Consider the following 71431-nt stretch of genomic DNA (forward strand, 5'->3'; position numbering starts at 1 on the left):
GAGTTGTGTATATTTTAAATTACCTACATCATTAGTGATTCTTCTAAAGATTTTTTTCTTTTTTTTTAATGAAAGTTGGGTAATTCATTTACTTTTAAAATGCTGTTAACCAATGAAACATACCTAGAATACTAATTTAATCTTTTATACAGGCAATTTTTTTTTCCTGAGAATGTTCACATAATTTCTGCAAGGGCTGTTAGTGCCATAGCACTTTGCTTTCTTGATTTGAAAAACTTAGTCATGGAGACTCTACCCAAACAGATATTTGAATTTTTTATCTTTTGATACAACCGGTGTCTAAGGGTCTATTGGTTTTCCCTTTCTTTTGACAAAACCTCCCATCTACCTATTGCTAATGACTCAAATTACCTTCTGTAGAGAGTTAGGAGTTACCTCCTGTTTGTCCCCTCCAGTCCATATCAGTGGCAATGGATGTTGTCTTCTGATTTTTTTTTTTTTTTTTTTGGCACCTGATTTTGTAACTTTTATTTTAAAGGGGGCACATAAGCAGTTGGAGGTGAGGATTGGTTCTTTGCATAGGATGAAATGGTCCTTGTTTTGCAGGTATTTCGTGCTGTAGAATTGCAAGCCAGATTCCTAACTCAGTCTGCCTTGCTTTGCTTACAGGAAAAGAGAGAGAATACTGAAAAAAAAGAAAAGATATTCTCATGCAGCTGTGGAGGAAGGTTATCTTGTTGTTCTGTTACTTTTAAGGTTAGAAAATAGGACATAATTTCCAATGAGCAGGCTGAGTAACCTTGTACCTTAAACAAGGAAATCTCAGTGTGTGATTTTGAACAAAGTAGAGTCCTTTCCCCAATCTGTATAGGTGTAAAACCTAAATGAAGTAGCTCTTTAGGAAATATTAAATTTCACAAAATATTTTTTTCTTTCCTTTTTCTTTATTTTGTAATATTGTAAAGCTACTAGGTTGTTCCAGCCACCCTTCAGATTCCAGAGCAGCCAATAGATTACTTTATGAAGTGGGCTGCAGCGAAGCAGCCTCCCAGTTAGTCATTCTGTAATTTAAGATTTTGTGTGTGATTCTCTTCCCCAGCCTCCTCCACCTCCACACACAGTACTTTAGTGCAAAGAGAGGATGTTGTCTGCTCCGTAAAATACATGGACTTAGGGCCTGGGGAAGGAGGATGAAACTGTAGCAATTGAAATCTGCTTCTGTGGTAGCCTTGTTGAAGGCGTTGTGAGATGCTTAATTTAGGGACCTTCTTTTAGTCCTCAGGGTGCTGCCGAGAACAGCAGTGTGTAGCCATGGCAGTTAGGAGGGTTCCTAACTCGATTGCAGGTGTATTTGGGATGTCCTTGCTTGGCAACTCTGTAAAACACATTATTTGTCTAAGTCCTATTTCTCCTCCTTAGCTACGTGCAGCATTTTAAGTGTCTTACAAAACTGTTTTATTTTGGCAAGATTTGCTTCATGTTGCAAACTTAGGGTCAAGGGTAACCATGACTAAAGGCATGTACCTTGATGTTGTGAATGTGCATTTTCACAAATTACTTCAAAGTTAGCAGTTTAATAAGCAGAAGAGTAAGTTTTTGAGAAAAGTTTTAAGAAATTGAAGCTTCTCTGAAGACTTGGGCTGAACCCTTTACTCTTTGCTTTGAAACCTGCAACATCTTTTTGTTTTCCCCCATTTGCTTTGTTGCTTGACTCAGGTGTTTTCATTTACCACTTGTTCTTTAATGGGGCTCTGGCTTGAGGTTATCCCTAGCAAAAGCTAATTAAATAAAATAAGTCTTTCAGAAAGAGAGAAAAGACATGATGTAAATGCATGGAGCTGCCAGGTGTTGGAGTAGGCCACCCAGCATTTTAAAAATGAATGTAGGATAATGAGTAATAATTCTTACTGTCACTACATGAATTGTAATTCATCTAAAACTACATGAGAACATTTTTATGCTTATATAACTTATGCTGGAAAAAAGACAGAAAGCACCTTTTTGGCCAAGAAATTGATTGTCTTTGTTTTGATTTGACAAATACATGACTAAATTACAGTATACAACCAGGCTTAAAACGCAATAGCAGAACATCTCTCCATATTTTGATTTAAAAGGCCGGGGGGGGGTGCAGCAAACCTGTTTTTTTTTTCTACTTAGCAGTTCACATTTCTCAGAAATTAGAAAGCTCATCCGAAGTGTGTTTTGTAGTAGAAAATGGCACATTAAGCCATTCTGGTAGTTTCCTTCTGTTCAGATGAAAGCAGAGTCTGCCTCCCAGTGGGAGTGTTCAGAAGGGTTGTCTCAAAGGGTTATAAAAATGACTTTAGAAATTGAGAGTGCTGAACTGAAAGTGATAGCTGAGCTGCTGTTTACTTTCCTGGAACACTCACATCATGAATAAGGATGAAGGTTTGTTTATTTTTATGCATAAATTTTGCGTGTTGGAGATTTACTTGTATTGGTGGTCTTGTTTTGTTTCCATGTTTCATTTGTAGTTATGATTTTTATAAAGCATAGCAGTATCCTTGAAGAACCTTGGTTCTGTTTCTGTTAAGATCACTTTCCGTTTTCTGAAGCTTTAGTTGGGAAGTCTCTCCCTATAATCCAGGTCTTTTAATGCTCGTGTAACCGCTGCTGTTACTGCATCTTTGTGCCTAATAACTGCGTGTTACCTTTATGCTAATAACGTGGCTTCTGGCCACCTCCTAAGGAAAGGGAAACCTTGTTTTGCAGGTGAAATGGAGGCGTGAATGCTATCAATTAAACCCTCTTGTGTTAATAGGAGTATTAGCTTAGGTCTGAAGTTTAAAGGTCTTTAGGCTGTAGCACTAGCAACCGTTAGGGGTGAGATCCAGAGCAAAGCAAGGCTCCCTGGCTGCCGTTGGGAGCATGAGGCGGGTCCTGCAGCCCCGCTCTGCTCTCGCCCCGGCGCAGGGTGATGGGAGCCGTGGGTGCTGCAGGGATCCCCTGTGCCCGCCCTGCTGCCTCCACGCACCAGAGCCCACCCGAGACCTGGCGCAGGGTGACGGGAGCCGTGGGTGCTGCAGGGATCCCCTGTGCCCGCCCTGCTGCCTCCACGCACCAGAGCCCACCCGAGACCTGGCGCAGGGTGACGGGAGCCGTGGGTGCTGCAGGGATCCCCTGTGCCCGCCCTGCTGCCTCCACGCACCAGAGCCCACCCGAGACCTGGTTCACAGTGCAGCTGCATCTCCCTCCTTGCCAGCTCTGCGCTCCCTCCTCTGCGCTGGGGTTAGCCAGTTCAGATAGCGGAAAAATTCTTTTTGTAGAGTTAATTTCTGTTGATTTTAGGTGCCTGAAATGACTCGCCCTGGGCTCAAGTGAACACCAAAGTTGATAAAAGAAAAACTAACCCTCCATCCTCAAGAAAGAGAAGGTTTAAACTGGATAAACAAGTTAATGTGACTCATTTCTCGCCGTGCAAACATGAATGTATCAGTGCAACCCAGGGCAAGTGCAGGATTAGGTTTCAGAGGTGGGCGGTCTCAGCAGCAGTGTTCAATCCGCCAGGGAAACTGCGCCCTCGAGCCATGTACTTCATGAACCGCCTTGCCTGGCCCAAACAAGCTGTCAAATACTTCTAAACTATTTTGTTTCAGGTTACAGATGACATATCTTTGCTTGTGGTCCATATGTGCCCTAGCATGTGCTTTCCAGAAATGTGTTTATGTACAGAGTGCCAGAATTGCCATCAGAAATGGAGTTTAGTTTGGGGGTTACTTATGTTTGAGCCTTGCAGAGATATTTGCTTGTGTACAAAGGAGTCGGAGTGCTTAGGGAATCTGTTCAGTATCGCAAACACCAGCATACTGAAGGGAATGGAAATATTTAGAGAATCTGAGTAATTCGTCCAGGGCAGTGTGAGGGGTATGTGGAGAGCTGGGATCTCTTGGGGAATCTCAGCAAGGTAGTTCAAAATGAGCCTGGATGTGCTTACAAAGAGTGTCATAGGTTCTCCGTGCTTCCTGCCTGGCTGAGAGAAAATCTGGCTTTTGAGAGAATAGACACAGAGTAGTACTTTTTGTCTCTTTTTATACCTTTTTTTTTTTTTCTTTTCTTTGCACCTTAATAGCATTTTACAGCACATGGAAGCAAGGAGGGCAAGGTCCAGGGAGAGGCTGAAAATCTCATGTTCAGCGAAATGGAAAACCAAGGACCAGGAATGATGTAGGAGTTGATTTCATTCCTGGTCACCAACCTTGAAAGACAAGCAATGTCCAGGGTAGTAACATTGCTGTAGCTGCACAATCCTACTCTTGCCCACCTGACTTTCTGTAGCAAAGGCTTTTCAATGGCCTTAATTAGCCACATCTGGTCCTGCAGAGATGTTTGGGAATGTGCTGATGGTTGGGAGCTGCCGCAGTAGGTTTGTTATTTCCGGTGTCTGGTGATACTTCGGGGATGGGTGCACCGAGTGCTAAGATCATTCTATCTTTTCTTTTCATTTTTTATTGCTAGCAAGCAAAAATCCTTTGGTGCAGGGTTGCAGGCTTGTCACGGGAGGGAGCCGAGGGCAGGTGCCGGCCTCGGCAAGGGGCCTGTGTCCGGGAGGGCGCGGGCGGCCGTTGGCGTCGCAGCCGGCGCGGCTCCGCGGAGCGCGGAAGGAGCCGCCTCACAGAGGGCGGCCGGTCGCCGCGGCGCACGGAGCGGCGCGTCCCGCGGGCCGGGCACCGCGGCGGCCCCGGCGCGACGGCCTGGCCGGGCCGGCAGCGCCATGGGGTGACTCGGGGCAGCTGAGAGCGGGCCTGGCTTCGGGCCGCCGAGGCGGGGAGACCCGCTCTAGGGTGATCACAGGGTCCGTTCCTGCCATTCTTGGGGACTCCAGCTCTTTGTTTGAGGACTCGTGATGCTGCCGGATTCTATACGTTGTTACTGGTAATAAATAATTTGCAAAGCAGGTTTTATCTTCATTAACACCAGTATCTTCCATTGGTTTCTTCATACGGCAAACTGTTTTTCCTTGTGCTAAGTAATCACTTGGTCTACACTGACTTCAGATATCTGAAAAGTTTTGTGTTTAGAAACATTTGTCTACTGAACTTTTTTTCATTCTTCCTGCCCGTGAAGTATTTGCGGGACACAATATCTGAAGGGTTGATTAGCTCAGTGGTCTGTTGGCAGTGGTCAGCGGGCAACCATCAGGTCGAACAGCTGAAGATGTTTTTATGTGCTTGCCCCTGCCCACTTTAAAATAGTTTTTTTCCTGATAATGCCACATGGAAATAAATGTAAACAAATTGGTTCGTCATTTTACTTCTGTTTAATAGGTAGTAAGTGACAGGGTAGTTTTGTGAGCACGATCTGCTGGCAAAAGCTTCACCGTGGTCAGCTCACAGGAACGTGATGGTGCTACAGGATGCAGCAGGATAGAAGTGATGCTGTTTCTCTTAGCAGCAATACATTTGCATGTATTTGTGACTGGTTGATACACTTGACAAGTTATCTGAGGATTTTTTTCTTTTAAAAATGTTGTAGTATCATCTTTTTTAGAAATATGCATTATTAGGAGTGGTTCTTTGCAGGCGAGATTTGCTCACCTTTTTGTAACGCTCCTGCTAGCCCTGTATTTCTGTTGTGGCGTAGCCTGAGGTATCCTATGCAGTGATATTAGCTTGTTTCTTTGTCCCAGCAAATGAACAGCAGGAATATCTGGCCAAGAGTGGGTTGTTTAATAGTTTCACTCTTCAGCAACTTTGTTTTTGCAGCTGTCCAGTGAACTTGGGAAGTTCATGGAATCATAGTTATTTAAAAGTGATATTTTTTTTTCTCCATTTATTCATGCTCAGACATTCAGGGTTCATGTGCCTTTTGAGCATGTGGTGGAGACTGTATATGTATAGATAGCTGTAGATAAAAGCAGCTTGCAATTTAATTTATATAATTTAATGCCACTATAAAATTTACTGGGAGTTTTTCTGCCGTTTATGTTTTTAGATAGTCCAAACTATTTCATTGTTATTTGCCCTATTCTATAAATCCCTCTGAAAAATGTCTGTAATCTAAAACTTCCTTTGTTCCCTCCTTAAATTAACTTCAACTCAATCAGCCCTTGCTTATCTAGGGAGACTCTTTAATTGCCAGTCTATGTTAAATGTCCCTCCTTTAAAAATATTTCCAAATACATTGTACAGGTGCTAGTACAGCAGTCTATGAAGCAGTAACCTGCAAAGCATATTAGATTTTTTTTTATTCTGTCCCTTATTGCAATGGACTGTTATTATGTTGAGTTACATAAGAGAGTTTTTATATATTTTGTTATTGCCATAGTTGAATACATACAGATTTCTTGGAAGGGAAAAGTCTGATTATTCAGTTGGTTTTTATGTGATATGTATGCAGCCTTGTGGAGGAAAAAAAATGCTGTATTTATTGTACAGATGAAAGTACAGAGGATGTATATTGTAGTTGCTGTATTTAATTGGGATTTTCCATTTTAGATTTCAGCACAATTACCTGTGACAGCTCCTGTTGAGTAAACTGAGAGACCTCCTTGTATCAGCTCTTGTACCCCTACCTGCCACAATGAGAACTTACATAAGGTTTCTTTTTCTTGTTAATTCATACTTCTATTGTAAAGTACTTGTTGTAAGCAGGTCAATTAGTAAACACATTCCTATAAGGATTTTTTCCTTTCTCGTTTAACAAAAGTTTGTTTCTAAAACTGAAGAGTAGAGCAGTATTAGTCTAAGAAGTATACAGGGCTAAATCACTGATTATGTCCTAAGTAAGATTAGTCCTGAAAACTACCGGTTTACTTCTCCCAAGCCCTTGGGTGTGTTTGCTGCCTTCCTTTTATCCTCACGGGGTGAATTACTTGTGCTTTTACTGTTTCCCTTTTGGTGACTGCTTCACGAAACAGAATTATAAATGGAACAGGTATTATGTGTGAGCAGAAACATCCCCTTCCACAGTATATTGTGTTGTATGAGCGGGATGTTCTTGCATGAATTAGCAGCTCTTTCATCCAGGATTTATTTTAATCTGCCAACCTTTCTTGCATCACTCCCCAGGGTTTGAACGCTGATTCCTCAAAAACCCCAATACTAGTATGTGAAAGGTTATCAAAATGGATACGTATTTAAAAACCCAAGCATTTGCAGCAAACCTGATGCAGACTGCACCAGGTAGCTAAAGATATTTTCATGTCATATGTGCTTTTATTTTTTTTTTGTTATTAATTAGTTAGAAAACATGAAAACAAATCAAAACTTGTGCAGGCCCTGGGCTTTCTCACTTAATGAATGCTCTGTAGGATCCCTTTCCCCTACACGTGTTCTGTAATGCAAAAAATTTGGTTTACTTGCTCTCTTTTTTAAGATCAAAAGAGGTCGGCTACTTCTAAAGCTAGTAAGGTGGCCAGAAGTTGTAATTTCAATGAAATTTAAGCTTAGATAAAATATTTTGTTCAGTCTGGTAGTTTTAAAAGTGAAATATATTAAACAGTGTATCCCTTTCAAAATTGAAGTAACTTTGAAAGCTTTGAAAACTTTGTTTTCAAACAAACTTTGAAAATTTCTCTGAAACCTTTTCATTTTTTTTGAGTAGCTTTGCTAATTGGGTATTATGTCTTCTTGCTGAGTTTTTAGGATAGCTTATGGGATAACGGGGTAGAAATATGAACTACTACAGAGGAATATTGACATCATCATATTTGCCTAGAAGAACGCTGGCTTGAACCCCATGCTTGGTTTGGGCTTGAGTTCTCCTTTTACATTGTCACCAGGAGTTGAGTCTCTCTCACAGGTTTTCTGTGAAATGTGTCCTGGGATCAGATTAACACGGAGCGATGTGTGCTCTGAAAACATTCAGGCTTCCTGTCTCCTGTTTTGGTTTAGATGAGCAGTTAGGCCATACAATTTTCCATGGCATCTTGTTTGGGTGGCAGCTTCCTAGGTGTGTGATGAAGCACTTAACTGTTTTATCTTAGTTTAGAAAGTAGGTAGGCAGCTCAGTAAGAGCCACTTGTTATACCTTGCACTTGAGGACATGGTTCTGTGTTTCCTCTTTGGGAAACCATAAATATATGTGTGCGTCACTGTGAATGCAAGGGAACCACGCTGAAGAAGCATGAGTTACAGTCCAATTTATAACTGCCTGAAAAAATGGGTACATTTTTGTCCTGTGAACTCTGGATTCAGCTTCAAAACATCATGTTCTACGCTACTATCAAAAGTAGCTTATTGGTCAGCATATGATTATTTTTATTAAGTATCCTCCAGTGACAGGCTAAGAACATAAGTCTCTTCAACTGATTATTGAATGTGCTGATTAACCTACTTAAGTTTTTATTTATTTATTTAATTTGCCATCACTACTTTGCTTTTGGTTTGAAAATTAAAATGTAGACAGTTCTGTTTTTATTTCCTTTCTTTCTGTGCTGCCTGATCCAGTAATTCCCCTCACTGAAGAGCTCACAGACTTTATTTAGATATGTCTGTGGGTACTTTGCAGAACAGGTTGGTTCATTCGAGTCCTGCTATGTCGCTCATGTGATTGAGTGTTACAAAGAGTCCTTTGGTTACAATAACCTTTTTTTAGCAAGAGGTTACTACCCAGATAGCTTTGGAGGTTTTTAAAAAATGGATGATTTGGGGAAAGATGGAATTAGCCTAATGGTACAAATGTACAGTATTGGCTTATTCTGAAAAGGATCTAGAATTCTAAAACTCATGAAGCAAGGTCTCTTTCCATCACTAGTAGAGAAGCTTAAAATGTTAAACATTTTTTTCCCATTAAAAATCTTTTTGTTAGGTTTTTCAAAGAATAAATGAACGTTTTAAAATAAGAATACCGCAAAGGCGTTAAATACGCTGGTATTGACACCGTAGATGCGATAGCTATAGAACAGATTTCTAACTTTTTATTTTCTTTTTCCAGATCTTTTGGGATCTCCATCTAATTGATACATGTTTTCAAACTCTCTTCCGAAAGCTTCACAAGAAGCAAAAATGAAGCTGAAGCATGACATCAACCCTGTTCTTCTACAGTTTATAAACTTTATAATCTTGGTGTACTCCTTTATCACGTACATTCCATGGTACATACTATCAGGATCAAGGGAGGCTATAGCAAAATCCAAGCAGGTTAAAGCTAAACCTGTGAATAACAAGCCTGGGGGTGCGTACAGATCTGTTAACAGTCAACACTGCTTAGCTTCAGTGCTATGTCCTGGATGTGATACACTTGACAAAGTTTTTAAGTATGCTAAAACTAAATATAAGGACAAAAAACTCTTGGGAACACGTGAAATATTAAAAGAAGAAGATGAAATCCAGCCATCAGGAAAAATTTTTAAAAAGGTAAGTCTGCCTTCTACATATCACTCTCCCTTTCTCTTTCTCTCTCTCCTTGTGTGTGTGTGTGTGTGTATATATATACACATATGTATATATATATAATGTGTGTGCAAGAGTTCAAATTCAGCAAAAGAAACTGGACACAAAGTAAATTTGTTAATGTAAATAGTCATGCAAAGAGTGATAATTAGATCATTTAACTCATTAATCAGCATTTAAAACAAATTGTAATGTTGTTTTTGCATTCTTGGGTACGTATTCTTTGTTATATTTAGCCAAAGGGGAGGGAAAATATTTAATTTATATATAGATATATATAAATAAGTATGTTTTTATGTATTTACCAGGTATGCAAGCAGATACAAAGTTGTTCTTGTTTGAAAAAAAGATTGCAGAAACTTTCATTGGAAGATTTTTTTTCTTTTCTAGCCTTATTTAAGGCAAACTACGTGTTTGAAAGCCTGTAGTCATAAGGGGCAGAAGTAATTGAAACAGGAAAAAAACTTTTTATGTTGTTTTGAGGATTGGGACTCAAGTTCAGGCCTATGTTGTTGGTTGATTAATGTCTATTCAGAGACACTTAAAAATGTAGTTTTGCCTGAGGGAGCAAATCAGATTTCATTAAGAGAATGTATGTGCAGATGTGTGTTAAAGTTCAGCACTTCTGTATTAGAAGAGGTTGCTGTCTTCATGTTAAAATCATTTTTGGATAAAATCAGTTTTCCTGCAAGAGAAACACTTCTTCATATAATAAAGAATTCCTTAGATAATGCTAATTTTAACTCTGGTATTTGAGTGTAATGTTTAAAGTAGAATTTGGTTAACATTAAGTTTAATATGAGTAAGATTTGTTCTGTTAAAATCTTTAAAGCAACATCAGTTGTTAGTTCAGATTCCTGCTAGCTGTGGAATTAATTTCTCAGTGAGAATGAATTTCTGTTCAGAAATGCCTGTCTTTGAGAGCAAAGGATACGTAGACTTTTTGATGCACATTTTGCTGCCTTGTTGACCTGAAAAGAAATAAAAACAAGTTGATGATGAATCAAACTAGTGTGGGGTTGTGTGTTTTTTTTTTTTTTTTTTTTTTTGGCTGCCCATAAACTTTGTTCTGTTTTTCTAATTAGTGGTGTAAAGCTTAAAGCACTTAGGAGTTTTAGCCTTTTGCATAATGCAAGTTAAGTCTTTTGAATGATGAAAAGCTGAAGAATGTTGATGTTGATTTTCTTGAATTACTTGTTTCTAAGTCTTCAATTAGGTAATTTTGACAAAGCTTCACAAAGCAGTTCATTATGGTTGATTGCCATAATTACTGTTGTATTATTTGGTTCCAGGTGGTGGCATCCTGTCATAAATTTACTTCTGAAATTTACTTCCGATTTTTTTTATCCATTAAGGAAGGCAATATTTTGTCAGTATCTCACAAAATGTTTTAGCAAGTGAATATATCTGAAAGTTTTTGAGATTCATGGTTGATTAACAATGTTAGGATTCTTTCTGTGAATTTATGTATTTTATGCCGTGCATCTTTTATCACTTGTCAATTAGCCAAGGTTTGTTTGTTGAAACTTCTTGAAGAGGTATATGATAGTTCCGAATCTTTACATATAATTTGTATACCTTAAAGGTATAACCAAGACTTGTTAGTTAATTTTTTCTGTTTCAGAGATTGAACACACAGTGATGGCAATGATTAGTATATTTTGGAGGTCACCTGCAAGTCAGTGGCAGGTCTGTGTACTCAGTTGCATTACCAGCCAGAAGAGGTCTGTTGTGCAGACTGCAATGGGCTAGATTAATTAACAGGTCATTAATCAGGTTAATAGGTTAAATCAATATCCCTCCTAATGGAAATTAAAATTTATAAAACTAAATTAAGATTTGTAAAAAATGAAACAACATTTGTCTCACTTTGTCCAAAAAGTGAACTTGAGTTTGCCAGTCGACTATTTTGTGTGGTGTTAGCTGTAGATTATATTTTAATGTGCTTCTTTAATATGTGGATTTTTCTTTGTTGCTGACGTTCTCTTTTTGTTGTTTTGTTTTGTTGAAGGTTTATAAACAAGAATAGAATTAGTTGAGACACAGGAAAAATATACATGGGGGAACATGGGGGGAATTCGATATCATTTTGGTAGGCAAAAGCAGTCTTTTCACAGCTGTTATTTTGGAAAGCCGTGACCAGCATTAAAATATGTAAATCAAATATTTATAATAAATTGCAGTTTAAGTATATTAAAAGCTAATACACTAGAGGGCAGTATTTATCTTATTTATTTATTAAGAAAAAGCATTTGTAGGTGCTTCCTTTTCTGATTCACTGTTTGATTTTTATGCCTCTGTTTAATTATCTGTCTTGACTTCTTGGGCCCTTCTCTAGCAAACTTTTGGACTATTATTATATATGTAAAGTCAGGGAAATTGTTATTTGACAAAATTGGTCCAAAAATGCATAATCATTAGAAATGTAGTTACGTACCAAAAGTTTTTGTGGCCCACAAATTTGAAATTTATTTAAACTAGGTAAATGATGTCCGAAAAACAGAATGGTAGAGAGAACTTTTTTTTTCTATTTTTTTCTTTAGTTTTAGATTACATTTATTAATAAAACTGTGTAGACAGAGGAAAACTTTGAAATATTTGACCAGAAAAGCTGTTTACTTTTCAAAATTGTCCAGGTGCTTGTATAAATAGACAGGTAAGGTATAATAATTTAGGACCTGAATTTTCAGTGTGAAAGCTTTTTCTGATCTGCATATGAATTTATCAAATAATCTTCAAAGAAATAGCTTATCAGTGAAAAACCAACAGTAATGTAAGGTACAAGTGTATACATGGAGATCTATGGTAAGTAGATAGTGAACAGTAAATTCATATCTATGTTTATTGTGCACAGCTTCCACTTGTGGAAGAAAAGTGAGATTATTTTAACTTTTTCCACCCAACTTTTCAGGTACTGGAGTTGGCCAGTAAATTCCACTCACTTCTGTCTTGCTTTTGTTTAGCAGTAAAATATGGCAAAAAGATTGTTCTAAAACCTATGTCAGAAGGAGGAAGAACAAACAAAGGAAAGGGAATTTCCTAATTTTTGATGGAGAAGCCATTCATTTAATGCTGTCTGGATTCCAGTTTTCTCAGTATTTTTCATAAGAATGAGCACCTAACTATATTTGTGTGTCACATTGAGTCCAAGTATTCAAGAATGCGGATATAGAGTGTTTTGTGCAAGCCAGCTTTTTTCATCCTTCATTTGAAATAAACCAAATCTTTGTGAAAACTAAAAGTATATGGGTCAGATAGGGCTTTTCAGAGTGCTTCTGAAGTCAAAAAGTGTGGTGGGAATGTTGTGCTTCCCTAATGTGAAAACAAAAAATGAAGTGATAACTTTTTGGAAATGCTGTGTTTGTGGTGTGTGTGTGTGTGTGTAACTTCCATACTTTTTTTTAATGTTACTTATTTTCTTGAATAAACTGTTAAAACTGAAGTGACTTTAATTTCAAACTTCTTTATTTTGTTCACAGACTTAAAGATACAGTAGGGCATGCATTAAGGCTTTCTGTTTTCTAAACCGAATTCATTATCCTTATTAGGTTATCCTTGGCAAGTACACTTGGCTTTCATATGAGGATGTATACATTAAAGCTGTTAATTTTGGAAATGGCTTAGCAGTATTGGGTCAGCAACCAAAGACTAACATTGCTATCTTCTGTGAGACTAGAGCTGAGTGGATGATTGCAGCTCAGGCTTGCTTTATGTGCAACTACCAGCGTAAGTATGCATCTTTTCTTAAAGTTTTATGACTTTTTATTTGGTAGCACGATCTGAAAATAAACCTTTTACTTTGTTTTATACAGGAAAAGTTCATATGAATTAAAATCAGGATATAAAACATTTAAAATTGCAAATAAAATCCTCATTGCACAAGCTAGTTACTCCATACTTTGTGATGTTTTGCAGAAAAGCCTGTATCTGTTTGCACTTGGCTTCAGTAAATGCATCTTGCTCAATAAATTCGTGACAGAGCACTTTACTTTTTCATTACTCTTATATCAGTACAGATTACCAGGCCTCTAAAAACAAACAAAAATCACGTATGAATCCATTGATTCGGTTTAAGGAGTTGACATCAAACCTTCGTCTCCAAGTTTTGTTTTAACTGGACATTGTGTCAGTTCTTCAATCTTGATTTGAATTAGAGTTTATCGTACTGTTGTTCTCTCCAAAATGAAGAAGACTGAGCGAGTCCTGGGCTTGCTTTGACGAGTGCTTTCTACGGAGTGTTGTTCAGTAACTCTTCCTCTGCCAAAACCCTAAGCTGCTCCTTACCCCAAACCTTGCTTATTTATTCATCCTCCTCTACTGAGAAATCTATGGATCCTCTTTTCTTCTTACTGCTGGGGGTGTGTTCATGTGTCAGTGTCATTGATGTCATTAGTGACTGGCTACCTGCCACAGCCCCGTCCTGAGACAAGGTTCGTTGGCAAACTCTGCTGTTACTCATCTTGTAGACTAATCTAAATAGCAGTGCCCTTAGTAGCTGTTGGCCTCTCTAGGGCCATGTTTGCCCTCTATTTTCAACTTGTCCTCATTAAGCTGAGTCCCATCCTTTAACCCTAGCCCTAGATGCCCAGACTACACTGAAAAGTTTGGCAGTAGCATCCTCCACTTGTTCCAAAGTATGCCTTCTAATACCAGGGGCACTGTCACTCCATTATTTGTATTTCGGTAAATGTTAAACTTGTCTCTCATTTTATCCTAAGGTTCATTGAAACACAGATTTACTTATTTTTGTATGGAATAACCCTATCCTAAAGATATTTTGGTCATTTGTTTTCCATGGAACATGATCACATTTCCTTGTGTATTCTTCACTAAACGCTCATTTAACCTGAATGTTGATTTGAGACCATGCTCAAGGACAGACTTGGGGAGTCCTCATTCTTCCTTCGGAAGCTTTAAGACTGCTGCCCAACATTTAATTTGGGTGAACGGTCTGTAGGCAGCTTCCTGGTCATGCACAGTGTCTAGGTTGTCATACATTAACTGGATCTTTAACCCTAAAAGTGAACTGAGGTGAGATTCTCCTGATCTCTACTAGAGCAATACTCATTTTCTCATGAATTGACTACAAAAGAAGTGTCCTGTGTCATTTTTTTTGTCAAAGGATGGTTTTAATCCCATTCTGTAACTTGCAGTTTACTTTTCCTTTAGTCTTCCGCTGCTTTACTGCTGAGCCCACTGGCTGTGTTGAGGGAAAGCTGGGTATGCCCGAGGAGGAGGACGGGCTTCCTTGGCAGTCGCAGACCCTTTGCTGTATGTGGGCTGGGATAACCCCTTGCACCGGTACAGCCTGGGAGAGAAGCAGATGGAGAGCAGCTCTGCAGCAGAGGAGCCAGGGCTCTTGGTGGACACAAAGCTAAACGTGTGTCAGCAGTGTCCCCGTGCAGTGTCCTGGGCTCTAGTGGCATGGCTGCAGCAAGGCAGGTGCAGGAGAGCCATCCTTCCCCTCCGTTTGGGCATTGCTCAGACCATGTCTGGAGTTTGGGTCTTAGAGTACAGGATGGACATGGGCATGCTGGAAAGAGACCAGGAGGACGGGCTGCGGAGAAGGACGGGTGGTTGGAAAACGAGGTGTGTGTGTTGGTAGGACAGCGGGTAACTGACATGAGCTCAGATGCAGCAAAATCTGCCTAGTTATTAGGAGGACATTTTTCCCGTTATGGGTAATTAAATACCAGAGCTTAGAGCTGTTGTGGACTTTCTGTCCTTGGAGATGCTCAAAGCTTGACATGGCCTTGAACTGATGACCTGCTGGGCAGAGGGGCTGTGCGACTTCCCAGGTGCTGTCCAGCCTAAATTGTAGTTTTGCCCTTTATTCACCGAGTGACTGCTGCAAACTTTTCTCCTGGAACAGAGATATGCACAAGCTGTTCTCAGATGAGATGTCTGCCTTGTCTTGTAATTACAGTTCTCACAATATATTTTGGCAGTTCTCTATTTTCACTTTTGTGTTTTAGTAAATTCTTATTGACTTATTCTTGGGAAGAAGTATAAATGTTTGTCTCATTTATTTTATCTTTGGAAGTGAACGATATTTGCGAATTCTAGGAATATTTCATAATTTAAAAACATCTGACATAGTGACTGGACGGATATCATGTATTTAGAACGGTATGCATATGTTTCTGGTTTGGTTAGATAAATGTTTTAGATTCCCTTTTTGAGACGTGCTTCAGCGCACTGTCTGACGTGATATTTGGTGTCTAAGCTGTGTGTGATCTTACATGAACTTGGCTGACTTGTGTGTTGGCAGATGATGATACTGTTAGGCAGTGTTCACGTAGTCATTTTGCCGAGCAAATTACAAAATTCACTTTTTTTTTTTTTTTTTTTTTTTAGGAGCAGCATGGCCAAACATTGCCAAGTAGCTCATTAATATTAGCTTTATTCAGTTTTCAAATTTTGTGAGAGCAAACTGTTCCGATAGTGTTGTGACATTCTTTCAGAATGTGAAATGTATTACACATTATGGTATGTGTGCAGGACTTAGGCCAACATCAGCTACACATGCTTCATATCTCACTTTCGAGACAATGCCTTTTGCACTGCAGTATTAGCATGGGGAAAATCATTTTTATATTAGGTATAACGTGCAGATAAATGAAATACCTGTAAGCTCTACTGTCCTGCGTGCATGGTTGGAAGCTAGGAAAGCCTTGCAGGAAGAGAAGGGACTGCTGGTCCTCGAAGTAGAAAGAACAGAAATAGTAGAAGGCTCCAGAGACATTGCATCCAAAGGGTCTTTTCTTCACCTGTATGCATCTGCTCACACTGGTGCAGAGCTGGAACACCTGAGTGTGGAACTAAGTCATGGAATAAGTCGGGATCCGTGGTCCGGTGACACGTCCCTGCAGCCTCAGCAGAAGTGCTTTTGTCAGGATTGAGTTCACTCTGAGGCCTTCGGCAGTTTGCTTTCCTTCTTCCATTTGATACGTGAGGGAGGGTGAGATGATTTTTTTTCAGGGCAGGATTTTTTCTTGTGTAATAAGGTAGCAGATTCTTTGTTGTTAAGAAATTCCCTAGAGCAGTTTTCCTAGAGAAAAAAAGGGTTTGAGGTGTTAGTGTGGAGAAAAGAGAATTCCCCAGGTCAGAATGACTGCTCGCTTTTCTTCTCTCCATGACATTGTACACCATCTTATAAATGGAATATCTCTCAATTTCTTTGCTTTTATCATATAGCCGTGAGTTGTTTTTGGTGTATTTATTTTGTAGATGAGTAATTATATAATTGGTTATTTGAAAGATTAGACTCCTCTTTGTAGCTCATGTGGTGCCTCAGTGGTGCTTGCTGGCTCGGGGAGGCTGAGCTTCTGCTCAATGTTTATTTAACAGGGGTCACCCAAGGAAGTAGCGAGAGCTCGTGGGAACTGGTCGGGACACTCCGCTGGACTCTGCTCCCACCAAATTAAAGCAAACACTGTGCATGTGCATTTGCCCTGCAACAGTTCTGAACTATGATAGACTGTTTTAACAAGGGAAAAATAAGTAGAGGTCATCTGTTTACTTTTTTGTGCAAGGCAACTTAGTTTGCCACCCTTAGTTAGTAACTCTTTGAATTTCAAATCATTGCCCATGATGGGGCTTTGTCTTTCTTTGCAGTAAAAGTACTGCTGTCAAAGCTCTAACTCCCAGTAGGGTCTTTTGTTTTAATAATTGTCGTGTTTAAATTTTCAGTGAACTGTCTAGACTGAAGTACAAACGAAATTCAGATATCTCGTGTGACAAAACTTCTAGCATTGCTGTTATAATTTTTTAATGATTATAGTAATTAATCTTAACTGCTTCAAATGTGAGCTATGCTGAATTGCTATACTCTCATTTTGTATTGTGCTTGGAGAATGGAAAATTGCCTTTGTTTTTAAGATATCTCCCTTCCTAAACTGCTGGTTTCTTTCCTCAATCTTTTCCTATGTGTAACTTGTTCTTTTCTTCTCATGCAGTTCCCATAAGAATAGCAGGAAATGAAGATTGGGTTTAATATGGTCAATATGAAAGAATTATGATCTAACACTGTTGCTAATGAACCACTCCTAAAAGAAACAAAGTGTTTAAGGAATAGACAGTTAGGAAAACTTTTATTTTCTTTCCTTGTGATATTGTGTTCTCACAATGGTAGTTCAGTGTCTAGTGGTTGTGGTGATTAAACCTTTATTAACTTGCTTTAAATAGATAAGAGAACATGACAGTCAAAGATCTATTACTGAATGTGGGAATTAATTTCTTGATAACATGTATTACAGTGCTTTAATAGTTCCTTACATGAAATCAGTTCTGAGCAGTGTGAAACAAAATGAATTCTAAAAAGAGAAATTAAGAAATCAAGCCGTTTTTCCTGTGTAGGACTGTTAAATTGTGTAAAATTGTGTAAAGTACTGTGTGTATTAATTTGAGAAGAGATACCTGCATTTAAAATAAAAGCCACGAAGATAAGAGAGGAGGTTTAGAAGAGAATTACACAGAACAATGTGGGTTTCAACAAATAGTAAATGATCATATGAGCAATATATGTTATTTATTAGTTTTGTGACCAATTGAAAAAATAATTTTCTTATCTTTCTTTCAGTTGTTACACTGTATGCTACGCTGGGAGGCCCAGCAATAGTACATGGATTGAACGAAACTGAGGTGACCACCATCATTACCAGTAAAGAACTGATGCAAACAAAATTGAAGGTCAGAAAAATGTTATTTACTTGTGAATCTTTCTCTAGTGCATCTGATTCATTATTGTTATGTGGTGCTTGTAGCTGTACGGAACAGTGATTGACTTCCTTGCCCTTCTAGAGTGCAGGCACTTCTCTTAAAACAAGTTTTGTCTTCATGTGCTCACTTGAGTGTCTGTAGTTGTTTCAGAAGTTGTGTTTTGCTCAATGCTTAACTGCCGTGTAAGCAATCATTTTCTGTGTTAACTGCTGCATATTTTAAATAACCCAGGAATAGGCTATTTACGTAGGAATATAGGAATTACTGTGAGCTCAGGATTGCCCAGGACATCTTTTGTCCATGTTCTACGAGAGTCAAGGTCAATCACTTCTACAAATCTTGCCTGTCTTATTTGTAGGCATTTCTTGAAGTTAGCCTCAGGTTGGTAAATACCTGGAAAAAAAAAACTTGAGGAATTCTAAGTGCCCAGTTGAACTAATTTTGCAAACCTAAGGGCAGAAAGCTTCCAGCTTGGCAATCGTCTGAGCTCGAAGAGGTTATTACCCAGTACTTTAAATCCACTGACATTTCCGATCAACGTTTTCGCTGCATGCAGTAGAGATACTGTGTTTTGTTGTTGGCACGACGTTCCCACGTGCTTTGTGAACCCCTGCCCCTTTCCGCAGGAGATCGTTTCCCAGGTTCCGCGGCTGCGGCACATCATCACGGTGGACGGGAAGCCAACGACGTGGGCCGAGTTCCCCAAGGGCGTCATCGTTCACACCATGGCCTCTGTGCAGGCCATGGGCGCCAAGGCAGACACCGGTGGGTCCTCTCTGCTGCCCTGGGGGGCAGCTGCATCATCCTCTGACCCTGTTGAGTAAATCTGAGGAAACTGCAGGGCTTGGAAAAGCCTCGGAAAATGCTGCGGTGCAATGATTAACCTTTCTGATTAACCTTTTCTGAGCTACTTTATTTAAAGCAAAAAATATTTTTAGTAAAGTGGAGTCAAATACTTTCAGTGAAAACTGACTTCTTTATTACCAAGCTTGAGGAGTAATTTTTAGGATAAGCTTTGGTCTAGGATAGACATTTAGAAGTTATTCGTATAATGAGATATAGTAAAAACAGGATATTCAGAACATGCAGAGAAAATAGATTCTGCATTTTAGCGGTGAATGGCATGAGTAATTTGCAACAGTTTTAAATCTTGTTAAATTCCCAAAGGAAATATAAAATAGCTATTTAAATCTAGATAAATCTAGATTCAGAACTCAATTTCTTTTATTACATTTCTGAAAATATCAGATTACTATGTAAAATGATTCAATTCTATTTTCAATTGATCATGCTTTTTAGAGTTAAAAATCAGTTGCCAGTAACAATTTAATCTTGTCTCTAAAGTTGCTAAAACTAGTATTTTAAGATTGGGTATTTTAAGGATTGGTTATACGCAGCGGTTGCTTTCTTGTTCCATGTGTTTTCAGAATCTTTTAATCACTGAAGGCATATAAATATCAGATGTAATTCTGTTGTAGAAGCTGGTGGGTGGTTAATCCATCTATTGATTTTCAGGGAAATGGCAGGTGTGTTCCCAGCGTGGTGGGCTCTCTAACTCTCTGCTTCTTTAAAAGGTTATCTTCCCATTTTTTGGATGTGCCAGTTCTATCTACTTCTCAAACTGTTCCAGACAAAACCCACAGAACAAATTACTGCTCTAATTTGAGTAGTTAAGATTTATTGATCTGAGTGCTATGTAAAATGAGATATAATTCTTCTTCAGTCTTTTGAATATTGCATACTGTAAACTGTAATAAAGGAACATTACATTTGTCAAGTCACCCATTTGGAAATTATGGAGTACTACAGTTAAAATTGCTTATAGTCTGATATTTTCAATTAATATTAAGTGAATGTGCTCATTTTATGCTTTTTTCCCCCCTTTGTCATTTATTATATGGAATTTGCAGGACTCAGTGGGTGGGAAACTATTAAATGTATTTTCTCTGTTCTCCTTTAGTGGGTATGTTGTGCCACAATTATTGCACATAGTGTATGTCCAGAGGATAGTTTGCAAAACACCTCTCTTATTTTCTTGCTCTCAGTTTAAGAATGAAAAAGAAATCACTTTATAGTTATTTTTATTTAATATACTTAAATGCTTTAATTCTTTTGAAGCTGTTGAACTTTAAGAAAATATTTACAGATTTTTGGGCCTCAGTAGCTTCCTGCCATGTGTGCTGTGAATGAGGCAGAGTGTTGCCACTCTGCTGGGGAAGCTCGTGACAAAGTAGCTTTGTAAATGAGGATTTAGCTTGTGCTTGCTGAAATCAGTGCAACAGACCTGAAAGGTGGGAAGCTCGGTGGTGTTTTGGAGGAGAAATGAAAGCTCAACCATAATCTTTTAAACTGAAAGCAAAACTTAGTAGTGATGATTACATAGTTATATATCAGAAAAATTGCTATCTTAGTATTTAGTGTCTTCTGATTTGATAGGCTTTCCACACATTATGCATTCTTTTTTACAATAAAGATTATTGGAAATTACAGGAAACAAGCAGCCGGCGAGGCCAGTGCCCTCGGATATTGCGGTAATCATGTACACAAGTGGATCCACAGGAATTCCCAAAGGAGTTATGATCTCCCATTGCAACATAATTGCTGGTATAACTGGAATGGCTGAAAGGATTCCTAATTTGGGGTATGTACCATCAATGCTTCTGTGTGCTTGGATATAATTTTAGATTATCTGTTTTATACAGCTTTGTCTGTGACGCACCACATACTACACACTGTCTGGGCATCTTCAAGTACTGTGTTAAGTGACATCATTTTTCCATGTGCTGCCTTTTTTCTCATCTCCTGTATTTGGGAATACAGAAGAGTGCTTCTCGTTGGAGTGCTTTATTTTGGATGAGTTTGCTAAGAAAACACGCAGTTGAACTTTCTACCTCCCTGCCCCTTGGTCTGGTTTACGTCCTCAGATTGTAATTTGAGGAAAATAAGTCATCTTCAGAGACAAGTCTTGTCCAGTTAAGTGGCTCCTTAGTGTCAGAAATGCAAGCTGTTCCAGAAGCACTCCTACTGCTAGCTCTTTCACATCTTTCAAAGGAATTACTATAGGTTTCTTGCTTGCTTGCTTATCTGTACAGTATTTTTACCTTTCAAATGAAAATATTACATCACTAAGAGAGAACTTAAAGGCAAATGGCAATATTCTGCTCAGAGTAACTGAGTTGAATCTTTAAAAATATAACTAAAGCCTGTGAGGCCACTTTGCACAAAGGGAATTACAAACTACCCTATGTAGTACTTACATTCCTTAGTGATAAATTATGAGGGTGTTTTTTTGTTTGTTTGTTTTTTAATATCAGGTGCTGTATTTAATCTGTTAAAGTCTATTTAGTATCTACTGTTTAATCTATTTAATTCTTCAGAGTTACATTTGCAAGGATAAGATAACATTAATTGTTTTGGTGTGAATAAGCATCACGCTCCGTTTGCTTTCATTAACCTTTCAATAGACAACTGTAAAAAAAAAAAAAAAAAAAACCCAAAAAAACAACAAAAAAAACCCTCAAATCTTCAGTATTTGACATATATTCTTCAGCTCAAAGGCCGTCTTTGTTTTTTTTCTAGTTCTTCAGTGAGCTCCTTGTGAATTCAGCACACTGACTTTCGTGAGGACTCTAATCAACCTATTTTTTAACAATTCTTCACAGGGAAAAAGACATCTATATTGGCTATTTGCCCCTTGCTCATGTTCTGGAGCTAAGTGCTGAACTTGTCTGTTTGTCTCATGGATGCCGCATTGGCTACTCATCTCCTCAGACATTAGCTGACCAGGTATGTTCTTGATGTATGTTAAGTCCATTTAGTAAAGTATTAGTCATGTTAGAGATGATAATATTTTTTCAAATATATCTTTTTTTTTTTTTTTTTTTTTTTTTTACAATTTATGAAAAGGAATTTTGCATTTATAACTATTACTCTGAACTAGTTTTAACTGCTAAAAGATAAATATAAATGATAACTTGCAAGATATACTATGTAATGTTGCTTCATGAGTTGATAATCTTGGATATGACCTCCTGTTAATTTATTCTTCACTTCAGTCCTCTAAAATAAAGAAAGGAAGCAAAGGTGATGTTACTACACTTAGGCCAACTCTAATGGCAGCTGTCCCGGTAAGTAACTTAAAGATGAATCACTTCTAAATATAATTCATAATTCAAATGTTTAACAAGAAAATTAATGCAATTATCAATGAAAATGATAAGGCAGAGCCTTGAAAGTTAAGTTAACTTAAAACCGTATTTTCTGCATTAATATATATGTTGGCATAAATTGCTATAGGCGTGCCTAGCTTGGAAAAATTTAAGTTACAGGTTTTAGATTGACACATCAGTTAAATGTTTGTGATAGTAAACACTATGCATGCACATATGTGTATGTGTATACACACAGAGAGTTTAAATGCAGTCGTTGTATGATGAAGATGACCCATGACATGGACTTTCCTTTTTTTGATGATTTAAGGAGTAGGAGAGAGAACCTGATCAGGCCTTTTGCAGGAAGAGAAAATACTTTTTACACCTCATAGCATCTTGAAGACGATAGTTGTCTATTTAGTTGCGTGCTGGGTTCACAATAATATCAGTGCAGTGCAAAGTGCTAGTCGGGAGATACATGGACTCCCACTCGTGTAGTACTCCATATTGTGATTTGTCATTTGAAATATGCAGAATTTATAGGTCGTGTTCCCTTTTTGTTGTATTGAATTTAAGATTACTGGTGCTTTAAATTGAAATTAATCCCTTTATGTAACTAGGAAATTATGGATCGGATCTACAAAAATGTCATGAACAAAGTGAATGAAATGACTACTTTCCAGCGGAATCTATTTATATTGGCCTACAATTACAAAATGGAACAGATTTCCAAAGGCTACACTACCCCACTCTGTGATAGGTAACTTGAAGTTTATTTTTTAATGGCACAAAAAAAGTAAAAAAAAATTCCAAGCCTTACTGTGTGATCAGAGTCAGAGTTTTTGAAAACTTCCAGGTTTTCCTTAAATGTAATAAATTTTATTGGAAGTTGGTGAAAACTTTCAGTTCAGATATGAAATTAGCCTGTCCCTTGTTTTGATTTTAAGCAACAAATGTACATTCTTTTCTTTGTATTTTAGCCTTATTTTCCGGAAAGTACGAATGCTGCTAGGTGGAAAAATTCGTATCCTGCTCTGCGGAGGAGCTCCCCTGTCTGCAGCAACTCAGCGGTTTATGAACATTTGTTTCTGTTGCCCCGTAGGACAGGGGTACGGACTGACCGAGTCAGCTGGAGCCGGGACAATCACTGATGGTTGGTGCTGCTGCATCCTGCTGGGTGCTGTGATCTGTGCTGAGCGCTCTGCTTGCATTGACTTTGGGCTGTTCACCCAAATAATTAGGAACATGTGAGGCGTCCTTGTAATCATAAATTTACAAAACTGTAGGAGAGTAATTTTGACACATTGTGCTAGATCTGGTGATCTACCTGTAAGACAGTTTTATTTAAGACAGAGAAACTTACCATGGGATTTTGGCATTATTGTGCTTACGAGTTGAACTGAAAAAATAATTTTGATTTTGATGAGTATATTAGTATATTTTATATTTTTAGCATATATTAGGAAAATAGAACATATTTTCCTTCATTTGTGGTGGAATGGAAACTTCACCTTTGAGGAAGCATTCTACATCCCACAGCTTCCTGTTTATAGTATAAATGAAAACAGAATTTGTTTACGTTGAGGATTTCTCTCTCTCTTTTTTTATGTCTATCTGTAACATGCAGGGAGTCTGAGTGACATTTTTTCCTAGTTCAGTAGTACCAATGAAAACTGCTCACAGTGAAACACAGCACAAAATACTGGAACTCCAGGTTTAAAAACACTGATTTTAAGGATTAGCTAATTCAGTTCTGTTCTTAAAGTTGAGCTCCATTTTGCATATAAGCAAAATTCTTTCATAACCACCGAGCTGTGATCACTTGGAGTTTTCATTATTCTTTGGATAATGAGAAACTTAATTAAAGCAGACAATTTTTATATGTTTTTCTTGGTAGGATGAAATTATTTTACTCAGTAATGTTGGAACAATCAAGTATCCTCTTTTTAATGTTTTTTCTTTTCTCCATGCTAAGTAATATTAAAATACAGGACTAAGACATGAGAAAGTGAACCAAAGTACAGAATCATTGTATTGAAATGTTGCTGATTACCACTTCCCTCAGGAGTCAAACAAAAACTATTTGAAAGTTGTAATGCTGCTTTTTCTGTGTGATCTATGTAGACAGCTTATTGGCAAAGCAACACTGACTCTTTTGGTATGATTGGAGCTATCCATATATACAGCTTCACAAGAAAGGGACTTAATTTGCATTACTTAGATATGTACTTTTATTTACTTTGAAAGATTTGTGGGAAGAATTAGACTAAAGAAATAAATAGTAGTTAGGCTTTGCTCTGCATGATAATCAAGATTTTTCTAATCAGTTCTGGTATACTTTTTTTCTGAAAAAAATTTCCTTTTGAATTCTAGTTTGGGACTACACTACAGGCCGAGTGGGACCACCTTTGGTCTGCTGTGAAATCCAATTAATGAATTGGGAGGAAGGTGAGAATTTCAGCATGCAATTAAATTCTACTGTGTTTGCAAGAACTTTATAGAGCTGTTTATTGGGCTTTGCTCTGTTAATGGCTTTGTAAATTAAAATTGCTGCTTGTGATGTTAGCTTGTGATGCGTCTTAGGCACAGGAGGCAACAGCTAGCTGATGTTAAGGTATGTGGAAGATTTACTTCAGAAAGCCTAAGCCCTCTATTCTTTATTGAAAAAGAAGTGGCTAGGTTGTCTAGAGAACTTCTGAGATCTGAAGACAGAAAACTGGTACATGTGCTTTAGGAGGAGATAAAAAGGTTACAGGGTTGATCCAATTCTGTTTTGCCGTTCCACAATAGAATAAGGTTATTCTGCAGTACTTCAGTAGTACTAATTAAAAGACTATTTTAAACCTCTTCTTTTACCTATACAGGGGTAGGGTGGGGTGGATAAAATCAATTCCTCAGCAATTTTAAAATTTGCATATAATTAGGCAGGAGCTATCAACACACAAATGGCATTTTGAATATGTTATTATGACTTTTTTACTGTATTGTTTCTTTCAACTCACACTGTGATTGTATATGCATGTACATATAAAGAGCATCCTCCCCATTCTGTTCCAGGTTAGTGTTCCTGTAGGAGGGGCTGTGATGACTCTCGTCTGTTCAGATTTTCTACAGAATTGTTTAGTTAGATTTAAAATGTCTTTTGGTAATTTCTTCTCATTGTAGACTTTCATGTTTTGGAGGGTAGAACTACATAATACATAGAGGAGTTTGGGGCTAATTCAAAAATGTAGAGTTGTGGGTTCATCAGTTTTCTCTAAAAGTATGAAGTAAAATAATCCTATAAAGCTGTATGACATCTCTACAGCATGTTAATCCTGGTAGAAAGATTGCACAGATGTTGCATTTGACCTCTGTGTGTGTGTGAGAGAGAGAGAGAAATTAACTATTAGTAAACGCACATGTTAAATCTTTATATGCTGAAAGGGATTGGACCTGTCTGCTCTTAGTGAACTATTTTATGTAGTGTTTTCAAGCAGTACTGTTGGCAAAGGACTACTTGAAGTAGTTTATTTTTATTAGTTAAACATAAAAATTATAGGAATTCTGGCTTTGGAGTATATTTTTAACTTTTATTAACTTTTATTAACTTAAACCTTTGTTTTTAGGTGGATATTACAACACTGATAAACCATATCCTAGAGGTGAGATTCTTATTGGAGGGCAAAATGTGACTGTGGGCTACTACAAAGATGAAGAAAGAACCAAAAAAGACTACTTTGTTGATGAGAATGGGCAGAGGTGGCTCCATACTGGAGATATTGGAGAATTTCATCAAGATGGATGTCTAAAAATTATTGGTGAGTTATGGCAAATTCAGGTAAGTGTGTGTTTGTGTATGCATGCATTTACGTATTTTAGAATATACATGTACAAACACACACCTTTCCGAGCTACTAATGTTAGTACCCAGAGATGGGCATATCTTGGCGTGCAGTCAGAAGCTTTGCTGTATCTTCCCATGAAAATACTGATATCTTAATGTAATCTCAGTTGTTTTTTAAAATAATTGCTCTGATTACTTTAAGACAACCTTAACATTGACTCAGATCTTTAGTGAGATTAATAATTAGAAAGTAAACTGACTTATTTTAAGTTTTGTTTGGTTTATATAATTTATATAAGGAGCCTGTGTTAAGCTCCTAATACTTTGACATTTGTAGACACAAAAAATAGGTGTTCTAGTAACTACCATGTCTTTTTTGAAGTCAGTGGGTAATTCAGGGTGCTTGTTAAGGTTGAAAATAGATCCACAACTAAGAGTTTTAGTGCTAAGCTTCTCTGTTTTGTTTTGTGGGCCAGATTTTAGGTCCCATTGTAGCTGCCTTGTGCTGGTCAAAAAAGATAAGACAGCCACAAAACTACCTTGCCTGGCTGCAGGAAGAAGCAAACAGTGTTAGAGCCCAGGGAGAGGTAGGCCAGTTGCCATCACAGCTGGCTGGATAAAGCCCTGTGCTTTTTTGTTTGTGCATAGCCCCCAAAAAAGCAATAAGCTCAAGTAATTCAGGCTTAATTTTCAAATTTGACTGTTGTTTCAAATAACAGATGGACAGTTGCTCTTTAAATAGGGTTTTAACATAAGAATATGTAATAAAATGTTACCAGATGTGATGTCTCCTGCATTAAATACCTCAGCTAAACAGCACAAAATGTATGTTTCCAAATAAACACTGCCTTTTACATAATCCTAGCTGCATATACTAGAGCTATCATATGGAAGATGCTGTTCTAAAGACAGAAATGCATATAATTCAAATGTGGATCATGTTAGGTAAGGGACAGATTGATTTTTGGAATTTGCAATTAAATGTGCTTGATGTAAGCTGACCCGTGTTTGGGGGATATATTTTGGCGATTTTTAGAAACGGATAAAGTCAATGACTTAACTTTTCTGTATTTAACATTAAAACTTTCTTTCTTTCTTTTTTATTTTTTCCTCCAATAGATCGTAAGAAAGACCTTGTAAAACTCCAGGCAGGAGAATATGTTTCCCTTGGCAAAGTAGAAGCAGCTTTGAAGAATCTTCCACTGGTAGATAATATTTGTGCATATGCAAGCAGGTAAGAGGCAGCTGGTGTTTTGAATTTGCTCTATTCTTTTATCTGTCCTACTGAAGCCATAAAATATTTTGCCAATCAATGTGGAATAATTTTTTACCAATTGAAAAATTATTTATAATACAGTGAAATAACCTTTTCTGCTAAAAGTAAAGCATTTGGAGTCTTTTTTATTTATTTTTCCTTTTCAACTTTTCCTTCATCCTTCAGGAAGTGCTCACAGTGGGTCTCCTTCATTGCCTTTTCCCTAATTTAAAAAATATATGAGCTTTGATTGTGCTCATAAGAGACATCCCTCGAGCACTTTAGGAATGGTATTACCTTTAGAAGTGCTAGCGAGCTTTGTTCCTTGCTTGGTCACATTTTTAGTTGTGACCTGCCCTTCTGAGGAAGTACTTTTGAGGAGGAGGGAGCAAAATTTTCAACAGCCCAGAAGCTGGATTGTCTATTAAAAGTATTTTTCTTTCCCAGCCCCTGCAGAACATCATCAGGAGCAATGAAGCTTGATATAAAACACAGTGTAAATGCTATATAAATATGAATACTAAATACAATTAATAACAGCAATCCAATGTCCTTTAAATTTCCTGGTTATGCTACCATGCTAACAGGCAAACATGTCTTAAGCTTTTATTTCTAGAATTTCCTAGGTTACTATACATGAGAGATATAACAGTAACTTATTGTATAAATGTGTTTTGAAAATTATTGTGTCCTTGCTGTCCTGCTTGGAAAGCCGTTTTGTAGCTTCTAAATTGTCAGAAATGTTCTGATTCATAGTGTGTCCATGATACCATCCACTTAACTGTGAAGGCCAGGAGTAGTAATAAGTAGAAAATCAGCTTTTTGTTCACTTGGTTCTCTGTGTTTTATCTGAGTTGTCAGAAGTCACCATTCAAACATACAGTTCTGACAGTTTTGGGAGATACACTGGACTTTCTGCTGCTCGGAACGTTTTAATTTTCGTTAAATTTGTTTTTTATTGTCATTTACCCTGTATTATTAGTGAAGAGAGGGTTTGCTGCATACACTGATTTCTGCTGTTCTCGAATTTAAATTCTGGTTGGTCTGTCAAGTTTTTGATACACTTATCAACATAACTTGGAGAAAGAATTTGGCTATTCAAGAGTTGGGTATGAGTTTAGAGTAAGCAAGAGAATTCAGCTGTTTTAGTGTCTTGACTCTCTGCAGAATAGCGCTTTGAGTATTATTCTTTGAAAGTTATATTTACCTTTGCAAATCTTTAAATATATACAATTGTTATATATATATATGTATATATATATAAAACATACATATTAAAAAAATAGTACTTGCACAGTCAACTCCACATATTTGGAGTACGTGTCTGTTTAGAGCTTGAAAATTTAAAACAAATCAACCACTTACTGGTTGAAAAGCACCTTCTCAATAACTGAGGTAATAAATTTCTGGCTTAATCTGGTTCCACATTGCTGCAAATATCACACTAACTTGCAGTGTATCTGGTGCACTGAGTGTCTGAAGAAATGAAGGAAGGAAAGAGTCTTCTGATCTATCTTCTACTAGAAGTTAGGACAGAAAACTGTTCTGCATTGTGGAAACTTTTAAAGGGCTATATTTATTTTTGGACTTTGAAATCACACCTCCATCTGTTCTAGCCATGTCGGGCAAAGATTCAGAACAGCTGAATGAGTGTATGGATGATCCCTTGAAAGGCAAAGAGAAGTTGTCTACCTTACAGGAAGAGGCTTTCTTTAAGATGTGCTCTGTCTATGCTCATTCCACAACCTGCTCTCCAGCCCCTCTTCACTGCAGTCCCCTTCTCCTCTACAGTAAGTGAATTGTGCAGTTGAGAGGAAGCTGAGGTAGGGAGGCCACACAGCACTCCTACACCATGATGCAAAGCATGAGGGGAGGCAGGGCCTGTCAACATCGTGTGGGTGCTGCTTCCCCAAAGCTTTGGGGCACAGTGCAATGTGCATGTGCACAGCACACCTTGGAGCAATCCAGTTGCTGTAAGGTGAGTAACCTCTCTTTCCACGTAATTTTAAGCAGGCAAAAGTAATTTTTGAGAGAGGTTTTTGGAGAGAGTATTAGGTGAACAAAACCAAAAGCTGCTAAAGAGCAGTATCTCTGTAGGAAATGCAAATTCTCCTATTTATGTTGGATAGTAACTTATGTTATTACTGGTGTTTTGTTAATTTTACAAAATTCATACTAAGGTACATTATACTTCTCAGTTTCCATTCTTATGTCATTGGATTTGTTGTGCCAAATCAAAAGGAGCTTGCAGAACTAGCTCGAAAGAAAGGATTTAAAGGAACTTGGGAAGAGATCTGTAACAGCCCTGAGATGGAAAAAGAGGTACTGAAGGTGCTAGCTGAGGCTGCCATGGCAGGTGAGTAGTCAGGTAGCTGGTGTTTGCCTTGTGGCGAGTAGTGTATTTGAAGCATACGTTCTAAAAAAATATATCCTTATGCATGTGTATTTTATTACAAATTCATAGACTGTATGTGAAGTGAATTTTCTTATTAAAAAAAAAAACAAAACATGTCGTAGTCTGAGTACTGGGTCAGCTCTTTTGGTCCGCATAGCCTTTAAAGCCCTCTGCACTGAGGCCACTAATTGAGAGAAGAGTACAAGAAAAGGCCCCACATACCAAGCTCAGGTCAGTTTCCCTTTTTTTTTTTTTTTTAAAAAAAAGAACGCTTTCTGGTATTCTTTCAGACATCCTATAGTATCTTCTCGGCCTCTAGCTGCTGGTCCAGAAGAATCTGGGTCTTTCTAGATCTGTGGTGTATCTGCCAGCATCTGTGGTGTATCTACCTGAGGATGTTTTGAGAACTGTGCATGGAAAAAATTAAGACATGACTTTGAGTTAAAATATATATATATATATATATATATATATATATATATATATATATATGTTATAAACAGGAGCAACACAAACCTCTGGGATTTATTTCAATATTTCTGTGGGAACTGGAGAATAATTACTGATAGATTCTGTTTCTGCTTGTGGCAACACTGTAGGTTTTGGAGCTATCTATGGGGGTTTGAGAAGCCCCTCAAACCATGGAGGGTTTGTTAACGTCACGTACTTTTTTTGTGTGTGTGAGAATATGGTTCCTGATCTTTATGGTTATTTATGAAAAAATGGTTCCATTTTAAGTCTTTTATTCAAAATGTTTGTTTTTACAGCTAACCTGGAGAAGTTTGAAATACCAGTTAAAATTCGTTTGAGCCCTGATCCTTGGACCCCAGAGACTGGTCTAGTGACAGATGCATTCAAACTAAAACGCAAAGAGCTTACAGCGTACTACCGAGCGGACATTGATCGAATGTATGGAAAAAATGTAAAATAATTCTTTTTCTGCACCACTTTGCTACAGTGAGCTTGGATCAAATAGGAAATACTTGAATCATCTGTCTCAACACTTGAGATCAACACAGAAAACCGCCATTCCTCATTTGCAGCTTAAACTGTTGTTTCTGATAACACCACCATTATGACTGACAAGTTTAGTAAAACGTTACGGCAGCAAACTCGTGTCTGTCTCCTTTTTTTTTCTTCCCAGTTTTCTCTGCTATCTTGTCAGTCTGTGGGTCTTTCCTAAGTCTTTTTGGGAAGCTATGATTTTGAAGCCTCAAGTTTTTAAAAGTTTATAAATCCTGTATAATGTTTTGTTTGTATCTTCAAAGTTTGGATGTATATACAGAGGACTTGGCTATAGAAAAAAATGGTTATACTGGGGGCCTTTTTACCTGTTATTTAAACATAAGAAGGTATAAATGTTGTGAAATTATGTAAATTGAAACTGTTTATAAATTTGATCACTGAACAGAGGACCAGGTTGTCTGCTGCTGTGCCATTGCTTTGCAGAAAATTGAGTGAAGAAAATGTGTGGCATTCCAGCTCGAGTCATACACCCTCATTATGTGCCTAATGGTTGTTTTTGCTTTTATCTGAAATGAGAAGATGGTCAAGGCACAGCTCTGCATGAAAGGCAGGTACTCTTGCAGGTGAGCATGCTTATTTAATACAAAAGATGCTATTAACACAGCAAAAGTTACACCTTGGAATACAGAATACAGAACTTTTTGAACTTTTCTAAGACCATTTCATACAGTTGTTGAATTATTCAGATCTAGTAAAAACTCTGAAGTTTGGCAATGTCTTTTTAGCAGAAGGACTGACAAATTGTCTCTCTTTTCATTAGATTTAGACATCACACCAGTTTGTTGTTGTTTCTAAAACTGTGATAAGAATCCTGTTGTAGCTGCAACCCAGATGCTTTGGAGGGGATTTTTAAAGTCATAATGACAGTTATGTTCTTAGCTCCATGGTGCCTAGCTGCCCTTTGTGCCATTAAAAATCTCCCTCTTTTATGTTTTGTTCAGCATTTTTTGCTTTAAAAACGTATTTGAATTATTTGTTAACCAATCATATTTAAGTTACTTGGTTTATTTGATAATTTCTTTCTTTGGGGAGCAGTCTCAATTTCTGTTTTACCATAGATATGTGAATGTTGTTTCAAGAGTTACGGAGCCTCTTCAGGTCTTAAGTGAGAGCCTTTAGATTTGTTTCAGATGTGAATTTTATTTTCAAAATATGTGTAGAAAGACTACTTTAATCAGGGTAACATGAGAATGTGAAAGGCATATACCAGTGAACTTTGGAATAAATGCTTAAAGGGCTTTAATTTGGAGAGACTGTCATGTGTAATATATTTACCAGCAGTACTGAGAATCAAGGTCTTAATGCCATGATAACATACAGTAATTCCAAATAGTGCAGAAGCTTTAGCTGTAGGGGGTAATTGCTGCTGTTAACGTTTTGTGAAGCTTTCACATGGGAATTTTGGGAGATGGTTTTGTAAGGAAATTCTCATTAAAATACAAATGCTGAAATATATCACTTAAATTATTGATGATAGAAAGCAGTTCTGTTGGAGAGGAAAGTTATCAAGTAGGTTCCCTGCATTTACTTTTATTTTGGCAAAATAATGAGAAGATTTTTGCTGTCTTTTACAGTAAATTATCATTGAACCTACTGTTTGTGGATTGCTGCTGCTGCTGTCTATGGAGAAACTATTACCATTTGATGAACTTGTGCTTAATTTGTCAAATGGAATTCAAACAATGAAAATAATTCAGAACCACATTTACGAGATTTATGACTTCACATATTTAGATCATGAATATAATCCTCTGTCTGGCGATTAGAGATGAAACTAATACTGGAAAATTAACTGAAGAACCAGTATGTGGAAACGGCCAAATCTGCAGGGAAGTGTTATCACACAGTATACGAGACATTAATCATACTTAAATATGTATCTGCACTCCATCAGTTTTGATAAATGGTTTGCGCTCAGCACAGGATGTGTTTTTTCACCAAAATCACAAAAAAAAAAAAAAAAAAATTGCTGGTACTGGTGCATTGTGCAGCAGATTTGAAAGAAATCTGCCCTAAATTTGGAAGGAATCTGAAATTAGTATTCTATTCTGCTAAGAATTTTTGGATAAATTGCATAAAAGATAAGTACTTTAAAATGTTTTGGAAATATTTTTAATTTTGCTCCTGACCCAATGTCAGGATTGGATTGCAGTCTAACTGTGCACTTGTGGGTGTTTTTGATATCCTTCCTCCTTTAGCCATCAGATGCTAACAAAACATGTTTTGCGTAACAAAACATGGAATTGAGCCTTGTTGGGTTGTGAGCATTTTCAAGTCCTGTTCAGGCTGCTTTCCCAGTGGGTGTCCGTGCTTTTCCGAAGAGAAGAGCTTGTCTGGGAGCTTTACCCCGTGGGCTTTTGTGCCTGCGTGGCACCTTGGCTCCGTGTTGTCACATCGTGCTCTTGCAAGGTTGTGGGTGTCAGAAATCCAGATCTGATTTCTGCTCTGCTCTGGAAAAAAGCACAAGTTGTGAAACAGGAGGGTGTGAAATCCTGGTGGTACCTGCATGGATGCGTGACGTGATAGCCAGGAATTTGTCAGTTATCTTTGTTTTTTGTCTTCCCATCTCCAGTGTAAAAAGAAGAACAAAAAAGCCTCATGGAATGTATTTTATGTGTCCTAAATGCTGTGGGCAGCTGTATAGTGAATTATAAGAAGTGCATGGTTAGAAGTAGCAGTCTCCATCATGTGGCGACTTCTGTAATGAAAAGAGCTGTGATTTTTTATTTTCATTTTTTTTAAACAGACTTTCCAAGTATAAGAATAAAGGTAATATACTGTACCCTAAAGGAGAGGGTGCTTTTTGACCAAACACTTGTAAATATGACTTCCCGGGATTCTGAATCATTGGGAATTGTAGCTACTTATTCTGTTGTGAAAATTTGCATAGCATTAAAACATATTCCACCATAAAAAACAATTGACCTGAAATTCCAAGGATGCACTGAATCTCTTCATAATTTCTACGATTATATTAAAAAAAAATTCCAAAATGTTCAACAGACTTCCCTCTAGATATCATGCAAGCTTTCAGAGAATAGTATTTCTGGAATATGTTAGGAAATTAAAAATTACAATCCAGAAAGACCTTGCAAGTTTACTGATGCTGCTACTGCTGCAGTTTACATACAGAAGAAAGGCAGTACCTCAATGGGAAGCTGGAAAATACTTACTGCTCTCAGCAGTAAAATATTTTGCTGAAATGAAAGCGACAAACAATGTGCAATTGAGACTAAAAACGTAGTACATGGCTACACATTACTGGTTTTATAAATAGGATGCAAAGAAATGTGTGGAATTGAAACTATACATAAAAACGTCCTAAAAAGCTTGTAAATTTGTGCAGAAATTGCTATAGGACACAACTCCTTTGCAATAACCTTTATCCTGCTAAAATTCACAAGTTTTTATTCTTTACTAAAATTAGATTTTGGGCTATGTGATGCAGCATTTTTACTTTTTATTAACGTGATGTATTAAATACTTTGGACTTGTTATAAAATCGTGTACATCTGTATCTTTACTGGTAAGAAGAACAATCACGTTCAAATAACATACACCTTGGACCAGGCTGAAAAGTTGATTGAATGACCAGTTGTATATTATTGTAATTGGTTATTTAACATAAACTCATTTTCAGTGTGAACTCGGTTGTTGTTATGAACTGCCTGAGCATTGTATATCATAATTCAGTTATTCTGTATGAATTATTTATTTGTAATTTGACATCTTGTTTCAAAAATAAAATTAATTTCACAAATCAGGCCCTAAACTTCATTTTAAACTGCCTTTTTTAATCAAGCTGAATGTAGATAATTTACACTCGTACATGAGTAGATTTCTGTAGACTTGAACTGACGTGTAGCTGTTGGTGTGATTCCGGTTTTAAGAGCGGTGCCGCGTTAGTGGCATTGGGGATGCTGCGTTATCGGAGGGGTCGCCTTGGCCGAACCCCCTCTCCTGTTGCTTTCTATCCCCCTTTACTGGGAAGCTTTTGCCCGTGGCTCCAATCCTGCACCGTGTGAGTCTGGGGCACCGAAATACGAAGGTAGTGAAGGTGAAACGGTGCCTCTAGCGATGGTTTTGTGCCGTCCAGGCGCTCAGGATGCCCCTCGGCCGCCTGTGTTGTATCCATCCTGCTGTGGGGATGCTCCTTGTGTCTGTTCATGCTATTGATGATGGGTTTGTATGTTCAGATTGGGTAAATCACCCTTATGTGTAAGGCTCACCAATGCACAGGTAAAATGTAGTATCTAACAGAGTGAGAAATTAACTTACTTCTCTGAAACTTTAATTTCAAATGAAGATAAATGTGCCAGTTTAAAGATGAATGCAGGAAAGTTGGTCTATGATTGGTCTAGTTTTCAACTACAGTAAAGTTTATGGTCTCATTTTTTTTCTCTTTTATTTGTATATTTTCTCTATTTACCCTTCCCTTTTTAAGAGTACTGGCTATGGGCACATCTTGCCTAAAGCTCTAAGGTTCTGATGATTTTTATACTATCTATGCAGGTGTACTGCTGCAGGCGGTCAGCGTTAGATTTTCATGGAGTTTGTGGGAAAGAGGCAGGATCTCCAAGTGATGTTACACGCGTGCAATTCAGCTTTATGAGATCTTCAGTACTTAAATTTAAGGCTGTAATTACAATCCTACAAACTTGCTCATAGCAACCCAACCTGCAGACATCTCAGTTTACTAAATGTGTCCCCGTTATTTTTATTTACAAGCTCCCTGGATCCATAGAGTTGAGTGCTGGCTACCTTCCCTGCTGAATAGCCTGTCTTTATATCTGTAACCAGTCATGAGAAGACTGCAGTTTCCTGCAGTTTTTTGCTTGCATTCAAAGTTACTTCATTTCCTTGCCTCCAAGACTGAAAACTTTTTCTTTTAAATCCTTTTAGTATAATCTGACACATTATAACTGATTTGTCCTAAGGCACCCACAGCTGCTAAAATCCCTTTAGGAGGCTCTTGGGTAAAATAGCAAGCAGTTCTGAACTATTGCAGTGGCTGATTTCAGAAAGAATGAATATGTATCTGTTTCAGGAACCTTAGCTTTCAGAAAGTGTTTTTGTGGATTGGATCAGAATAGTAGATGCAAGAAAACTATGGCTATAAAGTGGAAGGCCTGAATAGCTGTGGTTGTCATCACCAGTGGAATCAAGGTTTTTCCTTTTCCTGCCATCTCCTCTAACGAGCTGAAAAACAGTGAGTACCTTTATTACTTAAAAGAGTATTTCTGAAGGTCTTAATTGTTTATACACCAAAATACAATGGCAATAAAAATTAAACTAGGAAAGACGTGTTATATGTATAGAACTGTTTCTGTATTTTATATGCTGACCCATATCACCAATTTGGAAATTGGTGTTCTGCTTTAACAAGTAAATGGTGGTCTCTGGGCATGGCAGCCCGTTGCAACCATATGGAGGTAGTCTTTATATTTTTATATTTTAAAAATTCTGTTGCAAGCAAGAGAAGATGGAAAGCAAATGCTGTGGAAAATTACTGCTGTTTTCCCCCAGACATCTTGTGCACGGAGTGGGTAAATCTGCACTCAGCAAACTGAGGGAAAAGGCAATGCTCTGCCTTTCCTGTGAGCTGGGGCAGTAACGGATTGGAATTCTTTGGGTTCAGGAGGAGAGGACTGAGCAGTTTGCACCGAACTTGTGGGGTGCTGGGGAAGATGGAATAATTGACAACCCAAGAAAGAGTAGAGAAGAAAGCGCTGGGGCGCCAAAGCCTGATCTTTGTTCTGTTTTTGAAGGCTTCCTTGGTCGCTCGCTCTTCTCCACAGCTGCCTTTTTACAGCACCATCTTGGAAGTCCATTTGCAAATACCATGTGGATGTGAGGAGCGGATGGGAGCTCCCTCTGTCCTCGGCTGCTGGGCAGGAAGCTCCCCCTCGCTCCAACAGCCGCTCCTAGGACATCCCTGGTGCTTCCAGCTTCTTGCTTCTCCAGGCTAGACCCCCCTCCAGGGAAAAAAAATCCCTAATGTTCCTGCAACATTTCTGGTGGGGAAGAGAGAAGCTCTTGGAGGAGGTAAGAGTAGTGGCTGCTGGTTTTGATTTCTGTAGGCAAGGCAGGTCTCGGGGAGCTTTGGTTCCATCAAAACGTCCCCTTTTGATAAAGCAGGAAGATGCAAGGGAGGGGCTGCTGATCAAATGAGCTGCATTCCCCAGGACTGGGTGATGAATAGTTGTCTGGCAAACATCTATGCCTGCAACACAATGTGTTTGAAAACAGCTTGGTATTTTAGCCTATATAGCATTTTTTTTTAGATATTTATGTCCTTATTTTGTCATTCTAACCTGTATCACTCTTCTATCTAGGAGTCGTAAGATGACTGACCTCATTTTCTGCCCAATTTTCTTCAGCAGGGAATGTGCTAAATCTTGCTGGCAAGCTATGGAGATAATGTCAGAGACGACAAGTGAAAAATTGAGGAGAAATGTATTGGCAGGCCTTTTTTGGTAAAATACTGAATGTTACCAGGAAATGGCTTTTGCATTTGGATAATTCAAACCAGCTTTCTGGGACAGAATTGGTCTGCATAGGCCTGTGTACGTGCGGCTCCGTGCGTGCAGTGGCCAAGCGCCGCGGCCGTTTGGGTGGAGGGATGCAGAGAAGGTGGATTAAGGTAGCCCGTTTTCCAAAGAGTATTCAAAATGTCTGCTTTAATATTTAATACTAATTAGAGAAAACATCGGTAATTTTCACCAAGAAAGGTGTGTGAGATTTGAACCCCAGGTTTCATAATATCTTGGGTCAAACCAAGCGTTTAGCCCTACCTTTAAGGGGAAAAGTCAGCTCAGGTTTAACCGGCAGCTCTCGCCTCTCTCCGTGATGTTCGGCTGTTTTAAGGCTCTGGTTGATGCAGCGACGCCGGGGTCCTGCCCTCGTGTGCGCTGGGGGTTGCCGGGAGGGAGGCACCGCTTCTGCTGCCGGATCTGCCGCCTTCGTCCGGAGGAGAGTGAAGCCCGTCCGGGAAGAGAGCGGCCGGGCAGGTTCCCGCAGGGATGGGAGCTCCTGACGCCAAGGATGGTAGGTGGTGCGTGTGTGTGTGTGCGTGTGTGTGTGTGTGCCTGTGTGCGTGTGTGCGCGTGCGTGTGTGCGTGTGTGTGTGCGAGCCCTTAGGAGCAAGCAGCCGTGTGTAGTGACGGGTTCCGTGCACGTCACATACGGAACATGGCGTATTTCAGGCTGCGAGGTTAAGCAGTGCTGCTGTGCAGAAAACAGCATTTGCCACATTGTAGTGCCTAGCTCCTGGAAATAATCTCCAAATATGATGACTTTTCAACCTATTAAACAATTGCAGTCAGTATTTGTTTACTTTTTGTCACAAACTAACACTATTATTATTTGCAGGTAGTTGGAATGCCATTTTTTGAACGTATGTCTTTAACATAAAACTTCACCTTGCTTTCTGTTGAGCTGTGGTCATAGTAACTGCTTTTTGCAAAGGCCCTACAGACAGGGACTGTGATCCCTCTGCAACGAAAAGATCTTGCTCTGAATCGCGCTCCGGTAAGAAGTCCTGGGTGAAAGCAGAGGTAAAGTCATAGTTTGCATTTGCCTAATTGGTAGGGATGTTGTTTTTGAGACTTTCCTTAGTGACACTGATCAGATGCAGTTCAGTGTTTTGCTGCATAAGGGTGACACCAAGGATCTTGCTGCAAATTTGTTATTTTTAATGTTATTTTTTTCCCCCTAGCTGAAGTGTATAACTGATAAGATCTAAAATGATTTGCAAAGAATAGAATCCAATAGTTTTCATTATCTGAGGTCCCTGGAAGGTATGTTGTGAATGCTTAGGAAAATGTAAGGGAACTAGTTGCTAAAAATCATAAAGAAATTTATGTCGAGTCATTTGGTTTCTCTGCCATCTCACCCATGTTTACTGAGTGCTGCTGCCAGTGCTCTTGGGGATTAAATCTCTTTGCTTTGTTTTGTTGCGATTTGTGGCTTAACCAGTCTGTTCCAGCTGAAGTTGTGTAACAAAAATATCAGGAAGACTCATAAATAAATAAATAATGACTTGAGAACACCAGCGAGCAATCCGGCCTGCTTCCCCTTTCTTCTTCAAGATACGTGTGAGTCATGTACATAAATAAATAAATAAATACATTTCAAGACTAATTTCCACATTAAAAAACAGGTTAAAATAGGTTGTTAAATTGATGATTGTGAAACCACTAGTATATTTACCTCTGTCCCTGCACTATGTCTATTGTGAATTAAATGTTTTGATACCTTGCTCTGAGACCTCTTTTCGTCTGGAGCCTTGATACGTGGTTTTCTTTGGGAATATGTCCTGTGTCATTATCCCTCTGAATCACTGCTATTACATCAGCTGATGTTTTCCCAAAGTGCTAGTTCACAGAGTGTGTTATCAGTGGCTTTTCCATGAGTAACTCCCTTTAGATCTTAACCCAAGGAACCATCGTGGACGTGGACGCTGCCCGGCACGCTGTCGAAGTTCCCAACTCGCAGCTTTTTCCTATTTTGTGAGTTGGGTTTTTTTGTTTGGTGTTTTTTTTTTTTTTTTTTTTCGCTTGTGGCTCTTCCCCTGGGGCCGGCCTTGCTCCCGTTGCTCCCGTTGCTCTCAGACATCTCTTACAGAGTGCAGGGCTGATCTGCCTCCTTTTTTTTCCTGCGTTAGCTGCCTCCCTAAGTGGAGATTTTCAAGGCTGAATTCCTTTGGCGTTTTCCAATGCCGCTTCCCGTTACCGAGCGAAGCTCTGGCCTTGTTGCAGGAGCAGAGCGCGCTGATAGTCTGCTCTGAGAACCTGCCTCACCCCCACGTTCACTGCAGAAACTTTTCCACCGTATTTTGCTCTAAAATATGTAACTAGGTTTCTAGCAAGTAGAGGGCAGTCTAACTGTATCGCTTTGGGTCTGTTTGTTGAATTTGGGCGTTCTGCAGAATTGCTTCACTCTTTCCCAGCACAGGCTCAGGAAGAGCAGCTTTGGTTTGAAAATGCAGAGACTTTTCTATCTTTCCTGCAGTTACCAGCACTCGGTTTCATTCCCGCAGTTTTGGGCTGCGCTGACACCAGGCACTGCCATGCACTGCCATGCATCAGTCATCTTCCTTGCTCGCTTCCCACCGTAGCGAGCAGGGACAGTCCGTGTGCTGGAAACCCAGCTGCTGTCGCAGGGAGTGCCATGGGTGAGGAGCAGTGCTGAGACGGGAAGGCTTCGCTCGGTCGAAACCCCTTCCCTTCTCCAGCAGTAGCTTCATCCCTTCATCAGTGGTGCTTGCAGGCAGCAGCAAGAGCATCTGCTTGGATGGCCAGTGTAGCAGCCAGGCAGGCTCCTCCGTGAATCACACGTGCTGGGAAGAAGGAATTGCTGGCACATAGCACATGAGCAGCACTGCTGTCCTTCCATAAATATGTTTTTTTAAATTATTATTCTCCTCTCCCAAAATGATAGGCATAGAAAATCGCCGTGCTCTGAATAGGTAGTTCTGGTGCCACGTGAATCCAGTTCATTTAAATTTCTGTAACATGATGGGCTCTTGCAGAAGCATGGCTTGGACAAACTGGAAAACCCAAGGTAGGTGGAAAACGCTAAATTATTAAATTGCAGTGAGCAGTGGGAATCCATCCCCCTGTCCTTTCACAGATTCTCTGCTCCCTTTTTTTTTTCTCTTCTTTCCACATTAGAAAATATGCCAAAATAAACCTTTCAATTTTTTATGATTAGATCAGCTTTGAGTATTTTTTTGAGAAACCATAGAATTATCAGAAGATAGAGACTTACCTGTTCTAAAATATCCTGGAATGCATCTCATCTGGCAGAGCCTTTTTAAGGGAAGAGTTTGCCAAGGTGTATGAAGAAATATACGTTGCATCAGCTGCGTTTTCTGGAGGGAAGCAGCAGCTGAGGTCTCCGAACACGGGGAGAATTGGGGTAATCAAGTAGGTGAGGACAGATGTTGGGGTGCGTTGGGGCACCTTTTTTTTCCAAGTCCCAGACCGATGTGGGACTGATCCTGAGGGAGCCCCCAGGGGCCTGCATGGGGCTCGGTGCCTTTGGGCAATAGCTTTGTGCAGTAAAGGACCAGCACCTCTAATGAAGGTTAAACCGTCGTGTCTTTGTTGTAAGATGCAACTTGGGCTATTAGGAATTCCTTAATTTCTGGTTAAGAAAGTTGTAGGTTTTATGTATGCTCAATAGAAGCTATGACGCTCTTAGTGTTATATAAAATACAAAACCAATAATCTTTAAAAACATTATTAAGTACAAGCATTATGCATAATCACTGGAATTAACACATTGTGTAATTTGTACTATACCTCTCTGCACAGAAATGCATCTTGCTCTCCAGAAAGTTACTTTATATTTCCAGGAGTTTTCAAGATAGACTTTCTTTAACCAGCCAAAGATGATAAACCTTGATGCCGGAGACCTCCTGCAGTCGTGTGTCAAGTGACCTGCTTGTCTTCAGTTCCCTTTGGCCAGGTAGGGTAAAAAGCCTATGAGGAAGAAGCTCTTCAAGTCCTACGGACATTGTGATACTGCCTTGGGGCTCTGTACACCTTCTTTGCATTAATCTAGCTGTTCCTTTATATTTTCCTTTTGTTTCCTACCCATTAGCATGGTCTTATGCTATGGTCTTACTCTCCCGTGTAGCTGGACCCATCACAGATTAGCTTTAAGTTCTGTTCTTAATTTTGCAGGGGCATCTGCCATCCAAGCCATGCCCGCAGCTGTGGGAATACGCTTGTTCTGTGGTCCTTGTGCCTCCTTTGCAGCTTGCAACACTCCTGGCTAATTCAGCTGCAGTCTCTCTCTTCTCCAGCCTGTTCTTTATCAGCAGCTCAGCTGTGTGTTCTTGTTATAGTTAACAATTGCCTGATGACTTTCTAATTCCAAAGCATATGTGGAACCACCAAGTATAATGAAAAAACATTAGTTTCATTATTGCTTACTAAATAACAATAATTCTTTGCATTTGCTTGGAAGAAGTGCAATTATCCCACATTCATCATACAGCTTGAGGACATGAGAAGCAGTTAGGAGAATAGCTGTAGAATAAAACATCTAGGAGTAATTAGAGGAAGTCCTCTGAGGAATCTGAATTGCACAGCACCTCTTCCCACCCTACCTTTTTCCAGATCAGTTCTCTCCATTCCGCTCTCCCCACCGGTGGGGCGCTTCGTCCCGGAGCTCCCCTCCAGCGCAGGCGCAGGGCTCTGGGGATGCTGCTGGGTGTCCCCTGGGGAGCGCGGGGCGGCCGCGAGCTGCCCCTGGGGTTGGGAGCGCTGCCGGTGACACATGCCGTGAGCCAGCGGCGTCCCCGAGCGTGCGACGCCGCGGAGCAGAGATGCAGCCACGGGGAAGCCACCGCCGGGGCGGCTCCCGCGGGACGTTAGCAGGGCAGTTGGCTCAGTCCTGCTGAGGGCAGGACCATTAACTTGGCTTTTCACTTCCCAGGCTAGTAAGCTGAAGTCTTGGCAGTTCTAAAGCATGTTGTCCCCACTGATTTTCTGGGCTGGTCCAAGCGATGCTCGCAGATGGGCGCTGCCTGAGTAATGTGGGGCTCAATCTGAGCGTGCCATGTCCTGAAGATAAGCAGCTGCGCATGGCCCTGGGATATGGAGGCTGGCAGCAGATGTTTATCCCATGCGTTTAGATGCTATTTGCAGTGTTGCTCCAGGTCGCGCCCACGGCAGGATGGGCAGCGGCACCACACGGTGCCGACGGCCGGGCAACGTGGGGACGTCCCACGCGGCCCCCGGGAGAGCGCGCTTGCTGACCCCATCTGCTTCTCTGCATGATGCTAAATATTTATCTTCTGGCTTGTTTGTTCTGGCCTGATTTTCTTCCGAGGACGCTGCCTGTCCTCCTTTCACCTTGCGGGACTTGGGGCAGAGCCCTGCGTGCGGCAGAGCGGGGCCAGGAGCTGGGCTCCTGCCTCCCCTTCATTGCAGGGAAACCATCCACCCTTTTGTTTTGGACCGAGAAAGCCAAAAGTGTCAAGTTACAGATATTATCTGATTCCTCTTAAAGACAAAGCTGTGCTTCCTGTGTTTTTAGTTTTGAAGAAGACAGAATAAGTTACCTTTGAATTAGAGTCCAAATGTAGCTTCGTCATAAAAGTTATGGAAACCTCCTGGGGTTTTTCACACTTTTTCATTTCTTTTTTCACCCTTGTTTTCTCCTGGATCAGGAGCCATGTAGAAGCAGAGGGAAACACTGACATCTCCTTCTCTAAATTTCTTTATATCCCTAAAGAAATACCTCGAAGTATTGCAAAGAATTCTGTCCTTTATCCTACTTTATTATGAAAATTGAAATGTAAATGTCTCTGTAATACCAAAACAAAGTCAAAATCTCTCTCTCTCTCTCTCTTCCCCCCTCCCCCAATCCCTTGTTTTCCTGGCTTTGTCAGGAGCTCCTCAGCTCCCGGCCACCCATCTCCCCTGGGAGCAGGAGGTACTTGCAGCTCTCTGCCCGCAGTGCGAGACAGGACTTGCACAGAGGCAGCAGGAGCAGCTCTGCTCAGAGATCTGCCCTTCTTGAGCCCATGCACCTTCATAGCAGCTTCAAAAAAAAGTGTACCGGCCAGGGACTTCGTATCTGTATTTTTCTTTGTTTATCTTCAATACTGCTTTCACAGATGAAAGGATTAAAAAAGAAATATCTTCAAGGCTAGCATAAGGTTTAGCTGATATAAGAGCTACAAGAAACCTTTACCGGGTGGAGAAGGATGGTCTTGTTGCTGGGGTAGAGGCTGGGCACCTGGAAGTCTATTGGCTTCCTGCTAACCTTAGGTTTAATCTCTCTCTGCTGTAATTGCTTTTCCCGGTGGATGGCACACACACTATGAGCCTTGCAAGGCTCTGTGAGGGGGTCCCAGGTGGTCCAGCACTTGGTGTGAGCAGGGAGAAAATGTCCTTGGCGCTCAAGGAAGCGGGAGAGGGCGGAAAGTGGGGAACCCACTGTCACGTTGGCCTCTGTACAGCTGTGCTGCTTGTGCCACTCCTGAACACTTGTCAATCACAAGTCGCATCCTCTAATTGTTAGTTTAAAGAAACAGATGCATCTGAGGTTTTCTTTTTTGGTTTCCTGGTATTCAGGGTGCGCAAAAGGCTGAACTTTTCCCTCTGACTGCAAGAGTACAAGGATTTCCTTTCTTCCTTGTCTTTCCTTGTAGCAGCCTTGGTTCCTTCTGGAAAAAAATTGAAAAACATCCAACCAAAGGTAATTAGATGAAGCTGACAGTACGAGAAAATTGTGAATGGTGTCTTGACAACAACTGAATATCTCAATCGCATGAGGTGCCTGGTAAATTGGCAGCAGTCAATAGTACGGGGCCTGCGTAAGTGTGTCTGTGGATCATGCAGCCTGAGTCCTGTACAGCTCAGTCATGGATGATTCCACAATAAACTGAAAAACAGCTATCTGCAATAAAATAGCAATTTGCTCCTTGTTAGGTGTCCCTTACACCATAACTTCTTACTGAGAAGACTTAGCTCTTCAACTTTAGAAAGGCAGCACTGTGTAAGTAATATAGATGCAAAGGATTCTGGAGTGGTCTTCATCTGTATTTGGTGCAAATCTGCCTTTTTTTTCTCATTTTATATTGTTTATATCAGTAGAAATCTATTATGTTTAGTCTATAATTTGTATTTACTTAAGATCTTCTGTTTTACTCTGTGTTTTAAAAGTTATATTGAAGCTTATCCTTGAAAGAAATGTTATTGAAGCTATGCTTGGTGTGCCGTAGTGTCCACAGTGTATTTTCTCATTAATTATTCTCCCAATATCCTGTGTGTGTAACGTCCAGCTGCCTCCGCTTCATGGCAGTCTAATTTCCATCACAGCATTTGTTCCCGTGCATTGCTCGTAGCTATGGCGACATCCAACCTGGTCCTTGTTGGGGATCTATCAGCTTATTCCTATAATAGTTGTTATTTTTAAGGACACTGGCAAAGTCTACAGTGCTGGTGTCTGGCATGGATTTTTTCATGCGATAATGAGCCTATTAGGTTTAAAATTGGCTGGTTCAAAATCGAAGGGTCACATAAGACAATGGAAATGAAATGGAAGTGTTGATAAATTAGAGGGCAAAGATTGGGCTCATGTTACTCAAAAGGCTTCAAAAATATTTAATTTAGTAAATTGGATACTTTCTTGAGCTAAATTATAGAGAGCAGCCTACGCATGGTACACACAGGGTCACAGAAATGGATAGCTGAATCAGTGCCTGTAATTTTCTTTTCAGATACAGCAGACCATGAAGTCATTCAAGGGAGATAAAGAAAAAACTAAAAGCAGAACTCAATATTTTGGCAAAAACCTGGGCTTATATTTTGGCAAAAACCTGGGCTTCTCCATATTGTGAACTGACTACCACTGTGGTTTTTTTGTGGGGTATGTTGCAAACTTTTCAACTATGAGACGGACTCTATTGCAGCTTCCTACCATAAGGAGTTAAAAGCTGTTGTGCTTGAGGTGGGAACCTCCCCGTTTTGCCGTGTGCCTGAGATGGTCTGTGGTCCATGGCACAAACATCCATGGTGTTTGAGAGGGAAGACTGAACTAGAGACCAGCAAACCTTTAAGTGTGAAACCTGGAGATGCTCGAGCAATGTCCTCAGCGGGATGGACCGGTAGGTAGCACTGAAGTGGCGTTTTGCAGGTACTATGGCATGTAGATCACCCTTTACTACTGTTGTCATCAATGGGATAAGAGTCTAACGACTGGTGGCTTGCAGAGCCAAGTTAGTGGGAATTTTATCTACTGATTTAAGTATTAAGCCCAAAGGGCAGAACGTGATTCACCTTAAAGAAAAACAAACAAAAGCCAGCGGCTTCAGTGGGAAACGGCTCCTGCGAGGAATTGTGTCTAACGGAAACGAGAAGTTCACAGGCTGAGCCGGTGCTCGTTGATTGGCTGCGATTTAGCAGATATTTTCTTTCCTTGAAACGCAGCGTAGTGGGAGACTGTGAGAGAATCCTGAACTTCCTCTTGCGAGACCGCGAGACCCAGCCGAGTCACCAGAGAGGCCCGGGAGCCCAGCGGGAGCTCGCGGCTCGGCCTCAGCACACGCAGGAGCCAACGTAGCGGCCTCTGCATCGATGGTCGCGCCCACGGCTGCCCAAGCACCGAGCTCCTGCGACGGGAGGTGCTTTCCAGCTAAAGCTTAACAGTTTGCAGCAAGAAGAGTCTGGTCCCAGCAGGATTTCTAGAAGATGCCACTCAAAAAGTAGCATGGCATCATCCAGGTTTTCAGTGTGTTCCCTATTTTGAATCATTTTGCAGCTATTTTTTGTCCTTTTCAAAACCAAAAAAGAGAGGTCTTGCTTTACTGGGACTCCTGTACCATGCAGAAGACCAGAACAAGGTTCTTTCGCCCTTGCAGCCCTCATAGTGTCATCTTACAAGGTTTTTCATCCAGCTTCTTGGTGACTTTGTGCTGTCTACTTTTCAGTTCATCTTCTGCAGTAGTCTTCTCAGAGAGTTAACTTAATATTTGAAAGAAGCCTGAAACATTTACAGGAGTTTGTTTGGTCTTATCTTATAAGTTCTTGGGTTGAGGAAAAAATAATGAAGGGTCAGCTTTATTTTAGACATGTTTCTTTGTTAAGCATCAAGTCACAAAGTTTAATCAAGACTTCTTCCTCCCAGAGAACTCATTTTGTTCTTACTTGTGCTCATAGCTAATCCTAGTGCTCAGTTTTTATCCACAGCAATTAAATCCTAATGTAGTTTTTCATCTTCAGCTGTTGTTTGCAAAGGTGAGGGATTTGCCATGAACCATTCCTAGGTTTGGGCTCCAGCCCAAGGAAGGTCTACAAAGAATGAATACTTGGGCAGCAAACTTCCCACACTGTGCACCCATCTCTGCTGGAGAATGAGTGACTGCTGACAACGGGGGCAGAAGACACTCAGCCCTTAGGGATGGGAGGCAAGGGGAGCCACAGGCCTGGCCTTAGGCATCTTAGGAACACGCCTGGCGCCAGCCCCAAATCCCCAGGGAATGTAGCTGACGTTGACCATTAGGGACATGCAGGAAAGAAGTGTGTCTTTGGTGAGAAGGGAGGAACCACTTTTGGCAGCTTTCTCGCAGAGGGAGGTATTTGGGAAACACTCAGAGCTTTGCAATGTGGAGCTGTCCCGGGTGACCTGGCATCCTGAATGCCTGGTGGCTTATTGCTATTTCAGTGCGCAGAAGTATGCGACGGATCTCTCTAGAGGCAGATGCAGGCCTGACCCACAGAAAAACACACATGATAGAATTTGATGTGATGCAATAAGTATGTTCATAAACAGAGTTGTCAGGAAAAAGGGAAAAAAAAACTATAGAGGATATGGACAAGTGCTACACGTGTAGTGCTGAGGAGCATATGTGTATGTGGTTAGGCCTTTTGCTTTGACTTTTAGTTTTACTTAGACTTTCCTGACAATCTTCCATTTCCTATCTCCATTTCCCCTATCCTTATAAGCAAGCAATGTGCTTTTGGATGGTTTCGAGAGATGCTTTGGCAACTTGTTTTCTCAGAGACACTGAAATTGTAAAGCAAAGGCCACAGGGCAGCAGGAGCCAGAGAAATTGTGTGGAGGCAGCAGCCAAGGAGAGGCATGGAGAGACGTGGCTTACTGCATGCCTGGCTTGGGTTGCTTGGCCAGGTGGGAACAGACAGGGATGAGAACATGGGTGGTAGCGTGCGGGTGAACACTACTGCTGTGGGTGATTTATGTGAGCAATTGCTATGCAGCATGATCTAGATTTACCAAAAATATAGTCACAGTGCTTTTTGGAAGCCTTCTAACTTTTCTATTTAAGACTGGATTAGTACTCTGCTAATGCTTGAACCTTCAGGCATTCATGAAAGTCAGAGTCTTGTGCGTATGACTGATTCAAAGTTCTTTAGCTATGTAATTCAAAGAAATATTAATTTCTTTGTTTTATGTTTCTAAACATATTTTTCTCTGTCTTCCATCTGGTGTAGAAAATTCGTTTTTTCTCCAAAATGCTTCATTTCAAGAGCTTTTTGAGAAAAGATAGAATCTCCCATTTCTACACAGAAATCCCCACTTCCTGTCACTACTTATGTTTGAGTGAAACACTTGCCTGTGCTAGCATAAAGAGTAAGAAGACCACACAAGACAGACCACATGTTGTTTACTTTGGGCTGATTATTCACATGTTATTAGCAGCCAAGACAGAGGGCTGTTTTCCCCTAAGTTCTAGAAGTGTAATAGCATCGAACTGAGAGTTGTCTTCATTTTCACTAAATATATGCAAGAAGGGCTTGCATCTCTCCCCTGAGTTATAAATGTCTATACTTGAAAAATATGTTCCTTCCGGTTTATTTTATTATTCGCAAGTAAACTGTCCCTGCTTAGAGTGGGTGACTAAGTGTCACTAGCTTATTTCTGTATTACTTTTTTATATGTATATGAGTTTGGGAGCTTCATTTTGATTCCTCTGATGCATTGCCAAAGCTCTCCCTCTTTGCTTTCTCTTCAGCACATGGCAAGGTTGTAGTCTTACATGGGATAGCAAACCTGTGGACCACGTGGAGACCACTGCAGAGGCTTGCCTGTTTGCTATCTGCTCATGCTGAGGTCAGATGCATCCTGTGTCCAACCCTTTTCCAGGGCAGGGAATCACTGCGTTGTCAAGGCAAATACCAGGAGGCCTCCTCCTGCCAGCCCTTCTCCTCAGAGGGCTTCCAAGGTCTGTATCTCTGAACTCTTCTGACGTTTCTTTCATTTCTAGAGGGTTTGCCTTGCTCAGGAACCCGGTAATAGGAGATTACATTGCTGAGGTTCCACCGATTCTCCATTAAGTCAAATTACCGGGACTTGTGCTGGATAAAAGAAAGGAAGCTTTCCTATCACTGAGGAAGGAATATTCTCTACTCTGTTAGAAGCTTGTATGACCCCACATTGAGTACAACCATCCACTGTATTATGTATTCAGAGACTCTGTTTCTGCATGCTCACGTTTGAGACACCATTAACTAATGCTACAAAACCAGGTTGACCTCAAAGTTTGAGTGGAACTTTGTGAGACTATTGTTCAGATGCAAATCCTAGCCAATTTTTAGGTCTCATTCTTTGTTAACGTCATGTCTCCATAGAGAAAAGGCAAATCCATGAAGCTGACAGCAACTTTCCGATGGGTCCATTCTTTGGGAGTGCGAGTTCAGCGATGGGTTTAAATCGCCTGTTTTGTGCTGCCCTTTTTCACCTCGTGGCATGCTTCCCACCTGAAAATATGCATCTTTCACTACTGCTTTTTTATTACCTTTTTCTCTTTTGTGACTTGGTTTTCTCTTGGCTACAAACCTGATATCATCCTACTGATGGTACTTATACCCTAGGTTGGTATTTTGTGTCTTTTGCTGTTGTTTCCAAAGCAGACTTTTGGAATAAGAATGCAAGTATCTGTCCTGAGCACTATTATGCACTGAAAGTGAGTATAGTCAGCAGATGCCAAGAGGTAATAAATAAAATTGAAGTGCTATCTTAGTTGCCTCATTTTGAAAGGAGATTGCAGTAGGAAAGGGCAGTGGTGAAATCTGAACTGTGTTTGCAATCCCATGAAGATACAGATCAGCAGAGCCTGAGGAGAGCTGTCTGTAATGGCTGCAGCAAACGTGGAGTTTTCCGAACAAAAACTGAAAGGCAGCATTACAAACTCACATGAAACCAAGTGCTTGATGTTATACAAAGTCAGAGGGCCTTGAACATCAGAGAGAAAGAATCCAACATCTGGTATCCATGTGAAAGTGAAAAGTATGGAATGCAGTGAAGGTCACAGTGACCTGGGATGCTACACTGACACTGCTCTGAAGAAGCAGGGACTGCTCTTGGTGAAAAAAAATTCCAGGATTGGAAAAAACAATAACAAAGAGAATGTGTCATGTTCCTCTCAGGCCATGCACCAGCTTTCACTTCAGCTGGACTTGATGTGCAGAACTGAGAAAGCAGGATCTGTCCTTTCATGTTGGCTATGCTCCCATGCACAGGAGAGGAAACTGAACTTCTCCATGTTTCATTCCTTGGAGAGATAGAAGATCACTGTGACACTTGCCTTATCCTTATTGCATGCTGTTGTGAGTGCCTGAAGGGATAGAACTGCTTTTATATAAATGTTGTCATCTTCACCATTTCTTGATGTACAGAAACTAAAGCTGAGCTGCCAAGGCTTAGTGAAACCAAGCGCCAACTTTCTCCTCTGCTTCAGGGTCTGTGATTGTTCCCTTTCAAATTCTTCTAGGTGGGGAGCCCCTCAAAGTGTTGCGTTGCTGAGTCTGAAGTCATGGAGTCCATGGTCCTTACCCTGTTCACATGAGAGTGTGTCCTGGTGCCCTGCTGCTCTTGATTTCTGTGTATTTATTTATTTATTTATTTATTTATTTATTACAAAGCAAGATGAATTAAGTAACCTAGGATTACTAATCTAGGATACTAGTATACTAATCCTAGTCAGCAGAACTGAAAAACAGAAAGAATTAGAATTCTTGGATGAATGAACTGTGACAGTAGAGAGTAGGTAGTGGGTATTTACTTTTTCTGGAAAAAAGCAGAAAAGTCCCTAGAAGAGTAAATGCAGCCTAAGAAAATATTTTCTGGCATGAGGCAGTACATGTTTTCCCATTTGAATATCAATTTATGCAGGTAGCTGAGCATTTATCAATGTATTTATAGACCTTCCTCCCTTAGTTGTGGAAGCATCTCTTAACTTCTCCCAGAGATTTTCTCAAATTTCTTATCTGTAGACAGGTGAGGATTTAAGTCAAGAACCTGAATACTTTGTGTACCTCTGTCAATTTTATTTCATATACTTCTCATTTACTGGCATGTGCTAAATTTCTCAGATCATGAAGTAACTCTCCCGCCCTTATTTTTCTCCCCCGGATTTCCAACCATTATTTCCATTAAACATTCCATTCAATCTACATATGCACAAGGAAAAAAAACACAATCCTATATACCTCTCTGTTCTCATGTTTTTTTCCATTGTATTGATTTTCAGGTGATTATTTCCAAGAAGAAGCGTGTGTAGAGCCATACTATCAGCATACATAGCTTCCTATAGGAGCTAGTCCTTTAATGGTTATGTCTTGTATCTTTAATCTTACTAACTCACTAAAAGGAAAAAGAAAAAGGAATGAAGCATTGGGACTTTAGATTATGCCAGTAATGGAGGATTAGATGTGTATTTTCCATGTCAGTCTGAGGAGTGTCATCTGAGTCTCAACGTCATGTTGGCCTCCCAATGGATTTTTTTGTTCCTTTTTTTTACTCGCTCTCAAATTTTTAATTGCAGAAAGAATTCACATTGTACTGATTCTCAAGCCATATAATGAAGAATTTCTATCCATGGGATGCCTTGAGTTACACTTTTTGCATCCGTTGGTGATGGAGGTTTTTCATGAAAGTCTCCTAGACAATGATCTGCAGGAAAAAATAATTTGGCATTGCCAACAATGTTATGATCTTTTAATCATTGCAGTGCCTAGCTCTTCCTCTGCTTTATGAGTCAGAATGATTTCCAAAGGGGGATCTGGAAGGTGGTAGCATCAGCATGAGAATTATCCTTAACTTTTATAGTCTAGATTGGGAGTGACACAAAGAAGGTGAAGGGGGACAGACAACAAGCAATAGCTAAAAGTGCAAGAAACTTGGAAGTGACGTTTCAGGGAAAATTCTTTACATTTGGGAAAAAGAATGGTCTGGAAGACAAAAAAGGAAACCTCAAACAAGACTTATCTAGTAAATTTAACTCCATAAAATAACAGCCATGAGGCAATGTAAAATATATATTGAAGCAAAAGCCATTTTGAAACATAAAATCAAAAGGCAGCAATTTTGTAGGCTTTTTTAAAAGATAGAGATGTATTTTCTACAGGGCACAGGCTGAGAAAGCTGACTTGTGGCATCAATGCATGAGCAGCATATGCTATTCAGATGGTTATTCCCCAGAGTATTCCTGTCTCTCCTCTTGGTTTCTTCAAGAAAGAATAGGGAACCCTTCCAGGACTTTTAAAATTAAACTGTCTCTCAGCATTAGGGGCTAAGAGATAGGGAAAAGTTGTGGTCATCAGCTTGCCAAAATAACACCCTGGCAAAGCATTTTCAGCAGTAACTACATATGATTATCCAATTAAGTCATTTTTCAGTAAAATTTCAGGGGATTGCTTAAATGTACGAATGTACCTGGTGGGTCTTCCTGTGCACTTGTTGGGTGCTGAGGTTCATCTTGGTGTCTCACAGACTTTCACCAAATGAGGAATAGGAGGCTGTGGAGCAGGTGGAGGGAGGGCAGCTCTGGCAGAGTGGGTCTGCTTGGGGGACCTCATCTCCCTGGTGGGAGCTGCGAGGCACCGGTGTCTCCGCATGCTTGAGACCTCTCCTGATCAAGGTGAATGATGAGCTGAGGGACAGGGCAAGCTTTAGGATCAAGCACCTTCAGGTCTGTTTTGTGGGGTCTTGTGAGCACAGAGAAGGGCTTTCTGCTTGTACTGAGCCAAACTTCACTTACCCAGCCCTCCTGGGTGTTTCCTCTTCACTTGGTGAGTGTCCTGCATGAAAAGATGTGACACTTTCTCAGGAATGCTTCCCATTCCAAATTTACAGAGCTGAATGGGGGAGCAAATGGCCAATATGCTTTTTCAAGAAAGTGTTTTGTTGTGAGCTGAGAAAGGTATTAAAGAAATATCCCCAAAGCTGGCCCAGAGGCTTGCTCAGCCTACCAGCTAATAGGCTCGTGCTGCCTGCTCAGTCATTTGTAGGGAATGGGGAGGAAGGACCCAGGCTTGGCAAGCTGGTGCTGCAGACAGATCTTTTCAGATGAAATCCCAATAGACGTTAGTCCAATGTCAACAGCTCCTGAGCTATCGTATAGGAATATGCAAGGAAAAGATAAAATCAACAACCTAAAGGGTGCATCTTCTATTTTAATGGATAGAGAAGGGAATCTGTCTAATATATATATGTATATATTTTCTTGTAGAGTTGTTCAGAGAGACAATGGAAAATGTTGATTCCAACAGATATAATTCTGTCCTTTCTTCGATTTTGAATTTTCATTTAAAGTTGCTCAATCTCTCTTCCTCTTGCTTTTACTTGCTTGTGAACAGAGGTTTATCTTATCTGCCAAAACCTCAGTGGAATTGTGAGGGCAGAATTTGGGAAAGAATTTGCTATCTGTGCAAAAAATCCACAAGTGACTGTGGAAAAAAAAAAAAAAAAAAAAACAACCCAGACCTACTGTAAGAAAGCTCCAGCGCCAGTCAAGTATTTTCTGGAAGTGAAGTGTCCTGTTACATAAACATCCTTGAAGCTTTGCAGAAGGGGTGACGTTCACATCACATATGTGGGGCCTGACTAATTGGGCTTTGTGTGTGAGGAGTGGGGACGGGGAGGATGAGGAAGTGAAATCCCCGAGGTGCAAGCAGGGCTGCTGCTTCCCATGGCCTGTACTGTGGCTTACGTGTTGCAAAGGGGTCTTGGAGTCCTCGGTGCCACGGTGCTGACCATGGGGAACTCTGCAAGCATCACTGACGAGCCTTGGCCCTCCAAACTGACATGGAAAGTCTGGAGGGACCTGGCACAGTGGTGCCCATTCGGAGGGCATGACTCTGCCCCAAGATGGCCATCATCTCATCTTAGTTCAGTGGTCTATCTACACATAAAGAAGGTGCAGACCATGCAGCTTCTGGCTTCTTCTACAAATAGTGGGAGAAGGGGCTCCTAAATTCAGGAGCTCTCCATTACCCCTCTGGAGGAGCTGGCATCTTCCCCCCGGCTGCCTGGGGAACCTAAATCCCATAGCTGCCTTCGATTCCTGAAGTTAGATGGCATGAACACCCCTCGCTCGAGCCCCAGGACTCACCCCGCTGCCCTGTACCTTATGCAAAGCGGTGCTGCAGCACAAGTCAAGAGGCACCGCTCTGTTTTGTGGGCACGAGGAAGCTTTATCACCAGTCCCAGACAAAGCAAATGCACTTTCCTCCCCCAGTTCTTCAGGGGAAACTATGTATAGCAGGCATGCAAGTAATGTAGCAGTGTCAACTATAAAATTCTCACATATATTTTTCTACATTTTATGTCAAATGATTTGCAGACTTTTCTTTCTGCACAGCAGCTCTCAGGGTAGCAGTTTAGATTTAGCAACTAGGATAGCAGAGAAAAGAACAGATTTACAAGCTGGAAGGGCCAGTGCTGAACTGGTTAGGAAAGAGTAAATCCGAATTCCCAACTCTTTTTCTTTTCACAGCTGTTAAGAGTTCAGTGGGTTGAACTGCAATCCTTCAAGTTCATCTGTTGACTCCAACACAAAACTATTATAAACTGTGCCTCTAAAACACGTGATGATACATTTCTTGAGAGCTATTTATTCCAGCTGCAGCAGAGGAAAGTTTTCAGAACAACTAGCATTTCGCAGAGGAAAGGTCTCCTGAGCTTTGCAAAGGAAGGAATTACTTGCATACCAACGTAAGTTGCTTTTTTTTTTTCTCTCTCCTCTATACTCTTCAGTAAAATAACACTTCTAATTTTTTTACCCTGTTGGAAACCTGGTCAAACAGGAAAAAAATCTGATTAAATATCTAGCAGATTATTTCCATATAACATTCTTTCTTCTTTAGTCATGAGGACCGAGGGTCTTAGAATAGAATTTGATATGATTTAATATTGTTTTCTTGTACCTTAATGTTATCTGTAACTACATTTTGCTCAGCTACAATAGTAATGCAGAAGTACTTTAGACTGTGCAAGCTTCAATCAGAGGTGTCTTGCAAGCTTACAAATTAGAAGTAACAAAGAATAGCTTGGAGCTTTTAAAAGTGGGTATTTTCTGGAGCTGTTTCTTTTAAGTATTTGGTCCAAAGTTTGATATCTTAAATACATGTACGAATTTTCCTCCAGGCTTCACTGTTGTAAAGCAGTTTCAATGCTGAAGATGGACCATGCAAACATGACCCAAACCATGCTCAATGCTGAAACCCGTAACGTGGAGAAGAGCAATGGCAATGAGTATTTCTACATCCTGATAGTAATGTCTTTCTACGGGATCTTCCTGATAGGGATAATGTTGGGCTACATGAAATCTAAAAGAAAAGAGAAGAAGTCCAACTTGCTTCTGCTCTACAAAGATGAGGAGAGAGAATGGGGGGAAGCTGTGAAGCCTCTACCAACCATATCGGGGCTGAAAGCCGTGCAGATCCCCATGATGCTGAACATGCTGCAGGAGAGCATGGTGCCTCCTCTGTCCTGTGCCATCTGCTCCATGGAAGGCAGCAGCGTGAGCTCCGAGTCCTCTTCCCCAGATGTACACTTCACCATCCAGGAGGAAGTGCTGGATGCTGAACTAGGGGAAGCGTCAGAAACGCTTCTCAACGAGAGCAGCGAGGGCTCTGCAGAAAACATCCACAAGAACTCCTAGCAGTGGCAGGGGCCACCGCGTCAGCCAGCAGAAGCGTGAGTAGATCTGCCACGACGAATCCGTGATCCCGCTTTCCTGCTCTCCAATGGACTCTCAGCTGGTATCTCTGCCCCGAGCCCGACAGGTTCCTGAGAGCTAGGAGGAAAAGGAAGAAGTGTCGCCCAAATCCAAAGTGTAATTTTGCACATAGTCAGGATGCTTAATATTTTACATTACTGTCTTTTTCCATAAGAGCGAAGAGTAAGGAGAATGTATATATATATATATTTTTTTTTTCTAATGAGGTAACTATTACTACCAGTGTCTCCGCATATTTCAGAACTCTGTAAATATCTGGGAAATGTTTAAAAAAGTTACCCTAGCACAAGTGTTCTGTTGTTAAAGCCTATGGGTACTGCTCATTCACGTAAATGACAGATAAACTGTGATAAACAAGAAGTACGTCTAACATTTTTCATATATATATATGTATATATGTATATAAAAAAAGGACAGACAACAGCAGATTTGCTCAATGAGACCTCAAGGGCTGAAGCTTTGTCTGTGCTGTGGTTGACAGGAGATTGCACCATAGCTGGAGACTGACCTAACCTGAATTTTGGTACTGGGGAAACAATGAAAGAAAAAGGACAAAGAAATAAAGAGAAAAAAAAGGAGAAGAAAGAGAGAGGAAAAAAAGAAAAAGAAAAAGGAGAAAAGGAAGAGACCCAGGTTTCCAGGAGACTTGTAAAGCTGGAGTTCAGGTCTGTGCCACTATGCTTTGCTCTGGTTGTATCTGTGCAGGCTGGGTCAGGCATGCCAACTTCTGCAGCAGTCCAGCCTTTGGCAGAGGCACTATTAGGAAAAGTGGTTTTGATTTTTGTTTTTGTATTTTTAAAGACGTGTATATTTGCTCACTAAAAGAAAAGATCTACAAGTTTTAAAAAAATATTTGTTATAATGTGTAAGAACTAGAAAGGCTTGAACAAATGCTGCTTTTTTGTTTGTTTGTTTGTTTTGAAAAATGGACAAAGTTCAGAACAGGATCTAACCTAGCAAGGTTGAAATTCTGGCCCTATTGAAGTCAACACCTAAGTGATACTGACTTCAGGGCACATGCACAAGATTTTGTGCTTCTCTGCTGGAATCAAATTCTCCATTTGAAGTCAGTTAAAATCTACCAATCCATATCACTAAAGAATCTGGTCTTTCTGCTCTGTTTAAGCCAGTGTAGGTAAATGTTGTATTACTTCTGTTTTACATTTTATTTTATCAGCCTGCATGTGACACATGCATTTCTATAAAGTCAAGAGTACCTACCTTTTAAAACCACCACAAACCTCTCCCCTACTTCAATGGTACTGTGTTTTCATTTTATTTTATTTCAAATGCTTGTGATCTTAGCTACTAAATTATTGCACTGTTAAAAGAATTAATGTTAATATTTTAGCTAGTTATGATTATCTCAATCATACATTATTATATTTTGTAGTAACTTATTGCAACATTTGGATTAGTTCTGAAGCATGAGGGCTAAAGAGCCTGAACCTAAAACATTGCACAGGAAAATGCTCTCAAAATGTCTTCACATATTTCCCATGTTAAAATAGCTCTGTGATTTATCCACTGGCATTAGGGCTTGAGAGGCAGCTTGAAAAATATGAACTTTGAACAGCAGGAATAAACCAAGGCAAGCGTCTGCGGTAATTCTGCCATGTAGAAGCAGGAACTCTTGTTTTTTGGCTGGAAGGGTTAATGCAGTGGTGAGCCCTGCAGTTATCACTGCATCTCTCCAACAAGAGCCCCACTGTGTAAAGGGTTTGATTCAGTTCCTATCGCAGGCAATGGGAGCCTTGCCATTGACTTCAGTGAACTTTGGATCAGACTGTAAAAAGTTTTTTGGTAGATTTACTCCAAAAGGGGCTGTTTTAACTTTGAAAGAAGCCAAATGAAGTTTGGCACTTTGCCTGGAGTCACTTGAATCCTGAAACTTTCCAAATGAGACTGACATGCGTGAGTTGTCACATTTTCCACTGCTCTCCCCTCTTTCCTTTTTTCTTGGTATAAATGTATTTGTAACTGTAAATGATGTATATAATTCCTATCACTAAGTTGTATATAATTGTCTCATGTATTTAAAGTTTATTGTCTCTACTGGCACTATTTTTTATTTAAATAAAGAAACACATTTTCTGGAAAAGATTCTGAGCTTTGTTCACTGCTTCAAATAGTTTTCCAGTAATGATTCTAGGCAAGTTTTCTACAGGATCTTCTCCTTAGACCCTTTCTGAAGTGTTCCCTGGTGTTTGACAGCAGTGCTGTGCCATGGGCTCTTGCCATGGCTGAGCTGGGAGCTCCAGCTCTGCCTGGGCTCCGTCCTGGCTCCTGAGCACCAGGCAGTTCCCTCTGTGTGCTGTGTGGGTGCAGGTGCTGGTGGAGACTTCTCTGCATGGGCTTATTTTAGATTGTTTTAAAAATCAGCTTGCTCTAATAAAAGATCTTTTAGCTTTAATTATATTATAGGTGCAAGTCCCCACAAAACTTGTTCCTCTGTGCTCTGCTCTCATTCCTGGTTAAATAATCCTGAGGTCTATTCAAAAACTTCTGTGGACCTAAAGCTACTCATCAGCAAGCCAGCTTTTCCCTCTGGAAGTGCAGCTCTCATGGGACAGCTGCAGACTCCTGGAACAACTGTTCAGTCGTGTTGCTTCTTCCTTGTCAACTAAGTTGCTGTCTCGGTGTTTCAGTGTTTCCATTGCCACGACAATGAATCAAGTGACTTCTGACAGGGTTGGTGATAAGAAGGAAAAACAGAACAAAACGTAAATTACAGCTCTGCTCTGTGGATCAAAAAGCTGGCTTGTTCCAGCAGTTGCTTGCATTAAATTGAGCCACCATCCAGGGAAACATTGTGTGCTTTGGGGGCTATTTGCAGTGAAGTTAGCTAGTAAGCATGCAAATGTGACCACAAGCGAGAGGGAAGCATCCTTGGCATGTGGAGAGATGCTCGATTGGGAAAAGTATACTCGGTAGTTCGGCACACATCCATTTCCTGGGGCATTTTTCTTTGGGCACATTAATATATGCATGGCACCAGGAGAAAAAGATGCAAAGGAGTATTTTAGCTTACGTAGTTAACTGGAAGTGCCACTGAATGCAACGCCGTGTCAAAGATGGTGTGGTGACTCAAGAGTACCACGTAATTATTGTTCCAAATGGAAAAGGTGCTATCAGTCTTTAAAAAAGTTCTGAATGGAAGAAAGAAACTTACCCCTATTAAGCTAGATTTAAATCCTGTTGACTACTTAGGAGATATAGGTACTGCTGGTTTATTTAAGCTTTTTCAACAAATAGAAATTTCCAGTGTGCTTTAGTAACTGAATTGAATCAGATTCACAGCTAATACATCTTGGCTTGAAAGAAAAGATAATGGCTTGTAATTTGACTGAATTGAGATGATTTTATTTTTACAAATCCATTGTTTCTCAAAAAACCCTAGCAATTAGGCTCCCATTTCCTGGCAGTACTCTGCTTTATATGTTTGCTGAAATAGCTAATATGTGTCTCCTTTGACAGAGAAGGAAAAGATAGTTGCATGTCTACGTGCTCCAGCTCCGGGAGCTATTGTAAAGATAAATGCTGGCTCTCAAGACTACCAGGTGGGGATATGTGACAGCAGGTGTCAGCTCTGCAGCCTAAGGCCTACCAATAGTAGTAAGTATGTCCGTGAGGTTGGTCAGTCAACAGATTGAATCTGCTGAATAACTGAAGTGGAAATGCAGAAGAAGTCTCAAGCCAAGCACTTGACAGGATGGTAAACAGGAGAAGGTGACAGGAACAAGATTACTCCAGGAGTGTTTCTCCTGAGCACACGCATCTCTTGGCCAGGTACAAGTCATCTCACTTTTCCTGTCTCTTTTCTCTGAGTGCTAATTCTGGTGAAGTCTTAACAGACCTGAACGAAGGTTTTCTTTGTTTGATAGGATGAATGTGGAACAAGACGTGGCACGCACTGCCTTGCTGGCTTACTCTCCTATGCATGGGGACATATTTTTGTCACCCTTGAGCCTTAAGGGAGTCCCTGTTGAGGCAGACTTGGCTATGCAGCTATTGATGAGCTTCATCCTAATTACTAGCCTGCCCTGTTGATACGGGTCATTCATAATCTCTGAACATGTCCAGTGATGAAATTACCATCGTGACGTGCTACTTCCTTCATAGCTCCCCACTCAGAGAGGACCCACTCAATGGTCCCTGTCCTAGTAGAAAAAGTCCTTCATGAGGCTGGTGCCAGGTACCTGAAAACTTGTTCCTTCCTCTCACAGGATCTCCCAGGACAGCCATGCTCTGGATGAGTGGAAGAGTTAACCAGGGAGGGGAAGGCTAAAGAATGGTGGAGCCCCAGCTTTCCCAGGCTGGGACCCAAGTCCCACATTGGTAAGCAAGGACAGGAGGCTCATGTGTTTGGACCTCCACACAAAAATTCTCTCTCCTTCTTGGTGGACTCACAGTGGGTTCCCTGGATCTGCCCCGTTTTCAGATATGTGCCCGCACCCACGTGAGAAATCAAAGAACTTCTCCCTCGTTTGGAAAGGAAGCAAATATAGAGAAAGGGACTATTTTGTCATTTCTGTGTCTAGGTTCTCAGTATTTAGGTGTTGGACAATGTCAAGAGAAGGAGCTTCAGCATTCTCTGTGCCGAGCTTCTGCACAGACTGTATGGGACCTTTATTACAACCATTTCAGCCAAGACAAGGTGAAACCATGTGCCTTTAATTTAAATTTCAGAATTTAAATACCATACAAAGAAGGAAGGAAGCCCTATCACATGGTAGGTAAGTGGCCAGATAAGTATAGATACAGATGGTCAGCGGGATGCAGAACAGCATACAGGATTGCTCCAGACAGTAGGATGCAACTGTGCCAAAGCTGGACCAAGCTCTCCTGTATTTGCTGATCCTCACAGGTTTGTGTTCCAGTCTGTTCACATCTAATTGTTCTAGTGGAAAGCTGTTATTTCTCCTTTAGTTCACAGCTCTATTTTTGGTTCATAACATAATTTTTGGATGCAAGAATCATAAAAAATTATACAATTGTTTAAGCTACTGTTTTTCTAAGCATTCGTATTTGCCACTGTGTATTTGGTTGATTAGCTTTAGTAGTCTTTCCATTTTTGCATGCGTCTTCATTTCCAAGTGCATACAACTAAAAACAGCTGCAAGATCAGCCTTCTTTTTCAGTGTACTGACACATCTATATCCATCTCCTCTAGGGAAGAAAATGTAAAAAAAAAATGAAATCAATGAGCACTGCACTTTTTCAAAAGTTAATTTTGGTTTGGTTTGCATTTGGATAGCATTTTGGTTTAGTCCTGGCTAGGTTAGACTGCCACCCCAAAGAACAACAGCAAAGACCACCGGACAGTGCATTCCCAGCCAGGCTCCATCTCCCTCCTGGCTCACCTGTGTTCCTGGGAAATCTGCTTAGCTGCTCTGCACTTCACTTCCTTATCTCTGTGCTGCTTATATTCTGGACTGTAAGATGATGATGTCTTCTTGACATATGTGAAATACGCATGATTCTCTGATGAAAAGCATGGTATAAATGCAAAGCAATTGTCAGCCTAGGAACAGTGGGCTCTTGACTTCCTTGACACTACCAGATGCTAAAGTAGCCACTAGCAACAAATGATGCTTGCTAGCATCAGTGGTGGTCTGGAAGCTGGCAGCTCATCCTGCAAGACATCTTCAGGCCAAGGTGAGGTGTGAGCGGGGACTTTTTGTCCAACTGATAGGAGAGAGGAGGTGCCAGGGAGCAGGGCGATAGACCTGGGGTGTGGGATGCTAAATTTCCTGTTGTATTGCTTTGCAAAACCTATCACCCTGGCTAAGATCCTCATTTATAAGCAGGAAAGAGGAACACATCTTCAATACATGTGCCTGAATGGAGAATAAATACACTGGGAAGCTCAGGGTGCTGAGCTCTGACAGCAAGGGAGCGAGAAAGGATGGATGAGTTGTTGCTCTTTGCACTCTGAAAAGGAATAGCAAAATCCCAAGGACGTCCTCGGGGTTGGACTCCAGCTGCTGACACCAGCACGAGCCCTCTCTGGCCCCTGCAGCTCGGCGGCCCGGGAGCCGGCCTGCGGTGGAGCAGATCCGCGGCCTGGACAGCTGGGTCTCATCCCAGCAAGGCAAATGTTAGCCGAGCAGCGCGGGCAGGAGGATGTGAGAGACAAAATGTTCACAGGAGATTCTGAATTGCTTCCTAGAGAATACACAAAAGCCCAGTCTTCTTCTCATCAGGAGGAAATGCAAACCGGGTGCCTCTGAGGACGTGTATCCTCTTTCTTCCCCTTCAGACTACGATAAACTGACCAAGTAGTGTTTCCTGTAAGGGGGAAGGGAGGAGCAGAGTGGGAGTAGAAAAGGCTGCTTGTGTTTTTTAGCATTAGGAATGGAGTTATGTAGTAGCGGATAAAAGACTTCTGAATTTTACACAGTCAGGCCCCAGTGATGTCCCTCTCAGGATCTTAATAGAGCGTCGTTGTTCTTACAGATACCTGACGACCCACTGTTATTGCTGATGCTGTCAGTAACAGCTGGCTAATGAGCACCATTAATTGCTCTGCAGGGTGCTCACGCTGTGCTCCTGCTGCCATGGCAAGTAGGGGACTGTTGATACATGTAGGAGCAGGAAATGGTGCTGGAACTGCTGAAGAGCATGGCTGGAACACATCTCCAGGCTGCCTCTTCCACACTCAGCACTGCACAAAAGCACTGTGGGATGCCTGGGGTTGTGTTAGTTTTTATCAGCTGCATGGGGTTTTACACCAAGGGATGCTAGTAATGACCTTTATATCACTGCTGATTTTGGTTAAAAGGGTGAGTGTTATCTGGGAAATGACAGTGAGGCACAGGGGTGATGTGGTGGTAGCACCTACCTGTAGTTATGGAGGAGCTGTTGTGCCTGCATCAAAGGAAGCAGCAGCAACAGCTCTGTGACATGCCCCAACTCCTGCCCTAGCTGTTTGGTATTAAGCATAATTAACTTCAGTCACATCTAATTAGCTCCTATTTGGCCGGAGCAGGAACCTCCAGCCGATTCTTACTGTGAGGTTTTTTTTTGTCCTATATTCATCAAGCTGTTAAAAGTGCAATGTGAATGAAACACCAGAAGGAAAAGAGACTGTGATTTGTCTCTGCTGGGTTTCACTGTTAAGCAGATGAGAGCAGGGACTGGCAGTGTGATGTATGCTTGGTACTTGCTGGCCTACAATGGCAAGAAAAAAGGAAGCCTTTGGGCTGTGTATTCAAGTTTTTACCACTTCAGATGAACTATAGGTACCATGTTTGGCATTTTGGGAGTTATCTGCATATTTATGTGTTATTATTACTATTATATGATTCATGAAGGACACTCAAGGTACTGGAGGATTCCTTTTGTTAGTGAGAAGAATTTTTTCCATAGCTTCACTTCCATGGTCTTTTGTCTTGAGAAGAACTGTCATCAGTAAAAAAGTGAATGTAATAATTCATAGGGAATAGAGAGAGCTTTGGGATTAAGTGTGTCCTGTAGAGGAATATTTGTGAGATACACACGTGCCAGGGAGAGATTGCAGAGCCAGGACTTTAGAGTGAAGTACGAGGCTCTTTGTGTCTTTGTATTTATAATGTCTAGACAGTGAATTTTCTGTTTTCTTCTGCTGAGAACGGTGCCAGTCTGATCAGAGCAAGTCCAGTAAATGGACTTCTATATGCATGTGTGTTCCTTATATAACTTTTTCTTCCCCATCAGTACCATTTTTTCCATAGGAAAATCCGGGGAATTTATATTTTGAGGCTCCTCCCTACCTTTCTTCTCTCTTTTCCCCTACCTAACACAGAAAACACAGTTTAAGGCACTTCAGTCGGATTTATATTTCTTAGTACTTCCAGTGCTGATTTTCCTCTCTCTTCAACAGCTCTATATATTTCCTATATAAAATTTACACACTGTCATGTGCTTAACCTCAGTTTTATAGGGGCCTGGAAGCATGAGAGACTGTTAATTTTACTGGTTATAAGCGGGACACCGAGGTGGTCACTGCCATGGCAGGTCACCAGGCTCTGCAAGCTGGGACAGGCCTCGCATGGGGCTGCGACTGTCCCGGGGGCCAGAGGCGCCCTCAGGACATGGGAAGGGTGTTTGGTGATTACAGGCCCTGCCTCTCCACAGCCAGTTACCCTTGGCAGGGCACAACCCTCTTTGGGTCCCACATGGCAGCCTGAAGGGTGACAACTTGCCCCGGCCTTGCTCCCACGGGTGCAACTGCGGTGGGGACGGGGGCTGCAGGTGGGGCCTGGGGAAGATAACCCTGCCTGCCCCGGCCTCACCAGCCAGGAAGTCGTCTTTTAAAAGCAATGTCACTCCCTTTTGCCTTTTTTTTTTTTCTTTTTCTTTTTCCCCTGTTTGTTTTGTTCCCTCCAAGCTCTGGAAACGTTCACTTTATTGGTAGGGAGCAACTTCCCCGAAGACGATGCAGGAGATTAATGGTTTGCTGAAGAACAGGCAGGATTTAGCCTGTCATCAGGAGACCCATAAAAGCAAGCATGCAAAACGCGTGATGGAAAGGGAGAGCGGCCCCTTGGCGCTGGCAGGGCTGGGGCCGGGCCATGCTGGTGCTGCGGGGCCGTTTCCAGCAGCACCGTGAGCCCCGCGGTCCCGGAGCTCTGCGAGCCCCTTGCTGTGCCCCCGGGGTGCAGTTTGCTTTGAGTGCACCTTTGCGTATAGGAGGATTTTTTCTCATTTTGTGCAGGAATACATGCTGCTGCGTGAGCGGCGCGCCTCGCGCGTCACTGGGAATGCACTGATGGCAGCCGGGAACATTTCTCCTGGAGCCCGCGCAGATATCGCAAGTGATCCAATTTGAAGCATTGCCTGGAAAGTGATTAACTCCTTTCAGGCCTGCTCAAAAAGGAGCAGCGGGGCACAGACTCCAAGGAGTCCCGCACGTCACTGCTGCCACATCCCCAGGCTGCAGTGCTCCATCCCAGTGCTGATCCATCAAGGCAGCTTTGCTGCAGCAGCAAAAACAGCACCTTTTCCCTGGCTCTGTCATCACAAGCTCCGTTACTGGGGCTTTCTGAGCATGTGGAAATAATGACTCCATGCGTACCCCATGTGCCAACTTGATGACTTGGCACATGCACAGCTGTTGTCTGTACTCCCTGCCTTCTTCTAAATTGGCCCAATTTCCCTGTGCAGTTGCTGGCCTCACCTGCTAGCACCAGTCAGAGTGCTGGAAAATGAGCGCTGAGCTGTCATACCGCAGCCAGCTTGTTTGGGAGTGGGTTTCTTTGGCTTGGGGTTTAAAGTAGCCTCTCCGCAGATTTGTTAGGACAGTTCATCCTTTGCCCCGTTACCTTCAGCCCAGGATCTTCCTCCTCTGGCAGCTGCCCTTCCCAGGAGTAGGTCTATTTAAGTAGGCTTCTTTCTGTATATAAAAGCAGAAACAAAAATCAGGCAGTAAAAGAATTAAATGTGCATATCTTTCTAGCTCCATGTATTTCTTTCCAAGCTGATAACAGAGGGGTTTGTGCTGGGCTCTTCCCACAAGAGGCAGCTCCCCTTTTCCCATTGCAGCTCCAGCAGGCCCTGGAGCCTGGCACACTTTCCATGGGCAAGTTGGATATGTATCATCCTGCATAGACCTTCCTTCCTGGGCTGTTTTACCACTTTCTTGCAAACAGATAATAAACCCTGCAAACGTCTGACTGTACCTTCCGGGTGCTGCCACTGATGCTGTTAGGTCTTTTGCCACTACCTGAAGCACGATGCTCCTGCTGCCCAGCAAGCCTGGCACAGCACATTTACTGCCTAGTTCCCTAAGGCCAGTCAAGTCCTTTCTAAGCAATGCTGTATGCTGATCACCGGCTTTCTCTCCACTGCATCTTTAATAAGAGCAGCTCTGACAGTGAGCCATACCTGGTACAGCTCCTTTTAGGAGCTAGGAAGGGACGTAGCAGGCTCTGGTGAACGTGTCCCAGGTGATTTGGGTTACTGTTTTCTGGCCGTGGCTGCAGGGCTGAAGGAAGGAAGTCACCTTGCATGCGGTGGCAGTGGCAGCAACCATTTGCAGCACGTGCCCACCCAAAGAGAACCTTTTCTGCAGGCTGGAGTTGGCTTTGGTGTACCTTGACCAACATGTCCTTTTGGGTGGCTCTGTATGTGAGGGCGGTGCAGTCTCATCTGCTCTTCCCAGGGGTTCCGTATTTCCAGTGACTTACGAAAAGGGCAGTTCTGCCAGGCGCTTGGTGACCTTTAATTCGAGGAGCGTTGTTCCAGAGGATGGCTCCAGCGGCTTCGTCTGCTGCATTGCTTGCAGTGATAACGCGATGATGAGCGCCCTGGAAAGCCAGACCACGGTTCTGTAACCGTGGACTAATGAAACTCATGGCGAGCTCTGTCTTATCCAGCCTGCATGAAAAGAGCACCTTGTCTTCTCAAATTACTGTTGTTTAATACCTACAGAGAGATGCTCCCCATGAGTCACCTGGCCTGCCAAAATGAGACAAAAAAATCTGGAGGATAATAAATCTATTGGGAAAATGATATTTAGGTCATCCTCAAACTACTTATGAATTTATATCTAATTCTGTAACAATTTTTTTTCCCCAGAAGTGGATGGATGGGGCAGTCAATGTTTCCTTTTATACAGTAACTCAGTGATTAATGCCTTTGCTCAGAAACAATGAATCCCTCTATCAATCCCATTCTTCACCCAACTGGGTGAAGTTGGGTTATTCAGTGCCACTGAACTACTGGTGCTTTTGAGCATCTTAGGAAAAGGCAGCATGCTCACCATTTCTCCCACTGCATCGATGTCCTCACAGTATAAAATAAGCAGTTCCTGAATCAAAGAACAAGAAATGGCAAATGCTCTCTAGTCTGGCTGTTAGCACATACACAGAGAGACAAAAAGATACTGTATTTCATTTACTGCTCTGGTGACTGCTTAGAAACTGGTACAAAAACATTTTTGGGGGGGGAGGTGCAATGACAGTTAGCATTGAGCTGCTGTAGATCTGTCTCTGAGTTTCATGAATCCTTGTATGAAGCAATTTATTAGGGATCTAGGCTTTAGAAACCTGCTAGGAAGGCAGTGAATGTGTATGTACTTGGGAAAGGGGTGAGGTGCTTTCTAACTAGCAGGGAAGACTTATAAGATTACAGTGGGCAGAAAATGGTAAATACCTTAAGCAGATCCATGCCTGATAGAGTTAGAAAACTGGCCTCCAACTTTGTAACATTCTTGTTCAAGAAATACATTTTCTTCCCATGAACTCTCTGGCTCCCTTTCCCTTGAAGCTTTCTATGTTCAGTGCCTGAATTGATGATGTGGATAAGATGAAATTCAACCTGACAAAGCAAGTCAGAGGATGTGAAATCCTCTCTTTCTCTAGCCTTTCCTGTGGGGAAGTAAATGTCACTTCTGCTTAACAGAAAGTTATTTTGCTAGGGATTGAGACTTCTGGATTCAGTGAGATCACACGAGCACTATTTTTGTTTTCTCTTTGTTTTTCTTTGCATGGATCTACTTGGGGTCCTTAAGGTGATATATTAAGTAGGGATTATTCGGTGGTGGCTGCTCATTCTTCACTGCCCTTCTTGGCAGTTGGCTTCTTCTGAAGACTGGGCATTGCCAGCCATGGGATCAGGCATGGGAGTCGGACAGGAAAGTGGGTTTTGCTTTGTGCTGGAGTACTCTAATATTTGGAGAACAAATATGTGGGTTAAGGGATGACACCATCACTCTGATTTTTGCTTGCAGTTAATACCTCCTAGCTAGGTTGTCCTCTTTATTTTTCTTTTTCTCATGCAGAGTAAAAAGGTCTATGGCTCTCTGAGAGGGACGTGATAACTGATCAGTATATAATAAAGCATCAGATTAATGTCAGCCTTAACATATTAAATTGGATTTGCTTCTTTGATTATCTGTTGGGAAAACATGAACTGTAATGGGAGCTGTTCTGTTAATTAGGGTCTGCCCTAAAGTATGCTTTTTGCTCTGGTTGTCCTGGCTCTTGCTGTCCAAACCCCATATAATCTAGAAGATTTTCTTTAAACTTTGTACAATCTTTAGATATGCTTATATGAAGAAAGAATTTAAATCAAAAATAGAGGGAGGTGGAAGGAACAGGGTGACAGGAAAACTATCTGTGGAAACAGAGCTCAAAACTACTTCTTTCTCTGAAATAATCCTCATGAACTTTTTTGAGACTAACTTTCATGACCTAACGTGTTATATTTATATTGCAATATAAACATATTAATACCTGAAAATATGTGGTCCTTATGTTTGACTTTGTTACTTTATGTAACGCACAGTTTAATCTCAATAGCCTCTTAATAACAAAAAAAAAGTTGATTGTTTTTTACTGTTGAAAAGATATTATATCCAATCTCAATGTTCTGTGGTTCTTTATTCTTTTCCATCTGCAGGTAATGTACTCATAGTAGGTCTTGCTTGTGGTTAACTGCAAAGTTTAGTCTTGAAACTTTATAGCGCATGAGGCTAGGAAGAAGTTTCTCCAGCCAGCTGGGAAACTTCGCTCGGGGAGTTGTAAATGGTGTCCGTGCTAATATTTGTGTGTGTGAGGAGATGGATCTTTGGCTTTTTCCAAATATGGCGTTTACACTTCTAAGGTTAATGCTGCCTTTTAACCACATAATACATCACGATGGCCCCAAGCTCTCCCTCCAAATCCTTTTCTGTGGGACAATTTCTGCTCTTCCTTGCATGTGTGCTGGTGCAACATGGTCTGACTGATTTTAACTGTTTCTCACAGAGGTTTTATGGTACTTCTGGTTTAAGAAGTAGAAGCTTTTGGAACAAATGGATAAAAATGAGTCTTAACAAACTGTTGAGGCCAAATGGTGCTGCCCAGGAGTTCTAAAGAAATTCAAATATTAAATTTACTGAGCTGTTAACTGTGCCGTATAATATATGACTTAAGTTGGCCTCAGTGCCGAAGGAATAGCAGCTGACAAATGAATGCCCATTCTTAAAGTGTTCTGGGGAGGTTTGGGTTGATAAGTATGTTTTCAGGGAAAACTAGTAGCAGTTATAATAAATAATAGAATTAGTAGACATGTAGATAAACAGGCTGAAAGGGGAGGTCACATAGCTTTTCCACAAAGAACCCGCGTCTCACAAATCCATCAGATATTTTTGAATTATATGGTTAGTACTGGAATATCTCAAAATCCCAAAGTTCGTCACTGAGATTAAAAGATGAGAAGAACCTTTTATTGTTGCTGTTATTCATTTTGTCCTCCTATAATGGAAGCGGGTGCATCGGGTCAGTGGATGGTAGTAATTAAAAGACAAATAGAATATTAAGAAAATAATCAAAACCTACTGAGAAGATGAAAGAGAAAGCATCATTGTACCATGGCTAGGTTCATGGTTTTCTCGGCTCTTGTGTAGTCTGTGCAGTATTGATCCTCCTATCTTAAGCAGTATGCAGTAGGTTAAGAAAAGATGAGGAATTGGTGACTTGCAAATCTTCAATTCAGAGAAGATATGGGAGATGGAGGCTGGGAAAGGCATATCATGGGAGCTATGGAAAAGGCAAGTAGTGAAAGTGTATCCACTATTTCTCATAATGTGAACTGTAAGTACGCAATCAAATAATCAGTTGGGAGGTTTAAAACAAACCCCAAAGCATACTTTTTTTTCCACATAAACATAATTAAATGATGGCATGCCTTGCCACAGGATGTTTTGAAGGCAGAAAGACTCAAACCATGATCACACAAATCAATGGAAGAAAAAAATCCGCCAAGGATTACTGGACACAAATCTGTAGATACAGTCTCTGGCTGAGGAAGTTTGGATCTGGGAGGATACACTAGGGAAATACTGCTGCTTAATGCTTGCTCTAGGCAACCCGGCTGCCTGAGGAAATTCAGTAGATGAGATGACCTTGGACCTGACCCTGTTCTCACAGAGCAGCTGGGGAATTTCCTTGCTATAATTCAGGGAAGCCTCTCTCCTCCAGATGTTATCCCTGTGAAGGTTTGACTCCTGTGGACATATGTAAGGATGGCAGAGTACAAGTGATTTGTGTTATATCCTGCAAAAGATGTTTGTAGTCCTCTGCCCAGGCTCATCGTGTGATGGGACGAAAGAAAGGAGATGATCTTGCCTCTCCATTTCCTAATGCAGCATCATAAAGTAGGGCAAGTTTGATGGAGCTTCCATGAGCCCAGCAGCTGCACAGCCACCCATCTGCTTCTTGCTGTGCAGGGTCACCTACTGCTCTACCATAGCTGTTATGTACCCTTTAAAATCAGCGTAAGAGTTTTCAGGTCATTTATCCCCAGACTGTAGATAGGTATAATTTAAAAGTGAATGTCAAAAGTTTATTATCTGTCTTTTTAACAGGATTAAACCATTAATTGAAGGGTATGCAAGATATTTTTGTTATTTCTGATGCTAGGGCCGTGTCCAGTATAATTTGGATGGGGTATTTTTATGGGAGTTTTTGGGGGATTATATATGCATGTGTGTCCTCTCCCTCTCCCTTTCTAACAAGTGAAGTGAAAATCCCACATGTTTCAAAAACGGGCGAAAGGAGTTTGCTCACTTTCCAAAAAAAAGTTCTGCTTCACTAACTAAGAATGGAAAATTTCCACAGAAAGGATTGTTTGGGAAAGTTAAGCATGAACGAGCACAAGGATTTTTGCAATCTTCATGTAATAACTGAGATTTTTATGTGTGATAGCAGTGTGTAGAACAGTAGAGACTTCTAAGAACACAGTGTTTTTAATGTCTTCATGAGCACTATTAGTAATCAGTTATGCAGATTCATTTAGGCAGATGATTAATTAGGCTGACTTTTTTGACTTTTGAGGAAGTTAGCTTTTATTTCCCATGTGTTATTCCTAAAAAGTCCTCATAATACTCTTAATATTCCAACTTCAAACCAAATGAATCCAAATCCTGCAGTTGGAAGGCATATGGAAAATGTTTAGATTGGAGCTTAAAATTCATCTGTGCTCTAGAAATTCAGCGAACAGCTGTGAAAATCAAAACCAGATGAGTAATTGGATCTGCTGTCTTTGGGAACAGAATCCGATAGATGGTTTTAATTTACCGTGCACTTGAATGCTCTGTACAATCTTGATGGGAATGCAGCTAAGAGGATGAGTACTGATGAGTGGTAGCTGTGCTGCTTTTCCAGGTGGGCTGTTGGTGGGATTGACAGTGGTGTCTCCTGTGTATTTTTGGATGTAGTAGCTGCTGCTCGGCTGAAGGAATTTGTATTATGAAGTTCTGTGTCTGTATTATCTGAAGTTCCCCTGAGCAAAGGGAGGGCTTCTGCTGCTCGCCTGGTACTGTCTTCAAACACAAAAGAAATAAAAGTGGAAAGGTAACTGCTTTGTAATTGAGATCAAATGCTGGCTGTGTGAACCTGAAGAGCTTCTTCATGGCACCTGGCTTCTAAGGAACATGAAAGGTAGCAAAATAGAAGCTCTCCTCTCATACATGTGTGCATGTCAAAACATGCAGGCATGAAACCTACCCAGCATTTTCAAAGGCAGAAGAGTGCCAACTGAGAGCAGAACATCCTTCTGAATATTCATTGGCACTACTTTGGAATAGGGATATACCTTAAGACTGAAGCTTTGAGGATCCCTTGGTGGAAGTTGTTTTGTAGCGTGTTCTTCCTGCAGAAGGGAAATCCAGTGTCTAGGATCTGTCAGGCAGGGAGGGCAAGCTGAGCAGGTGGGAGGTTGGAAATTTTTGTCCAGGTTTCCAAGCTAAGGAAGCCTGACAGTGCCGCACTGCCACAGAAAGCAATGGATTTACCAGTGAAAGACTCTATTTACTAAGCTGTAATAGAAGTTATAGATATCTTGGTTTGGAAGCTTATAGAGAAATGAAATGAACGGAGGCAGCTTTTCCTTTAGAAGCAAACTAAGCTTCAGTTCTTTTTAATTTTGCATGGGCTTTGCTTATACAGCTTTTCTTTAAAAGATAATTCCTTACTGACGATTTGATAGGGCTTTTTTTTTTAACTATTTACTGGTGATTTATCTGGTGTTTTACACATTACCTGTTGAAGTGTGAGGTTAACTTATTTGAGTACCTAACAGTTAACATCCTGTAATAGAAAGCCCATAGTAGGGTAAAGGCTGTCAAAGTCATTCAGAAGCCCAGATTAAAATCTTTGGGAGAAAATCCTAGTACTTCATATATTATTGGTGGTGTTAACGTGCTGATGAATTCTCCAAAGCTTTTTGAAAGATTTACTGGGCATGGCTTTATATTAGGAAAGATCATTGAT

At 40.7% G+C, this 71431-nt stretch overlaps 2 protein-coding genes across 3 annotated transcripts; both read left to right on the forward strand.

The window, feature by feature from the left end:
• Positions 1-6473: 6473 nt before the first annotated feature.
• ACSL3 (acyl-CoA synthetase long chain family member 3) lies at positions 6474-31421 on the forward strand. 2 transcript variants are annotated; one of them, XM_088528485.1, is made up of 15 exons: positions 6474-6521; positions 8860-9281; positions 12866-13043; positions 17899-18008; positions 18665-18803; positions 20529-20679; positions 21701-21824; positions 22094-22165; positions 22810-22949; positions 23170-23342; positions 24563-24637; positions 25798-25989; positions 27135-27249; positions 29469-29626; positions 30433-31421. In XM_088528485.1, the coding sequence occupies exons 2-15, from the start codon at positions 8889-8891 to the stop codon at positions 30594-30596; spliced, it is 2184 nt and encodes a 727-aa protein (XP_088384611.1). In that variant the 5' UTR covers positions 6474-6521; positions 8860-8888; the 3' UTR covers positions 30597-31421. The 2 variants fall into 2 exon arrangements, with proteins under 2 accessions (XP_088384611.1, XP_088384610.1); XM_088528484.1 differs by lacking the exon at positions 6474-6521 and having other exon boundaries at positions 8849-9281.
• Positions 31422-53957: 22536 nt separating this feature from the next.
• KCNE4 (potassium voltage-gated channel subfamily E regulatory subunit 4) lies at positions 53958-55256 on the forward strand. The gene is made up of 2 exons (XM_010225785.2): positions 53958-54166; positions 54599-55256. Exon 2 carries the CDS (start codon positions 54624-54626, stop codon positions 55113-55115), a length of 492 nt encoding a protein of 163 aa, XP_010224087.1. The 5' UTR covers positions 53958-54166; positions 54599-54623; the 3' UTR covers positions 55116-55256.
• Positions 55257-71431: the final 16175 nt, after the last annotated feature.

The sequence above is a fragment of the Tinamus guttatus genome, unplaced genomic scaffold (genome assembly GCF_059628265.1).
Source record: "Tinamus guttatus ecotype Peru unplaced genomic scaffold, ASM5962826v1 Tinamus_guttatus_pri_ptg000311l, whole genome shotgun sequence".
In the NCBI taxonomy this organism is placed as follows: Eukaryota; Metazoa; Chordata; class Aves; order Tinamiformes; family Tinamidae; genus Tinamus; species Tinamus guttatus.

Bases quoted from the DNA above. Each gene is read 5' to 3' on its own strand.
- KCNE4 (XM_010225785.2), top strand. From the start codon at position 54,624: ATGCTGAAGATGGACCATGCAAACATGACCCAAACCATGCTCAATGCT.
- ACSL3 (XM_088528485.1), top strand. From the start codon at position 8,889: ATGTTTTCAAACTCTCTTCCGAAAGCTTCACAAGAAGCAAAAATGAAG. The intron at 21,825-22,093 runs GTATGTTCTTGA...TCTTCACTTCAG, and splicing joins CTCAGACATTAGCTGACCAG to TCCTCTAAAATAAAGAAAGG. The intron at 29,627-30,432 runs GTGAGTAGTCAG...TTGTTTTTACAG, and splicing joins AGCTGAGGCTGCCATGGCAG to CTAACCTGGAGAAGTTTGAA.